The following is a 58,607-nucleotide window of genomic DNA, read 5'->3' on the forward strand; positions in this document are numbered from 1 at the left end:
TACACTAAAAGGCGAGGAACCAAAGCTTTCTTAATATTTTGCAAGATCATAAGAAAACCTTGCATTTTTTTTGGAATCAATAATTCCAAGGTTCATATTTCAAAAATGGACACGATGTCAAAGAAAGGGTACAAGTAAATATATTGAGCTCTTTTTAGATGCGAAACTTATGCAAGTGAGAGACACGATGTGGGAAGTGGTTATGTTTGGAATAGAACCAATCCTCTCAAAGGTGCATGACTAGTACTCGTACTTGATCACTTAGTTATTCACCTGGATGCAAGTCATAGAAGGAACAATCTAAAACCCACCTTGAAAGCTAATGGAGGATTCAAATAGGGACACGATCCCTTAACCTTCAAGGTTAGTAGAAAGTGAAAAATTCAACATATATAAACTATGCTAATCTTTAAATAAAATAGCATAGTATACTCCATTAACAAAAATAAAAACGAAAAAAGGACATAGTCTCTACCCTCTATTAAGAGTAAACTTGCAAAGGATATAATCCAAACTACAACTTATAGATGTCATTGTATCTACATTAAAATATAACAAATGATTTAAAATATTCCTCTAAAATGAAAAAAAAATACAACATGAGAGTTTTCTCAATGCTTATATATACATAATTTACAACACGATATCTTACACAGTGCTATAGATATACACAATTTATAACATGAGATCTTACTCAATGCCTGAAGATATACATATACATATATACCTATGTTTTCATCTTTCGTGTTTGATGAATATTGGGGTTTAAATAGTTTTTATTTATCCTTGGATAGAAAAAAGAGCATGGAGTGTAAGATTCAACATGATTTTACAAAGGCAACCTATGTACAATATGAGATGACAATGAAAGCGGCTAGAAACAAATTACCTTATCCTTTTCAGTTTTACCATTATGGGGGTGGTAGCAACTTTCTTTGAAATTTTGCCTTTGCAAAGTTAGTATTTTTAAAACCACTATGAAAAGATCTTCAGAAGATTCTCTTATTTTCTATAGAAACATGTCATTGGGCTCAAGAGAAAGTGGGTCCTGCATCCTCCTTTGAAATGGGAATGATTGAGTGGAACATGTGTTAGCTCAACGAGTGTTCTTAGTGTTCTTTAAAAAAATAATTCTTTGGATATGGATGTTGTTTCCACATATCAGTAAAGGCAATGGCCTCATCTCTACTTAGGCCCAAATAAGTGAAACATGAGGCATTCATTTAGACCATAAGTAAGTGGAAGCTATGCAATCTCAGGTTGACCATTGTAGAAAGGGTCTACAATATCTATTTCCTCTACCATGTGTACGAGTGTAGGTTCATACCTTCACTAGAGAGGGGGCTAAATATAGTGTCATAGATTATACAAAATACTTAAGTGTATCTAATATCATGCCTATATAGTTCCATTTTAGTGTGTATTCATTCTTCTATGCATTAAAGGATTTTTACCATGCACTTGAGTCCTTTCTCTCAATTTAATTAATATGAGATCTTAATTATAGGTGTTCTCCCTTCAATTTTTTTTTTCAAACAATATCTTTTGTTGACCTAGGCACTAATACTATGTATAGCCTATTTTACACATTTCCACTTATCACACCCCCAATTTGGCACATATTTATGGAATCTTCATATAAAGATTGATTTTAATTAAAATTTGAGCCATTTTTCCCTCGTTTAGGGTGACTCCGGATGAACAAGTCATAAATTTTGTGATTTTATCATCAAATGGGATAGTTTCATAGTGGCAAACCCAGTGATCATTCAAACACATTTAAGCATTCATCTCTTCATAGTGGCAAACCCAGTGATCATTGTGCAAGCATGTCTTTATGATGTCCTTTTAGGTCTTTGTGGAGCCATGCTATTGTATCAACCATTTTGATCTTATTTCAAGAAGTATTTTTGTTACCAAGCTATAAGAAACTTATTAAGCCTATTCTATTGGCACAACATTTTCTTTACTTTCATGTAATTGCATTTCAATTTGAAGGTTAATTCCTAGACAAGGGGGTTGATTGAAAAAAGCCATTTATCCCAACATTTTTTTTTTTTTTATAGTGTAGCAGTAATAGGTGGCAAAGCTTCAAATATATATTTAGAATGTTATAAGAGTTTACTTTAGATCCTGAATTTCTTTATCTATTTTTGGTAGAAAAAGGGTGACTTCAACAAACAGGGGCAAGTCTAGTCACCCATGGCTGACTCGATTTCCCCTACCAAGTAGAGTTGGTTGAAACTTCTAGTATAAGTCAGTGGCTCTATCTTCTTTTGATCAAATCTAGTCAAACAATTTTCATATCAACTTGTTTTCTATCTATATACATAAATGTATGCTCCTTGTAACCTATTTGATTTGTTTTCTCATTCAAAATTCAATCAATCAATTCTACTCTTTAGAAAAAGGGGAAAACCTTTCACCCATTCAACACTTGAGTCCATCTTAAGCTTAGTCGTTACTGTCTGCTCTATAATATGATGCATGAAAGATGAAATTATGGGTGTGACATTTTATATCATCGTAGTGAACACCCTTTCCATCATCCAAATCATTTTTCTTCATTAAACAAAAGCTATCTACATGAACATACTTAAATTGAAAAAACAAACTAATACATTTAAACACATGCCAACCAACTCACACATTTAATAAGAATTTCCCAAAATTAAATCTCTAAACCCCCTAAGTTATAATTCTAAAGAATGTCATGGAACACTTGCAATATGCCACACCAAAATGTCATGTCACATGGATTAAAAAATCTAACCACATGTTATCATTATCCATATTATCCCCAAATTCTATTTTTTTAAAGCAAAATGGTATTAGTAAGGTCCATATCCCAAACGTCCAAGAAAGTTATTCCTTTTACATCAAGAGTATGCCTAGTTAGACAAGATTCCTTATGATAATAAAGAATTACCACTCAATGGTATAACCTTTGCTTTACTCCACTACATTAACTATTTGTTGACTACATAATTGGTTTTTTTTCCCTTGTTACTTGCCACAAGTCTTCCACTATGCATTTGTATCTAAACTAGGGCACATTTATAGGAAAATATCTAACAGTGATTGAGGTGATGATTGAGAAATTCCTTTGATGACTCAAATGTTGAGTTCTCACAGTTCTTAAAAGGAATGTAAAAATGTAATCAGTGTTGATATACGTTAATGTCTAAATGAGCCTTCCTTTATAGGCAATTCATCTTCTATATCAAAACTCATACTTGAACAAAACCATTTTTTTTTTAGTAAATGACAACATGCTTCTTTCCCCACTACTAATACAAATTTTAAGTTAAACATCATTTATTCATTCAAAACAACGATATTGTTCTAGCCTTTTAAAGAACACAATCGCAACTTAATATAGAATCATATAACACCACTTCTATACACTCATTAGGTAAAAATAAATGATGAAGATTAAGGTAGTTTTGAACTCTAAGACCATCAAATTTTCACAAACAAAGAATGGACAATAATATGTAGAGGTGTTGAATGATCCAATGAAATGAAATTACTTCGTCATATATAAAATGCAACGATTTTGATTAAATGGCGAGAGTTGTTATTTCTATTTATAATAACTATCAAGACATTTAATAAAGATATATAGACTAATGAAATACTAATAATAATACATATATAATCTCTATACATAAACTATATATAACACATATAAAGTGCATGTAATGCATGATACACTAATTGAACAAAAAATGAAAATGGGGCCTTTCATCTTGTAGTGAATTTTAGAATATTGAGATGATGACCAAATTTCTAACAAGAAAAATATGCACACGTATGATCTATTGTATTATAGGTTATATGTATTTATACAATTCTCCTATGAACTCCTCATGCCTAAAATTGAATCTTCAAATTGCTCGAGATTTAAAAACCCACAAAGCAATAATAAACATTACAAATTAGGGAAATTTCTAGTAACCATTAAGGGGTCCAATAATTGTAACATTTTTATCATGTTAGCCCCAATTACCAATATTAAAGTAGCCCTAAGAATTGTAACACATGCACCAATAAATGATCATACATGTACTAATATCCAATATGTGAATAACCAAAAGCTCAAACCCTAGCTTTAAACTTTGAACTTACATACAAAACTAAAACAAAAAGATCATCAAAATCTGATTTACAATTTAGAAGTTCCAAGTGCACAAAGTTAGCCTCAATGACTACCAGGGACTTCCCTATTTACAAAATTGTTGTATGAAAGGTGGTCCATTTGTTTGTTATAGTTGAACCAGAATTGGTAGGAACAAATTCTAAAAAAAATTAATCCTCTCAATTTGAATGGGTCAAACTAAAATTCAAATACAAGTTTCAAATTTTCATTTTGACACTAAATGAGAATTTGTTAATTCCACCTTAAGAATTGAAATTGGAATTGCCAATTGCAAAATAAATCAAATTTAAATTTAATTTTTTCCCACCCAACAAAACTCAATACCAAATTAACAAATCTAAAATTTCCCCCCCCAACAAAACTCAACACCAAATTAACAAATCTGACATTTGAAACAAAAACACAACATTAATGCCAGCAGCCGAAAATCGAGTCTTCAAACCCCACATCGACAGAAAACGTAAGTTGAGTGCGAGTGTAGAGTCGACATTTTCAATGTCTTCGTCTTCTGCTGCTGTACTTCTAATTAATCTCTCGAGCCAGTCACGGGGATATGTTGTAGGAAGATTTACATTCTCCTTGCTTGGTAGGGGTTTCAACTAAGCTTTCTGGGTAGTGGGCTGGATGGCGTTTGGCACTAGCTACTCAAATGTTTTGCTGTATAACCTCATAGCACCTTTGATTGGCTCTTTCAGTTGTTAGCCTGTTCTTTAGCTTCAATTCTACCCTGAAGGTTTTGGCAGATTACTTTTGACATTGCTACATAGTTTGAACATAATTTGTAAGTTCCTGAATCCAATTAATAGCAGGTTCCCAAGAGGTGGTACAAGCTCACGTCGCATCATGGGGTGGGAAAGACTGGTATCACACCTTGCATGACAGCCATATGAGTGCCATCATGCATGTGACAGAAGGAGATTGGAGATCAACTCTTTTGTTTATCAGTGATACTTTGTGGAGATCCTTGCTGGTGAAACTGCAGTTTCTGCATTGATCATCTTAGCGGTGGGGTTAGCAGGGTTTTCAACGTCAAATCCTATGGGTTGAGCATTCTTAACGGACAAGGTCATCTTAAAAATCTAGAAATGAGGTTAAATTTTTGCATTCTATACCTTTTGAGTTTGATCCTCTCTATATTATCATTTTTTTTGTGCGTTTTCAGAGGTTTAGTAGCAGTAGCCAAATATCAATAGCTAGTGTTCCCTTTTATAGTTTTTCTTTTAAGCTGGAAGCCCTTATGTTATTCATTAATATGACAATTGCATATCCCAGTCAAAATAAGAAAAGATTGAAATGAGCGTTAAAAGTGATTTCAGAGAGGACAAATATTTTGGTAGGATTTCGAAGCTCAACAAGTTGGTCAAGAAATCACTGAAGTCAACAATATTCTCTGAATATGTTGCATGGGATACTGAAATTTGTGCTCTGATAGGGGTGACATGAAGAGGTTCACTCACATTTTCCTTGTTTTTCAAACTTGGACAGTTTATATCAACATCCCATGAAATCCCTTTTCAGCAGGTATCCAGTCTGCCTTAGCTGCATTTCACCCTGCAAATACCACTTAAGCATGTCTAAAGTCGTTCCTAATAGGCCAGAAACTTCCGAGGACATACAGTAATGGATTCTTCTACATTTGTGGTGCCTCGATGTTGCACACAATGTGTGAAGATCCGATCCTTCATTAAAGATAGGGGAATCAAAGTAACACACTACTTCCATTGCGCTAGGCATGTGGGAAATTGAGGATAGATGTTGGCATATAATAGGAAAAGAATTTTCATTGTAATTTATAATGTATGAGGTGATATTATACTTATCCATGCCTTCTCCCTTCTAGGTATATCTTTGCTTGCTTAGCAAGATGTTGGGAGAGCATCGTAACTTTCACCCACCTTCCAAGCAAGAATTTAATTTGTGCATCTTTACATTTCAACTTTGCTAGATTCTTTATATTTTGTGACATTGAAATAGTATATTTACTTGCATCTTTTGGAAAACTACATTTATAGTCTAAATTTACTTAAATATCATGTAATAATATCCAGGTGAATCATACATGTCAGAAGTATTAATCAACTGAATTGGTAAACTGAGATTGCCATCTTTATGATACATATAACCAATTTTATTTCATATATTTATCTATGTATTTGCAAATATAGTATTGCTTGCGAGTAAGGTTAATTTGTGTCCATGAACAGTAAAAGCTTCTTACCTTTCTAATAGATTCTTTGCTGAATATCACTATACTATCATATACACTGCACGTTTGAAAAAACATACTATTTACAGGAGAGAAACAAGAACAAAGGACCATATCCATAAATAACATTTGATACACCTGATCTGGTCTTCAGGAGTTCGTGATATAGTTTAACTCAGAGTTGCTCCCTCAATTACAAGACAGGGCCATCCTTATTAGAAGTCAAGTGAAGTTGACCGTAAGAAGGCACTTCCTCATTGTGTAGCACCTCAATCTAACACTGACAATGATAGAGATAGATTACAAACTCACCAGGAATGCTGTGTTTTTCTGTATATGTTACCAGTGCCATTATATTCTACCCCAATGATAACAAATTCCCCTAGCCAGCATTTTCCATCCATATGTTTGTGGAAACTATACAGTTGAGATTTAGAACGATCCCTCTGTTAAGTCTCCCAGGGAATTCAACTAGCCATTCCAATCCACAAACTTTCTGATCTTTTTGACTTGAATTTACAGATAATTGTTGAGGAATTAGCCCGAGCTTAACAGTGAAAACCCCTCTGGATGCTTTTTCTGTGTAAGTTTATGCGAGCTCAACAAATTCTCATCCGGACCATGCTTTATGCAACTGAGAACCAGAAACAAAACTTGATATTGATCAGTTTCAATTCTAATAGCTTGCTTCTTCTAAGACAGGCCATGAAAACAACCTAACCACCACACAATTTTCATTACTCATGTAAGTTACCAGCATTGTTGAATTGGAGATGCCTTAGATATTCCCTTTCTTTATGCATAAATACTGTAATTCCCAGTCGCTCAAGGATGGTAATGTAATTTCTTTCTCATTTTTCCTTTTCTAGTTTCCAGAAAACTCATACTACAAGGAAGAGCTGTTCCAATGGAAATCTATGGTATCTTGCACATGATCAGCTCGAAGGAACAGCATTAGGATGGACAATCAATAATCAGTTTCTTCAGAAAATGTCCCCTTCAATATGGCAATTTGTCCTTCTTTTAGCAACACCTCTTCTTCTAAGGCCTCAACTTTATGCCATAGGCTAGACAGTTTGCTCTGCAAAGTTCTCAGATCCTTGTCTTTAGCTTCTTCTGTTTGCTTAAGCAAAATATTCTGCTTCATGATCTCTTTCAATTCAGCCTTTAGTCCAGACATTTCATTGTCCCTGTAACATATCTTCTCTTTCAAATCAGTTATTACATTATTTGAGTTTATTAACTCAGTCTCAAACTGAATCTGTCTGTACTTGGCATCTTGCAGTTGTCTCCACAAGTCTTCGGACTCTGCCAAAAGTGAATCTTGGTTTTCAACAGCACCTGCTAACTGCTTGGAAATCTTATCAAGTGATTCCTCCCGTTTTAGAAGTGCCACTTGAGTGTTCCGAAGTTTCAAATTCATGAGATCATGATGACTTTCAAGTATAATGTTTTTCTCTCCAAGATCAGATATTTCATTTCTTAGTGCTTTTAGTGTTTTATACAGATAATTATTTTCTTCTATAGTTTCAGAGAGTGTTATGTGCAATCTTGTCACTTGCTCAGCTAGAAGATTCACCTGCAAAATATGTAAGCATTAATTATATGTTAAATCATGTTTGCTGTCACTAAATAAGCATTCAAAATAAATACTTTTAGGCCACAAATTTACCTCCTCTTCTTTTCTTTGAGCCAGTGCTAGAAGCTTATCATTTATAGTGATGTAGTAATCAGCATGTCTATTATGTTTCCATGCCTCATTTTTGGCATCTTGTGCTTTACACAAGAGTTTAATGTTCCGTAGTAATATCTTGTCTTTCTCTTCCTGCATAGCATGGATATGTTGTTTCAAATCTTTCATCTGGTTCTCCTTTTCTTCTATCGCACTTTCCAGAGAAAGTGCTCTATATTTATTTTTGGAAAGATTTTCCTTTAGGTCATCTTCCATTTTCAACTGGATCTGCAGAAACAAGTAGCATGCATTGAGAAATCTGATTAAATTACCTAAAATATAATCTTCTACTGTCAATAAATCAATAGATAGAAACATGTTTGAACAAACAATGATATAAATTTATTTAGTCAGCAATTTCAGGAGTCCAGCAACTTAAGCATTTCTGTATAGTAATATTAGCAGGAAACATCCAGTCAATAACAACTTAAAATAGTCGTTTGTTTCCTTGACTAGGCAGTTTTCATAGTGCACAAGTATACTTCAAAACTATTTATAAAATTAGAAATGCTGCAGAAGAAGACGCAAAACCAGGAAATAAACTAGTAAAGACCCCATTAGCAAGGCCTGTAGTTTGTACATTTATATTTATAATGTGTACTAGCTGGGGTGGACATGTCTTATTGTGTGATAAATGGAAGTAATAGGAACCACCTTTTAGTTTATTAACACTAGTAAGAGCAAATCAACTGATTATAAATCCACTGCCTGCCATGTCTTGCTCTCCCATGAGTTCCATCCCATGTACTGCGTCTAATGATGCATGTCTATCTATATACTTTTGAAACCCTAGTCATCAACAAAAACATGTGAACAGGCATGTAACCACACATCCCATGCCATGCTTCCAACCTTCACAAACGCTAACTTGGCTTACTTCAACAATTGTCCTTTGTGGTGCTTAAATAGAGACAAGCTCTCACAAAACTACAAGTGGTTCTACATAAACCATGTACTACCTAACCCCTTGACCTCACATTTAATATTGGGCACCTCATTAATTTTCTTTACCCAATATTAAATCATTGCAATGATTATAATATCACAATGTTATAATACAACATCAAATGGCCATAAGAATATGTAAGTTTTCTGCAAATTCTGAAGATATAATACTGATGTAGTATTATTACTTTGCTACAAATTGATCTACTATAATTCTGGGCTGAATGTTATTGTTCTGGAAGTCTGCAATAAATTTTGGAGATTATATTTTATTTCTGCACTAAAAGCCAAGGAGTAGATTGCTAGAAATGCAGACTTAAGTGTCATCGGTAGATTTTGCATTTTGTAGCTGACTAGGTTATGCCGTCGGAGATTTTGTATTTTGTAGCCAACAGGTAGATTAGGATTATTATGTAGCTGACGGACCCCTTCGGGAAGGTTCGGTGGAAAGTATTTATACCCCGTCTGGGAACATTGTAAAGCATCTTATGCTCTGTATGTAATCTCTTGGCATATGCGAATAAAGGAATATTGTTGTTGTTCTTGTTCATTGTCTGTGTGCATTAATCAATTAATCTATGCGGTAAACATTTGGCGCCATTGCCCTATGAACCTGAAAGTAGGGAGGAATGAAGCTTAATGGCAAATCAACTTAACAAGAATCGAAATAAGATAAAGGGAAAAGATGGAATATGTATTGCGTAAGAAAATTTAATTTTGGTATAGCAAGCCGAATGCAGAAAGAGATTCTAGAAGATTGCTAACGGACACAGAAGCGCGGAAGAATTATTGGAGGAGACTCGACAGTGGGTGGAATTGGTGGAGGAAGCAAGGGAGAAGTTTTTGAATTTGTATTCGTCGAGGGAAGAGAGTCCAGATGGAAGAGAATCGACTCACACGGCTTGGAGTGCTGAGGGAGCAAGAGCGTGGAGTGAACTCTTCGTCCGGGATACACTTCCAGAAGGGACAACTTAAAAAGATCCTTCTTCACCAAAGTTTGCAGCTGTTGAGACCGTTGGTGTGGGAGAGCAGATCGTCGGTGTAGGAGTGTAGACCGCTAGCGTGGGAGAATAGTCCACCGATGTAGGAGTGCAAATCGCCGGTGTGGGAGTACAGACTGCCGGCGTGGGAGTGAGCAATGCCAGTGTTGTAGGACCGAACAATGCTTGCGCACAAAATTCAGTAGTGATGGCAGGACCAAAGGAAAAGTTGCCGAAATTTGATGATGATGGTACGACTGATCCGATTCGACACTGTAAAACATGTGAAACAATTTGGAGGGCAAATGGCATAATAGATACAAACGAATGGGTCTGGTAGTTTTTGGCAACCCTACAGAGTGTTGCAATTGATTGGTTTGCCGATGCAGATTCCCAGAACTTAACCACTTGGGATAACTTGAAGAAGGAGTTTACGGCGGAATTTGAACTGCTCTGCGACGACAATGAAATTGTAATAGAAATATACAATACAAGACAAGGGAAAATTGAAACAATCCGAGTCTATGCCAAGAAGTTGAAGGACTTGATCAACAAAATGGAGAATAAGCCAGCTGATGGATTACAGAAAAGGTGGTTCATTGAAGGCCTACATCCGAAATTGCGAAAGAAAATGAAGATCGTGCTATCGTCGTCACACACTGAAGCATACAATCAGGCATTGAACCTGGAAAGTGAGCAAAAGACGAAAAGAAGAAGATGAGTAGCTCCTCTGAGTCAGACGACGATGCATCCTCCGAAGAAGAAAGTAGCGATGAGAAAAACAGCAGCAAAAAGGTTCGAGCCCTCCAGAAGGACATGATCTGGATGATGAAGGAATTCAAGAACATGCAGAAAGAAACAAAGGGAAGCAAATTATGGTGCACGAAATGTAAGACAGAAGGTCACACAAAGGGCTCTTGTCCAAAAAACCAGTTCTGCGACATTCCACAAAAGAATGCCCCTTCAACATGAAAACTAGAGGCCCTCAACAGGTGTTCTTGGCACAGGAGGCTTCCACGTCTGGAGGGAGCGGGAATACAAGCACGAAGGGTGCCACGTTCGGAGGATACAAGAATAATAGACGCAGGCAAAACAACAACAATGCGAACAATAACAATAATAATGGTGGGAGGAGTCGAATTCAGTATGATGTGAACAGATGACTGATTGTTCAATGCCGAGCTTGTAATTTGTGGGGTCACTTTGCCCAGGAGTGCACAATAGCAACCACACCAAAATTGTTATGCAGATGGTGCGAACCAGGCGATCATGACGATGTCAAGTGCCCAAAGTCTGGCGTGAATCTGATTACTGTCAAGATGGACGAAGAGGAAGTGCTGGCAATCACGCGGAAACAAAAAAAACTATACCCTGACCTTGCGGAAGAAAAGAAGAGGTTGGAGGAAGTACGGAAGGAAATTGAGAAAGCAACACACGCGAAGACATCTTAGTTGAAGGACACCACGGGCACCTCACCGAGGAACTGCGCCGAATAGAACATTTTACGACAAATACTACAAACAAAGGTACTCATCAAAATCAATGATCTGTTGATCACAATGCCTCAGCTCAGATCGACACTCACAAATATTGCGCTAGCGATAGCAAAACCAGGAAGAGGGAAGGAAATTATCGCTAGTGGAGAAGACTCAATGTTGCTAGCACTTGCATCCGAACGACATCCAACAGTCATCGAGATGGGGATTCTCGGAAGTGTGCTGATGGACACAATTGTTGACAGTGGGTCCGGCGTGAACGTCTTACCCGAGGATACCTGGAGGAAGTTGGGACAACTGACGCTGTGGCCACCTACATTTTAGTGGTTGACAGAAGACCAACATGGCATAAAACCTCTCGGTGTTCTGATGGCGCAACCGGTAACAATTGGCACACAGCCTTTCCTGCTTGACTTTGTTGTCGTCCTGCTGAAGAGAAAAGGATACGACGCCATTCTGGGCCGTGGATGGCTTATTCAGGCCAGAGTTAAACACGACTGGAAGAGAAACACTTTATCACTAGAAAGCAAAGGGAGAAAGTTCGTCATTGATTTGCACACTCAGATGGTGGGAGAAGAAGCTTTGTCATCAAATTTTGAAGAGGAAGATGAAGGGAGGCAGCGTATGGAACCAGATCAGGAGGGAGTCCTGTGGTTGGAAGGAGGATCAACAGATGACAATTTGGATTCGGTCAACGGTCTTTACCACTGGCAAATAGAGGACTACGAACTGTTCCAGAGCTGCAATGTATTGACAATTGAGGAAGGTCCGAGGGGAGATGAATTTCCAAGAGAATTCATCGAGATAAAGGAGGGGGATGTCTTGTTGGATGTCACACCTGCCCATACATTCAGTGAGGGGGAAACAATCAAGTGTAATGAAGCCACACTGCAAACTATGAATTTGGGAGATGAAGTTGAACCAAGAAACATATTGGTGGGAGATAACTGGGATCTAGTATTGAAAGCACCAGCATTCAAGATATTCTTAGAATATAAGGATGTATTTGCATGGATATACAAGGATTTGAAGGGAATACCTCCGGAGTTGTGTGTGCACCGCATCCCACTGGTCGAAGGAGCAGTGCTGGTACGGAAGTGAACCTACAGAATGAATAAGAATTATGCGGCACAAGTTATAGAGGAAATCAATCGGATGTTGGAAGTCGAAATTATTTTTAAGGTGCAGACAAGTGAATGAGTGTCACCTATAGTTATCTCATTGAAGGAGGACACCACCGAGATTCGGATTTGTGTGGACTTTAGATGTCTTAATGTAGTTACTATCAAGGATCCCTTTTCGATTCCATTTATAGATCTTGGAGGAGGTCGCCAGACATGAAATTTACTCCTTTATGGATGGTTCTCCGGATACAATCAGATCTCTATAGCAGAGGAGGACAAATTGAAGACAACGTTTGTCTTCGAAGATGGGGTGTATGCATACAACCGGATGCCATTCGGCTTGTGCAACGCGCCTGCCACCTTTCAGCAGATTATACTCACATCTTTGACAAGATGTCTGTAGGAAACTTCAAAGCGTTCCTTGACAATTGGTCTGTATTCAACGTGGAGGACAGGCATTTGGCAGCACTTGACGAATGTATGGAGAGATGTCGAAGGGGGCGGCTAACTTTGAACCCCAAGAAGTGCAGGTTCATGGTTTTGTAGGGAAGATTGCTCGGATACATCGTCTGTAAAGAAGGATTGAAGACCGACCCAGACAAAGTCAGAGTCATCTTGGAAATCTAGCCATCCACTAATGTGACAGAGGTAAAATCTTTCCTCAGACATATAGGCTATTACAAAAGGTTTATCAAAATTTTTGCCAAGGTGTCATATCCGCTTGATAGGTTAACCTGCAAGGGAGAATCATTCAGATGGGAGAAGGAACATGATGAGGCATTTGAAGTGCTGAAGGTACGATTGGCTACAGTGCCCATCTTGGCATATTCGGATTGGGATAAAGAATTCCATGTTCATGTCGATGCATCCAACTATGCAATTGGAGCAATCTTGGCGCAGACAGGTAACCACGGCTTGGATCACCCAATATACTTTGCTAGCCGACTGTTATCAAAAGCAGAGCATAACTACAGTTGATCGAACGAGAAGCATTGGGAATGGTTTACGTTGTGCAGAACTTCTGTCACTACTTGCTGGCCACACCGTTCATCTTCTATGTGGATCATCAGGCCCTGTTGTACATGATCAATAAACCTGTCATTCAAGGAAGGATCAGTAGATGGCTACTTTTGTTGCAGGAATTTACTTGCAAAATCATTGTAAGGTCGAGGAAGAAACATGTTAGTGCCGACCACCTGTCGAGGATCAAAATAGGGGAACCAGCGGATGGTGTGAATGACGACTTTCCTGACGCACAGTTGTTTCAGATCGCAGTACTGTCGGAATGGTATAGGAGCATTGGAGAATACCTGTCGACAGATCAGTTTCCCACTGAAATGCCAGCAAACGAAAGGCGCAAATTGATCATTAGGAGCTGTACCTTCCAATTGATCAACGGATTGCTCTACAAGATGGGGCCGGATCATATTCTCTGACGGTGTGTGTTAGAAGAAGAGATACCGTGGGTGTTAAAAGAAGCACGTGAGGGTTCTGCAGGAGGACACATGGGACCTGACACCACAGTGTGGAAGATATTGCTGGCATTACTTTGGTGGTCGACAGTGTACGACGTGTGGGAATGGGTCGTCGGGTGTGACACTTGCCAATGGGCTGGGAAGTCATTGAAGAGAGACTTCATGCCACTTAACCCCTCCCATGCACAGGAACTCTTTGAACGGTGGGGATTGGATTTCATTGGACCCCTGAAGGTGAGCAAGACTAGACGGTGCTGGTACATTATTGTCGCAACGGAGTACCTGACCAAGTCGGTGGAGGCACATGCACTACCGGATAACTCGGCCGTCAGCACAGCCAGGTTTATTTGAGCAGATCATTACCAGGTATGGAATTCCATTACAGTTAACAAGTGATAAAGGTGGACATTTTGTTAATCATGTCATCTGATTGCTCACCACCAAATTCAAGATTTGTCATTCATTATCGAGCTTGTATTACCCAAGAGTGAATGGATAGGCCGAGGCTACAAATAAAATCCTGGTTTCAATTATCTATAAATCCTGCACAGTTGAAGGTGCAGATTGGGAGGAAAAGTTACCCTTTGCCCTTTGGGCTTATCGCACGGCGTACAAGGTGATGACAAGGCACACACCATTCCAATTAATGTTCGGATAGGAGGTAGTGGTACCAGTGGAATTCATGATTTCGAGCTTGCGAATAGCACTAGGAAATAAGCTAGGGCACATGGAAAGCTTAAGGGGGCAACTGCATAACCTAAATAAGCTGGAAGAGAAGCGATTGTTGGCGTAGTGGGCCACAGAGCAAATGTAAGGCGTGGCATGATAAGCATCTCAAACTCAACAGGTTTCAGCCAAGGCAATTGGTACTCAAGTATGACAGTCGGAATGAAATTAAACCAGGGAAGTTTAAGGTCAGATAGGTTGGGCCATTCCAGATCTGGGAGGTCAGTGATAATGGAGCGATAAGATTGGGGACCTTGGACTTGCAAGAGGTGCCTCAGGCAGTCAACAGATCCAAATTGAAAATATATTGTGCTAAGAAGGCTCTGTCGCCATCGCAGAATGGCCAGATGACTCCCTCGTCATTGCTGAATGGCGACGCTTGAAGGCAAAATTGAGGTGCTGTATATTACCAAAAAAAGAAATGATTAAAAAAGAAAGAAAGGGAAAAGTGAGTGTGCTTGCGGGCAACCCCGCGGACTGCTCCTCTGCGGGCAGGCTGTCCCGCAGACACTTGCCTCGCGGGTGTCATCCCACAGGTGGCCTCGCAGGTATCCTCATTCCTGTGGGTTGATGTCCCTCGTGGACTTTTCTCTTTCCCGCGGATGTGTTTTTGTGTCCGTGGAGCTTTCTTATTTCCATGGACCTCCCATTTTATTTTCTCTTGCGGACTTCCTCTCTTTCTGTGTGTGGTGTCTCATCTTTTACGGGTGTTACCTTCCTGCCAGTGAGTACCTTCTCGCGAAGTGTCCTCCCGCAGGCGTTTTTCTCCATCTTTTCGTGAGTATCTCCTATATGTTCCGCGGCCAATGTTTGCATCTTTCCATAAACTTTATTTTCATGACCTTTCGTGGATGCTCAATCATGCTAGATATTGGTTGAATCACTTTGCTTGATTGAAGATTTTGCTTTATAACATTCATGCCCCAACTGTACAGTGCAGCATTGGCAGTTAGACTCTTCTATCATTGGTAAAGTTTGTATGCTTCCATCATTTGATTGCTTCAAGCCCTCATCTGTGAAGCTATTCGTATAGTTATTACTTGTGTTTCCTCCCCCGCATGTGTTTTCTTTCGGCTAGGCGTGCTCTATGTTCCCGTGAACCTTTTTTCAAGGCCGTAGACTCCTTTCATGACCTTCCGTGGATAACTGATCACCAAGCAGTAGGTAGAATTTGTAGTAAGTAGAAGCTACTGCTCGTGGCCTCCACACAGATGTTGTGGGACGCCATAAATTTATACCTACGGCTGGTTGGTTGAAGGAGAACTAGTAGGAAAGGGAAAGTTTTGAGACATTTCTCCGCAGGAAGGAACCCTATATTATATAAGGAGGAAGAAGCCGTTATTGCATGGAATCAGCAGGCGAACAAAAGCAGTGGAAGAGTCAGCTGAAGGCAAGTATGGAGAAGAATGCAAGGGTTTTGGCATTTGGAATCTGAGTTGCAGGGCCATCCGCTTCCAACAACAAGAAATAGAAAGTAAGGGCATAACTCACACATCTTACTGTGCAATTTGAGGGACTCAATGGCAGTGAATGTCGGAATTGGTGGCAGGAAACTCCGGACGTCGACCTAGTTAAGCAAATTTTGATGCGGGCACAGGTGCATTTGGCCATCCAGCTTCTAGTTTTTTCTATTCGATTATTTGAATCAATTTTGCGGACCATGATAGAAGCATATAATTGGCACAACAGAACAAGCACATTTTTGTACAAAAAGCATCAGATGACAGTTTCTTTTAAGCCTAGGGATTTCACAAGGGTTTTTGGCATTCCTGGTCTTGGCGGCAAGAAGGTGGAAATCAAGAATCACAAGCTCTCTCAAGAACGGAAGGAACACCGAATTCGATTAGTGGGCTGCGATTGTACATCAGAGGAGATGGAATCAGTAATAAAGGGGTCTAAATGCAGGGGACTTAGGCGGGATCTTATTCGGGAAGGCCACTGGAGGTGCATTATGGACGTTATCAAGAGCAAGCTGACAGGGGCAACCCGAGCTTCAGATATAGCTTTGCCGCAGATAGTATTCATGAATGGCATCATGAACGGCATGGTATATGATTGGGCTACAGTTCTTGCTAACAAGATGTAGGAGTTCATGACACTCCAGCACCGCACATTCTTTATGCTGCATCATGCAATTGGCTTATTTCTGGAGGCAGCGGTTCATCAGATACCAATGGACGATTTTGAGGCACCACCTTGGGGAAAGTTGGCACAGGGAGAGCCTTTGATATTTTATTGGAGACATCTGGACATGGGTGGAACAACATCGGGACAGAAGAAGGTATTTCGAGGATTGCAGGCGACTCACGGGCACATTGACAGTGGACGAGAGGAGACTTCGGAGAGCAGCGGGGTGGAGTACGAGGAAGAGAGTACTTCCGCGGAAGTTGGCAGTGAACCAGCAAATAGTGAGCCCACATTTTTCACCCCGCTGCAGTTGTCAACTCTGGCGCACTTGTTTGCTCCCACGTCACACATTCCTCCTTTTGGTCAGCGTCATGCACCGGTAGGTGATGACCCCACCGGCGGTAGCAGATGTCCCATGGGCAGTGGTTGAGGGTGCCACTGGCGACAGATGTTGTTGCACCAACAACCACTCCAGGTGTTACTTTCTCCACGACAGTGGTGGATGTTGTTCCAGTTGCACTAGTGCAGCTAGTCTTGTAGAGGGTAGAGTTGCCAGTGCTGGTGCTTGAGCCCCAGGTTCGCTTGGATGCGATTGACTGTAATGCAGTCGTCACCATTTCATCTTCCTTGTTAGTAGCCGCCAAGCCAGTACAGACAGTCTAGTCAGCCTAGCCAGCACAACAGAAGGAGAGTATGGAGCCCGCATAGTTAGAGCAGCCGGAGGGGATGGATAGAGCCAGTGCTTTCTTGAGACAACAGTTTCGACTCATCCTTGTCAAGGTTGGTTTGTCCATCCAATCCCTTGGGCACCTAGGAGTATCAACTACAGTACCAGAGCCTCAGGAGGTGGGGGTGCCACAGGTTGAGGTTGTGCTGAGAGTAGAGGAGGTTGCACCGGATGTGGGCATGGTTCTCGTAGATGAGGAAGAGAATAGGGATGCGGAATGGATGATGGAGGGTTTTGCAAAGGAGGATTATGGGTCAGATGAGGATAGGTGCAGGGACTATCTCGGGACTATGAAGGCTGCGATTTAGAAGGGGCACAATGTGGCATTGCAGGCTATGACTTAGCGGAGAGAGTGGCATTTGGTTCGAGCTTACATCAGGGGGATTTTTCCCTAGCGGTTCTGTTCATGTTTTGAGGAGAGGGGTTGGCCAGTGGTTGAGACATCGGAGATGTTGGCAGATTGGGCCACCGAGCCTGAGTTGGGGCCCTGCAACATTCTGCTGGAGAAGCTGGTGCATGAGATTGTGGGATTGTATAAGGAGGTTTATTATGCTTGTAGCGTGCAGAGGTGGACAGGGCAGCAGACAAGATTGTAGCCTATGGCGGTTGAGAGGGAGGCTAGAGAGAAGTTAGCGACGGATTTGGCTAGTCAGTAGGCAACATGGGCAGCTGAGCGGGCAACTTCGTTGAGGGATAAGGAAGTGGTTGTGCGCGATAAGGATGCAGCAGAATAGGAGTTGTAGTTAGCCAGGACACAGGCTATGGATGCGGTCCCTCTTCTGAAGGAGGTCGTAGAGGTCAATTCATGGATACAAAAGGATTGAGCATCCAGACAGAGCAGGTCTATGAGTTGCGTCGATAGCAGCATTCTTCAAGGCACCACCTTCGCTCTAGTATTTTTTGTTTTGTTGTATGTGGGGTGTCTCTTATTTTGTTAGTTGTCAGGAGACGACTTCTTTTTTTTTGGGGGGGGGATGATGTCATCGGTAGATTTTGCATTCTGTAGCCGATTGGGTTATGCTGTCGGAGATTTTGTATTTTGTAGCCGACGGGTAGATTAGGATTATTATGTAGCCGACGGACCCCTTCGAGAAGGTTCAGCGGAAAGTATTTATGCTCCGTCTGGGAACATTGTAAAGCATCTTATGCTCTGTATGTAATCTCTTGGCATATGTGAATAAAGGAGTACTGCTCTTGCTGTTCTTGTTCATTGTCTATGTGCGTCAATCAATTAATCTATGCGGTAAACATTAAGATTGTATTGTGCATCTTCTATCCACAATCTTGCTACTACTTATATATTACCCAAGGGTCATGCCTTTTCAAATAGACATAACCCCTTCTAGGTTGGCCCACCATGAAACAAACTACTCCTCCAAAAATCGGTGCCCTTGCTCATTAACTAATAGTTAATACTTAGTTAACTGCAATAGTCAATAAGGCATATAAATATGCCTAGCAAATTGCCGATCTGTTCTAAGGGAGATGTAATTATCATGAGACCATATATAAAGGAAATGACATGCATTTAGATCTATCTGATCTGAAAAATCAGAACATTAATATGATCAAAGGATTTAATAGAATATTCCAAAAGAACCTCTACTTGCATGCCCATCTTAGGTGCAACATTATATAATAAATAAATCTTACAATAATAACAATATTATGCAATGTGTCTAACACCTATTTCCTAACAAAAATCTATTGATTTGGATTTTCTAGGAAAGAAAAGAAGAAACTCCAGATTTTGGAAAATGGGTAAAGTTGGAAATAGTTATGTTTTGAAATTGGAACAATCCATATTGTTACAAGCACAGTTTGGAGAAGAGAAGAGAAGGAAGAAGTGGAGAATGCCACCGCTGCCTTAATTCGCCATTGTTCTAGGCCTAGTCAGGATTAGCCAAAGCTTATGTATGAAGTTTGAAGTCCAGAAAATCCTGATAAAATTTTAAAAATTTGTTCAGATTCACCCTTATAGTTGTACGGAAAGAAGGCTCATACATCTTTTATTTAAATATATTTGATCAATACACATTACCTAGGAGATAAGTCCAAGCAAAAATGATCCAATGTGCCCTAATTGCAATTGGTGACAAGCGCAATTAATTTTTAATGCAATGTTTACTTATCGTATTTGTGCTGGAAGCTCTGCTAAAGTCATTTCTCCTTCCTTTGCTTGACTTGCTCATCTTGGGTGTTGAAATTTATGGTGTAATAAGTGTTTATTCTAAGCATCAAAATTTAAGAAGTAAGTAGCTTTTGTCCTAGGCATTGAGATTTAATGGCAGACCACTGTTATTTTATATTTTGAATATTTAAATGGATTTTAAAGCATAATATATTTATTATTTAATATACATAAAATTTAACATATTTATAACTTATTTATTAATAAATTGAACTTAATGTTTTTCTATGAATAGGCCATTTCCATTAGATTATGATTAAAATTACACTATTGACAAAAAATGACATAAAGCCGCTTCATGAGAGTCACATGGGCAATGCTTGGAAAGTTTTGAAAACATAAACATGTGTAGAGCTAAGAAACAACAACAAAACTACGAAGTGACTAAAGTTGTCCTTGCAGATGGCAAAGGATCACAATCATCCTTCTTTCCCATGCATCAAAAGGGTTAGGATTGGGGTCCCAAAGGGACCATCCTTTCTTTGTTTTGTCTTCTTCTTCATTCTCCTTTTTGGTCAAATAAATAGCTAGAGTCAGTTGCATGAACCACTTGGAAGAAGTGGGCCATTTAGAGTCTGCCAAAATCTAGCTAGCTAAAGTCACCCAAGGTAGAGGGAACCACATTATCTATAGACCAACCAAAAGTTGAACCACCATAAGGTGGTGAAGCTAAGCAACAACAATAAAAATCTCTTCCATTTTCAAAAGGTCATTGAGGAACTTGGGAATGCGACATATGTGAGAAGCGAGAAGAGGAACTACGACCATAGGGTGAAAATTGCTCATCGTAAGCAAAAATACCTAGTAGCATTCTAGCAACTATACAAGGGTAATTTCCCCAATGCTGAAGTAACTCTTGCAAGTGGGTAACCTCAAGGGCCACCTTATTAACTTGCACTCGAATTTGCATTAGAACATTATTACATATACAAACTTTAGGATATAAAGAAACAATGATATCAAGAAAGTTGTGAGTAATAATAGTGAATTTCTATCTTGCCATAGAGTGAAATGGATTTCCATCTTGAAAGCATGTCAAATTTGCAAAAACTTGAAGGGAAGTCTAGGCGAATCTCCTAGCAAGATCCTATGCTAGGAGAAGGGTTCTAACCTAAAGGGCTGAAAAGAGTCATGAATCCAAACCAAAAATTGTTGGGCTCTTCTACAATACCAAAAAATATGAATGAAAGTCTTAGGTTGTCCATAGAAAAGATAGTGAGGGTCAGACACACCCAAATTGCGAAGACGAGAGTCTAAAGGCAAGCTTTGGAAAAGAATACACCAAATGAAATAGGTCACCGTAGGCTCCATTATGCCAAACTAGAGCATGAGAAATTTGCATCACAAGGTGGACTGAGAGCATTGCAAGTGTCATCGTTTGTTTAGGGTGGGGACCATAGGCAAGTGAGGAACTAGCTAGTGGTAGCCCACCCTGGGCTTGTAATTGCAAAAGGAAGTACACGAAAACCACCGCCAATCCTTCCACCATGACTTCATAGAACAAATTTAAGCTTGTTAGCATATTCAAAGGTAAATTGAGACTACCATGTCAAAAGTTTTCCGATTTCCAAGGTACAAATATTCATAATAGCACAAGAAAAGAGATCTCGCAAAGTACCAATGTCACATTTGTGAAAATGCAAAGCATGGAGGCTAAGAACTTTGCTTTGGCTAAAGGAAGTACCTAAGACTAAATGAGCGAAGACCACCATATATTGTGCTAGTTGAAAGAAAGGTTGTCACAAAAGGTGGCCCCATCCCAACAAAGCCAAGGTTTGAGAGCTTCCCACACATGCCAAATGCTTTTGGCAACAAAAGTGCCTTGGATTTGGATTGCATCTTTCATTGTAAGAAGGTATTGAAAGCTAATCCTCTTCCAGGCCGGTCTATGAATTGGATAGGCTGAAGAAATACAATGATTGAGAAGAATTTTCAAGGCTTCATAACCAAAAATAGCCCAAATAACACATTTGTCACACAATGACAGACCTTGCTTCTGGATGGATAAAAGGCCAAGGCCTCCAAACTCCTTGGGGAGACAACAATACTCCCAAGCAACTCTGTGAAACCCACGATGTTCAGCTCTAGAAGCCCATAAAATGTCCCACATAAGCCTTTCAAGTTTATTGTAAGAGGCTTTACAGGGAGCCCAACACAAGAAATAGTGCACATGAGTGACATCCAAACCTTTCGAACAAATTTGGAACTTACTAGCAAAAAAAAGTGGTTTTGGTAATCCAGTAAGAAATTATTTTCTCTATCCATGCCAACATTGCATTCCAGAGGTCGATACTAAAACCGTGGAAAGCAAAAGGGATGCTTAGGAATTCAAAAATTTCCATGTTGAATCTACTTTCACCCATATTTGAGAATTCAGGGTGGGGCAAGAAGAAAAGGTTGACTGTAACATTGGGTTTTGTGTCATTGAATTGCCGACTAAAAAGTGTGACAAAAAGTGTAAAGGCAATGTAGAGCAATCGAACATTATCTTCATCCTCAATCAATGAGATGAAGGAATCATTGACAAAGTGAGCATGAACAAGTTGAGAAGGTGACTTAGGTAGTGAAATTCCCTTGACACGACTAGCAGAAATGGAAGAGGCAAGAAGATAGCCTAAGCCTTTGATCGTGAGGACATAAAGCAAAGGGGCAAAAGGACATCCCTACATAATAGATTCAAACAAGTCAAAAGCAATAGATTGCTCGCCATTAATGATGATACAAGCTAAGGTATTGCCAAAAAGCACTTAAACAGATTTAATGAAGCAAGGCCCAACCCAAGAACTTTGAGCATTACAAGAATAAATGGCTAGCTAATGCACTCATAGGTATTGGCAAAATTAATTTTGAAAAAAATTGCATTCCGCTTAGAGCGATGAGCCCATTTCATGCCTTCCTAAATAACGATATATTATCAAGGATGAACCTCGACTTGATAAAACTAGTTTTTCCTTGATGAATAATAAGAGGAAGGATATGACAGATCTTAAGGGCAAGAGCTTTGGCAATAATTTTATAAGAGGCATCACTAGTTACATATGTCCTTCGGATCCTCCTTTATTAGGGATGAACTTGATATTCTCTTTATTAATGAGTTAGACCAAGGAAGGGGCATGAAAGGCCTCAAGATAGACCTTATGAAAGTCACGATCCACACGAGGCCACAAAACTTTGTAGAATTCACAAGGGAAACCATCACATCCAAAAGTTTTGTCATTTGCCATAAAAGAACAACTTTAAGGTCTTGGAAGGTTAACAATGGGTCACAAAAGACCTTTTGGAAATTTGAGAGCTTAGAAGGAAAGACTACAAGGCAATCCTTGAGGGTTTGATATCTGTTAGAGAAATTTCTTTGAGTTGTGAACGCCTCATAATGTTTGACAAAAGCTTGAAGGATATCCAGTAGTACAGAGAGCACTGACTAGCTTTCTTGATACATTTAATACCAGGGTAATGATGAGCTCTAAGAGCAAAAAAAGAAAGCTCTTTAGAAGCTTGGTTACCCACCTTGAGCCAATGAAGTCTAGCCTTGATTCGAGGACCTCTAGGAGAATGATGATTTGCAATTTGTTTTTGGTGGTAGAGTTGAGAAATCTTAACTTGCAAGTTAAGGAAGAAGGGCTTCAAAGCTAGATCTTTAGAAGCAACAATCAAATCTTTGGTGTTTGCATCATAAGATCATCATTAGATCATGGCCAATTATTTTCCATAAATGTGGATAAACTGTGCTGTGTGAGAAATGATATCATTCCACCAAGCAAACCAGTCAGATGGCTGAGTGGGCTTGGGCTCAAGATTCCAAACTTATTGGATGTGGGAAATCATGGGTTGATGATTCAACAACTTGTTCAAAATGAATTGCATTTTGGAAGGACACATATGAGTTGTCTACCATTCAATCTTGAACTTGATGGGGTACTAGTTTGACAATGTAATGGACACCCTAGAATTGCCCAAAAACTAAACCAACTGCTGATAGGAATGTAGTCAAATAATTTGCATCCAACTCTTAATTTTTTTGTTAAATGTTTAAGCCCTTTTATGGCTTTGGAAATAAAATGTTTGTTTGTTTTATGTCTTTGCATAGATTTGAAACCACATAACATGAACAAGAAGGAAGTTATAATAATATGCAAATTGCAATTTGAACCACTGCTGAAATAATATTAATTTTCAACTAATAAAATCAAATACATAGCAGTCTTTTCAACTCACTAATTGCTCCAGCATTATAACATAAGTTTCTAGTAATGACATCCCATCTTACTGCTACAGTAATATGAATAGTGCCGTGCTACAGTGCTGCTATAGTAAAATCTGCCTTCAATTAGTCCAAGACCCTCATAAAATCATCCCTTCACGATGGCATAAGCATCGGACAAGAAGCGAGAATGATATGAGCAAACACCCAAATCTGCCTACAGCGGGAAATGCGCCCAATCTGCCTGTTAATGGGGCTGATAGTAATGAATTCCAAAGGCCAAACCCCAAGGGAATGACGTCTAGAATGTCACAAGAGAGGATAGACATCCTCTAATGCCAAGAATGGATCTGCAACTCATACACCAATTTTCTTCTTATATTCCACCTGCCGAATGAAGCCACTAACGCTCCCTTTTATTCTTTCTCCAAGGGTCCATTCCACTCACATGAGCAATGTGGGATAAAAGATGTGCGATATAAAACATATTAAAATAATCACTTATGTCTCCCATAGGTGCCCCATTTGATTTGCACACATCCCCATAAATTTAATATTAAAGTAACACTTTAATATTTTACAACTAAATTAATTGTTACTTTAATAATACTTCAGGCATAAAAATATATTAGCTATCGGATTTCAAATAGCATGAGTGATAGCTAGTTGGAAAGCTCTCGCTGCAGAGTATCAAATTCAATCACCAAAACTAGCCTCCCTAATGTTCTGCTGACTTACTAAAAATAGTAAGTATGCCTGAAACTAAATAAATCAACTCCGTCTTGGCCCAAATTGGAGATGATTAGGCCACAACACTCTAAGATCCCTTTAAACCCTTCATTAGCCACCAGGACCATGTAGAACTAGACTAACGCGCACACACTTGGTCGATTGCTAAAGTGGGGACATTACAGTTCGCTCCCCTTTGAAATTGCTTGTCCTCAAGCAATCTCAGTCTAGCCTGCTGATTAACCTGATCACTCTCCCATGTAGTATCCTCCTCTGGTAGGTCTTTCCATCTGACCAAATACTCCTTCACCATCCTGGTTTTGAGTTTCCTCTCTTGAGTGTCCAGAATAGCCTCAGGTACTAACACGAACTTCCCCTCCTCATCCAAGGGGTAAATCTGTAGAAGGAACTATACTTTGACCAATGGCTGTCTTAAGCCTCAACACATGAAATACATTGTGCACCCGACTACCCTTTGGAAGCTCAAGCTCATAGGCGAATTTTCCCACTCTGCAAATCACCCTGTAAGGACTATAAAATCTAGGCTTCAGCTTCTCTGCTCTACTCCTCTTGAGTGATGACTACCTGTATGGTTATAGCCTCAAATACACCATATCCCCTACCTTGAAATTGCACTCTACTTTATGCTGATCCACATACAACTTTTGCTGATTTTGAGCTTGTTGTATGTTCCCCTTGAGTGCTCTCAAGATATCTTGACTATCCTGCAATAAGTCTTTGGCTTTGGGCACTTAGATGTTCCCAAAAACTAAATCCATGAAGCTGGGTGCTTCATACCCATGCAATGCCATAAATGGAGTCATCCTGATGGTAATGTGATATGTGGTATTGTAACAATACTCCCCCATGTATAACCACTTTATCCACACTCTCTGCTGCGCAGTCACATAGTTCCGCAAATAGCCTTCCACCCATTTATTTATTATTTTCGTTTGCCCATCTGTCTAAGGGTGGTGAATTGTACTAGGTGTAAGATTTGTACTGCATAACTTGAACAACTCCTGCCAAAAGGCGCTCATGAACTTGCTATCCTTGTCACTAACAATAAATCTTGGTATCCCATGCAACCTAAAGACCTCTTTGAAGAATAAATCTGCAACCTGTGCTGCTGCATAAGTAGAAGGAATAGCAAAGAAGTGAGCGAATTTTGTTAATCTGTCTACCACCACATAAATACAATCTTTTTCTTGCACTTGTGGTAAACCAGTGATGAAGTCCATAGAAATACTTTCCCATTTCCTGTCTGGAATGGGCAAGGGTGTAGTAAACCTATAGGAAATGTGTGCTCTCCCTTATTCTGTTGATAAACTGCACACTCCCTGACATACTTCTAAACATCATCCCTGAGCCCTCTCCATGAGAATCGCTCTCGGATCTGCCTATAAGTCTTGAAGACCCTTGGATGCCCAGCTATAGGTGCATCATGAAATGCCCTCAGAATCTCCTCTCTAAACTGTGATGTAGGGATCAAATAAACCTTGTCTCGAAATCTAATGAACCCATCCAACATTGCATACCTGTCATCCTAAATGGTGCCCGTAACTATCCCAGAAGCCCAATCATCTCTTGCATACTCCGTTGCAATTCGATCTCTCCAATCTCCTAAAATCTCTGCCAGAGCACATAAGTGAGGTCTTCGAGATAAAGCATCATCCTCCACATTTTTTTTACCTTTGACAAACTCTATATCAAAGTCATAAGCTTGTAACTTAGTAACCCATTTCTGCTGCCGATCATTAAGATCATATTGGCTCATGAAGTATTTAATGCTATTGTGATCAGTTTTGATCGCAAAACGCCCACCTACCAAATATGATTGGAATTTGGCCAATGCATGCATTATGGCCAACATTTATCTGTCATTGATAGAATAACTCCTCTTAACTCCTCGGAGCTTCCTACTCTCAAATGCAATGGGGTGTCTCTTGTATCAATATTGCTCCTATGCCATCTCCTGAAGCATCACATTGAAGCTCAAATGCCTTTGTGAAATTAGGTAGAGCTAGAACTGGACAAGATGACATCACTTGTTTGAAGTGGTCAAAACATCTTTGCACGACCTCTGTCCATGTGAAGGCTCCTTTCTTGGTAAGATTTGTTAAAGACGTGGCAATCTGTGAGAATCCTTTAACAAATCTCCTGTAAAAACCACATAAACCAAAGAACCCCTTAAGCTATGTGAGGTTTGTGGGAGTAGGTCAATCCACAATAGCTCTAATCTTTTCAAGATCAACCCGAACACCATCGACACTAATGATATGCCCAAGGTAAAGGAGCTCGGTCATGCCAAACTCGCATTTTGATTCCTTGGCATACAATGACTCTCTATCCAAAATAGATAACACCTCCTCCAAATGCTGCAAGTGCTCCTCCCAGGTCTTATTGAAGACCAAGATGTTATCAAAGAAGACCAAGACAAATCTCCTCAATCGCCGCTTGAACACTTGGTTCATACAACTTTGAAATGTGGCAGGTGCATTGGTTAGTCCAAATGGCATTACCATAAACTCGAAGTGACCATAGTGACATCTGAAGGTTGTCTTCTTGATGTCCTCTACTCTCATCCTGATCTGGTGGTATCCAAATCGTAAATCGATTTTGGTGAAGAAGTGTGCACCTTGTAACTCATCAATCCTAGGAATGGGATACTTGTTTTTAATTGTTTTTTAATTTAGTGCCCTATAATCGATGCACATGCGCATTGTCCTATCCTTCTTCGCTAGAACTATTGCTGAAGCAAAAGGGCTTTTCCTAGACCTAATGTGCCCCATCTCCAATAGCTCCGTAATTGCCTTCTTTATCTCATCCTTGTGTTTCTTAGGATGACGATAGGGGGTAATCATGACCGGTATGGCTCTCTCCTCGAGCTCAATAACATGCTCTATTCCCCTGTCAGGAGGAACCTCATGTGGAATATTGCCAAATACTTTGGCATCCCTGTCAGGTATCTCCTGAATGTCGGGTGAATGACTCTTTACCTGTGGCTCCTGTGGGGTTGGCATGATGAAACACTCTGTTGACCACTCTATATCATTATGTTGAAAAAGTCTTTGCATTCTCCTTAGGGAGACTACTCAGCAACTCCCATCGGAAAGTCCTCTGAGTACAACAATTCTTCCCTCATGCTAGAATCTCATCTCTAGTTTTGCTAGGTTGATTGTGAACTCAACTAGTGAGGTCATCCATGTCATGTCGAGGATGACATCACAGTCTCCCATGTCTACTACATAGAACTCATCCTCCAACTTGTAGCCATCTCCAAACTTGACGTAAAGATTAAATATCTTCCGAGTGCATAATAATTTGTCACCATTAGCTACCATGACTCTAAACCTAGCATGCTCCTCAGTCTGTAAACCTCTTGTGGCTACTAATTGTGCACCTATGAAGTTATGTGTAGCCCTAGTCTCAATGAGAGAGATCACTTTCTGCCCTTGGATAGTACCTGTGACCCTAAATGTGATCGCCTTTTGAGCCCCTGTCAATCGTGCCAATGACCTATCATCCTCAAGAACGATGTTCTCCTCTGGAGTGCCACTCTTATCCGAATCAGAGTATTGATCCTCCCTCTCTGATCATGACTCCTTTGCTGAAAAATACTCCATTTGATTTGCCTTAGCTTTGAGAGGGCACTTATGAGATAAGTTCCAAGGCTCTCTACAATGAAAACACAACTTCTTCCTCAACTCATTTAGGGTGTCATTCTCCAACTTTCTATTATCCCCTTTGGTTGTGCATCTAGGTAAAAAGGTTTTTTGTCCTTATCCTTATCCTTCTTCGTATGTGAATTCCTAGTCTAAAATCTGCTCTTTAAAGAAGATGCCAAGTCACGAGCCTTCTTAGTGGCCTCCTGCAATATAGCCGGGTCATGCCCCTTGACCCAACCCCTCAAGGGACTTGACAATCCATCCATAAATAGCACTACTAATCTCCTCTCTGAAATATCTGTAACCAACGCAGTGAACCTCTGAAATTCACTGATGTACATCTCAACTGATCCCCATTGCTTGAGCTGTGCCAACTCTTTAACCTGCAACTCAGGATCTTTGGTATCAAAATGAGTCTCTAAGTGAACTCTTTGTAAGATGTGATCTGATTATGCCGCAGGGTTACCATGCCATGGTGCCAACACTCATGCGCTGGGCCATCCAAATAAATAGCCACATACTTGATAGCCTCCTCTTCAGGCATTGGATTCAGTTGGAAGTATGTTTTCACCTTCTGCACCCAAGCTCGTGCAGTCATCTTCCTCGATGCATCATAATAAGGTAAAGAAAGTTTCCCAACTTTCTTTCTCAGCTCAAAGTTTTGATTTCTCCCTCCTGCTCTAGGCATGTGTCTCATCGTCAAGTCCATATAATCTCTGAGGGAAATATCCGCCTGAAACTCTAGTCCACTAGCCTCCCAATCCCTCCTTAATTGTTCTTGTAACTTGGTAATCTGCGGTTCATTTACTGGTTGAACTGGATCTCTCAGTGGGAAGGTGGGTAGAAGAGGTCTTGAGCTCGTTGTCTGAGCTGGGCGTGCAACATGTCTAAAGTTATTAGCCTCATTCCCATTGTTGCCATATTCATTATTATTACCAGTAATGTTATTCTCAGGACCATTGCTGTTGCCTCGGTCTCTATTATTATCATTGCCCCCATTTCCATTGTTTGCATCACCTAGATTAATATTGATGCCCATCTATCTAGCCATAAGTTGCAACATCATATCCATTTGCCTAGTCTGCTCCTGTTGCATATGCTACCCCTCCTCTAACATACCCAGTAACCGTCTAAACATTACCTCCTCCTGGTCTGGACTGGCATTCTTGCCTCGCCTAGTCCTGTACTCCTGTCATCTCAATCACCCATACTACTGTCTTTTTCAAAGAATATCTCCTCTATGTCTGTATGACTGGATTCTATGTCCATCTGCACGGATGAACTAGACTGCTCGCTCTGTGAGTCTGAACCTTTGTTGTCTTGCTCTAGTATGGTGGAAGTTAATGGCCTCTGTCGTATGCTCAAACATACACTCTAACCCTGTTATATTTTTGACTTTAGTATATTGACATTTCGTCAAACACTTTTCCCTTTATCCGACTGTTCCAAATTCCCTGTAAGCCTTTCACAGGATGGCAAGTCTTAAAGTTCTGATACCATTGTAATGGACACCCTAGAATTGCCCAAAAATTAAACCAACTGTTGACAGGAATGTAGTCAAATAATTTGCATCCAACTCTTAATTTCTTTGTTAAATGTTTAAGCCCTTTTATGGCTCCGGAAATAAAATGTTTGTTTGTTTTATGTCTTTGCATAGATTTGAAACCACATAACATGAACAAGAAGGAAGTTATAATAATATGCAAACTGCAATTTGAGCTACTGCTGAAATAATATTAATTTTCAACTAATAAAATCAAATACATAGCAGTCTTTTCAACTCACTAATTACTCCAGCATTATAACATAAGTTTCCAGTAATGACATCCCATCTTGCTGCTACAGTAATATGAATAGTGCCATGCTACAGTGCTGCTATAGTAAAATCTGCCTTCAATTAGTCCAAGACCCTCATAAAATCATCCCTTCACGATGGCATAAGCATCGGACAAGAAGCAAGAATGATATGAGGAAACACCCAAATCTGCCTACAGCTGGAAATGCGCCCAATCTGCCTGTTAATGGAGCTGATAGTAATGAATTCCAAAAGCCAAACCCCAAGGGAATGACGTCTAGAATGTCACAAGAGAGGATAGACATCCTCTAATGCCAAGAATGGATCTGCAACTCATACACCAATTTTCTTCTTATATTCCACCTGCCGAATGACTCCACTAACGCTCCCTTTTATTCTTTCTCCAAGGGTTCATTCCACTCACATGAGCAATGTGGGATAAAAGATGTGCGATATAAAACATATTAAAATAATCACTTATGTCTCCCATAGGTGCCCCATTTGATTTGTGCACATCTCCATAAATTTAATATTAAAGTAACACTTTAATATTTTACAACTAAATTAATTGTTACTTCAATAATACTTCAGGCATAAAAATATATTAGCTATCGGATTTCAAATAGCACGAGTGATAGCTCGTTGAAAAACTCTCGCCGCGGAGTATCAAATTCAATCACCAAAACTAGCCTCCCCTATGTCCCGACTTACTAAAAATAGTATGCCTGAAATTGAGTAAATCAACTCCCTTTTCAACCTTGTTATTTATATTATTTTTCAATTCAAATTTATATATTGTCGAATTTAATATCGTTTTCTTTCAAAATTTTAACCCTTTTTGATCTCCATCCAAACTTTGTATTTGTTGAACTTGAATTTGAATTTGAACCTTGTGACTTTAGTTGCAGGTCTATATCAGGCTTATATCAGATTGGGAAGGTGTATTGTGAAGCCAATGGCCTCAACTAGTTGTACTGTAAGATTGTTTGAAGTTTCACTGAAAAATCCTTAAATTTTGTTGCATTATTTTGCTGTTAGAAGGAAGAATAATGGAAGATCATTTGCTGCTGTATGAATTCATTTCGCAGCTCTTGGATCAGATTTATATCAGATTGTAATGTGGAGATTGGAAGCCAATAAATGTGGCTTATTGGTTGGTAAAATTGTTTAAATTTTCAAATAACGATTCCTCTAGTTTGTTGCATCATTTTTATGTCCATATAATCTTTGTTTACTGATTACAAATCAGATTTGCAATGGTATTCGACGTGTGTTTCAGGTGTTGTTGAGGGGTAGGGGAGATCAACCATCATTGATTTAAATGCAGTTCGGTACAAAATGGCATCCCCATGTGAAATGTTGATGACTGATAGCCTGAGAAACAAAATTAAAATAGAAAAATGTTTTTATAAAAGTAAACACTACATTAAAACAGTTTACATCTTCCTCTTCCCAACTCTAGAAAACATTGGGGGAGGTAGAACTTTAGAGGGTCTAGTCCTAGGAGTCCACTATGGTTGCATGGCTCGGCATGAGAAGTTGTGGCTTAACCTCTGTCATGGATGTAGATGCTGGTGGCATTGGCAATGCCTCTTCCTTGTCATCCTCAACCTTATCATCCTCCTCAATGTCATCCAATGGGAATCCAAATCCATCCTCCTCCTTCATCCATTGTCTACCTCTCCAAATCATAAATGACATCCTCGGTAATAATGGGGGTTGGTCTTGCACTGTCCAATCAATGTAAGGATCTAAATCATACAAATCAATTGAACCCCCTGATATTTCCTCCACCCTCCTTGTGCGCAACAAAATATTATATTGCACAAAGACAAGGTCATTGAGGCATTTAAGAGCACACTTATTCCTCTTCTTCATGTGGATGGCCTCGAACAAGCTCCAATTGCGCTTACAGCTGGCTGAACTACAAATCTTCACTCCTTGGTGCAAAATTTCTGCAATGACCTTGTAGAAGTTTAAGAAGGTGTTTATTCACTGAAGGAGCAAAAGAAAAGCAGTCAAAATGAGATTAGAATGAGCTCTTTTGCATCCCAGACTTTATATTCTTCTGTGACTGAGTTTTTGGCAAAAGCTCACCAAAAACTCAGCAAGTAAAGTCTGAGTTTTTGGTGGAAATACTTGCAATGCAAAAAGATTGCCAAGTTTTTGGCAAGTGTTGCAGTTGTGGTTCTAATAGTGTCAAGAGGTAAGATCAAGCACCAATGTAGGATATTTGATGAGTGATCTGCAATGCTACAGGCTCTTAAGAGTTTCTTACTGTGCAATTTTGGAAGATTAGCACTTATATTTTGCAACACCAGTATAAACTTGCTTACCTGAGTGATTCCTTGAGATTCTAGCTCCATAGGTTAATACTTGCAGTTCGGAGGAGACTGAATGAGGGATTCCTTCATTGTTTCTTCATCGAGCTTTATCATTTATCTTTCATTGCTTGCTTCATGAAAAATATAGGCTCTATTGACTAAGGGGAAAAACCCATCATCTTGAATTCTCCTTTCTTCTCATATTAAGGGTTTTAGAATGAAATATGAAGTAACAGGGGAGCAGGGAAGGAACTTCAGAAATTTAGAAACAAAGTCATTTCTTTCGTTGGTTGGATTTTGTGTTTCAGCAGCTGTGGCTTGGAGGAAAAAGCCTTTAGGTGTGAAGATTGAGCATCTCGAGGACAAAATCCCTTGAGGACCAGACCAACATTTAGACTGTGTCATGATCCCTAACTGATGCATGTACAACAACGAATATATTCCTGAAGTAATGAGGGGACATTACAGATTGACATCTAGCAGTAGTGCCTATTTCTGCATGTAGGCATGTATAATAAGTTGTATTAGTTAGATGAACTTCAATTTGCCACGCATACAAAAATATATGTTAATTAGAATAGTTCTAGCTTTTCTCTTGGCTGCAATTATTTTTATGGGCTAGTTTCTATATGTTATTAATAGAGTTCATCACATTCATGCTCTTTGTATCTTGATTCCTCGTCTTAAATTTCCTATGCTGGGAAGTTTTGACTTTTGTTTTACATTTCTAAATGGGAGGACTAATGCAATAGCATGTGAAAGGAAACACATGTTTGAAGGGGAATAATGAGACTTTAGTTAGGTAGGGAATGCATGCTTGGTTGAGTATAAAAAACTTAAAAAATCTATGAAGGGCGATGAGGTATGTTATAAGATCGAAGTGAATTGTTAAGGATTAATGCAGGCATCATAAATAGGTGTTCGAGGTTTTAACTTAGGGTGCACCAATGTTTTTTGCAAATTTCATTTTACCATAAGAGGTGAAGGGGATAGGCATTCCTAAGGGTGGCATAGATTTTATCCGTTCACAGACCCTCAACCAATAGAACTTTACACTTTCTATCATGTGTATATAGAAAGAAATTGGATGTCTGGATCTAAATAAAGAGAATTGAGTTTTAAACACAGTTAGCCTCCAAATATAGATGGCTAGCTAGGAAGCAAGGCCCTTATAATATATTTTATTATTTGGTGGATTGGGACTATTTGCTTCATTTTTCTTATTTAGCAATAATTGCAAACCCATCAATTCAGGCATGTTGGAATTGTAACAAACCAAACGCATCTTACAGGAAAAGGAAAAAACAAGAATAAGGAATACTAGTCATAACTCATAACATCAATAGTATTAGTCTATTAGAGATCACATAAATATAAATAATGGTAAATTTGCATGATATAGACATGAATATGTCAATGTGGATAAATGATAGATTTGACATTTTGAAGGACACACAAAATTTTATTGTATATAGTATTTTGCAAAGATGAAGAGAAAATTAATTGTGAAAAATTTATCTGCAAATTTTACAAAAGCATTTGAATACCACCTTGATCCCAGGTCCAATTTATGTCAAACATATAGAGGGATAGTAGGAGTAGACAGATTTATGTAAAGGCATTTGAGCAACGGCATTTCATTGCAGATTATCAGGCTTCAGTGCCAAAAATGTTTCAACTTGGTACGAAATTGGTACATTCAACATGCCATACATATATTGGAATGCCATCATTTAACTCCTAACTATTTAGGACTGACCTTGCTTCCTTTGTCCATTGCTTTAACTGTTAAAGATATTTGACTTCTTGCAGTTTAATAACTATAGAGGAAACTCACCAGCTAGTAAATCAGTAAAAGAGAACCTCAAATTGGCCCGATATAGAATAAAGTCTGATAGTGCCCACAATACATGTGATAGAAATTTGAAGTTGCAAACTTGCAAGAAGAATTCTCCCAATGATAAAGGAATGAAGAAGCATGGGCTGGATATTATGCATTTTTTAATGTTGTACCTGTAACAAGAAATTACACCTTTGAACTAATAGCAGGTTCATGAGTGTCTGATACCATTCATGTCTCAGACTTGAATACCTAACTTCCATGTTTGTACCAGGACTAATAACTTTCCATGCTGGAACCAGGATTAGTATGATTCCATAGCAGCGTGCAAGAACCCTACATCTGTACAGGTTCCTGTGCCCAAACCAGCAACTTGGTCTAGAATTTGAAAAACACTAATTTCATATTTTAGGAAAATTTTCATTTCCAAAACTATGAGTTTTAACACTTAAGATTTAAATGACAAAACTGAGGGTGCATAACCATTGTCCTCCTCCATTAAATTTTTACATCATTGTCAAAGTCTCCAATGATGTGTCAAGCAAATAGAACAGGGCAGTCATCATGCGAAATCAACTTTGAATTACTCTTGAACTAAGTTGATGATTTCGATGCGGGTTCGAGATTTGTTTAATTTTTGGGGGGTTGGGTTCAAATTCTTTTTGGGTTCTTCTGTAACTTATTTAAAAAAAAAACGTGTGACTGTGTGTGTATGTCTATGTCTATGTATATACATGCAGCAGAAAATAAGTTCATACACCACTATGCTAATAGTAAAGCAACATAGGAAAACACACTACCATATATATTAATGTTCAAGTCCAAATGACATGTGTTTTACCTTTTTGGCCTTTTCAGTGGTCTATTTTAGGACTGGAGGGTTGGATTGACTAAAATAGATTCCAAAAAAAGACTTTAAAAAAGTAAATAAAAGAACATTTTTTGGCCAAATTCAGCCTGGGTCCTGCTGCAGATTTGCAAATTCACCATAAAAATGGCAATATTTGTGCTGGCCTCATATGAGAGAATTTGGGCAGACTTTTGCAAGAACCAGACCAGACTTTGGGGTTGCCAGGGAAGAGACTGGTAAATATTTCTTTATTTTGTTATAGAAATATTGGAACTTATTTATTTTATAGAAAATTTGAAGAAATGTTATGTGGGAAAAAACATTATTATCCCAGCTTGAAATTTTTTAATTAGAGATTACCTTGATTGAACAACAAAGAAAGTGGGACAGCAAGTTACAAGGATGTGGCTTTGGATTTTAAAATTAAAAATTAAAAATGAATGTGGTTGCAGATGACTTATCCCAGCTAATTATGTTTTGGTAGTGGCTATAGCTGAACCCTTATATAAAGATGAGACATTAAGTATGTATACCAAGGATGAAATCACATAGGAGGATGAAAAGTCCAGACGCAGGGAGATCTTTTTCTTCAAGGATAGAGAGAATATAGTCAGACAAAGAGAAATAAGGCAACTGATTTCCTTAAAGCTAAAGATAAGAAAGGACCTCTAATTTTATTTTCATTTCTGGACATACAAAATGGTTCCTTCCCCTACCGATACATCGAGTAACTGTAGTTATACAAAAAACTGTTTATGTTTCTTCTAGTTCAAAAGTTGGGCATTCCTGCATTTGTTTCAAATACTATATTAAATATTCCAATCCCGACATATTATTTTGCCTGAGGCATCCCAGTCCAAGATGAAAGAGATCTCTTCTGAGATGTTTGTTGATTTGACAATGTTATGTTCCCTCCCCTCCCCCTTCTTAGGAGCCTTGGAACAAACGTTCCTTCTTATATTTGCTCATATTTATTTTCATTTTGTTCACTTTTAAAAGTAGTTGAGATTTTAGAGTGTAGGAAAAGGATATTAAGAGCTTGAAACTAAATCTGTATAATCTTTCTGAAATTGCTTAATCATTTAGAAAATTCTCCCTATGAATGCTTTGCTATTCAAAACGTTGTTAACTTTATGTTAAAAGATGAGGAAATGGTAGTTTTTAAAGTCACCCTCAAGTGAGACGCCAATTTGGTGTATGCTACCCTCTCTTATAGCAGTAATCCACAAGGGGATTGTTTTTCCTATTCACCTTATATTGATTTTGAGGTGTACAACCTTACACTTCTGGAGTATTAAAAAGTGTGACCGCATATGTCTGAATTAGCAATTCCATTCTGATTCCTTTCACAACTGAAGCTTGTAGGGAAAGTGCTAATATCTAGTGGCCTAGGTTTCAGCATTGCTCTAGCATTATCAAAGAGAATTTGTAACCAAGCAGAATTCTACAAACTGCAGTAATATTTCTGCTAGTTAAAATATTTTTGGAACTTACAAAGCCTTGCTTTAACAATAAAGACAATACAATAGAATAAATTTTTTTACAATCCTGACAAGTAGAAAAAGAGACTGATCATTGGTTTCTTACCTGGCAAGTTGTACATAGTCGAGTCTTCAGAATTTTGAGTTGTGAATTTAGCTTGGCGATTTCAGCTTCTTTCTCATCTTTGGCACTCAAACTACCATTTAAGGATTTACAATGGTGGATATCCCTGTTCGATTGATAGTGCATTTCAATGGATTTGGTATCTTCTGGAGGGCCCGAATTTACTACTGTGTGTTCAAAAATAGGAGATTGATAAACACACATGTAATTCTGAAAAGAATAGTCCTCCAAACTGTCATCTGTTGGCACTGGAGGAATTCGGTTTCCACCCATAGCTGCTCCATCTGCTTGCATTCTTTCAAAAGATTCCTTGAGCTCCTCTTTTTGACCTTCTAGTAGTTTGAGATTTTTTTCCAAGTCTTCTAAAGATTCTTCCTCTATTGTATAATCTTGTCCTTGATATTTTATTTGCACCTCAAAATTTGTTTCTGGCTTAGTTGGCTTTTCATATTTCTCTGCAGATGATAAATTGGCTCCTGTAATTTCATTTGCAAATCTTGATGCAGAGGATCCCACTTTGGAATAATCACTTTCTTCCTCCCCTCTATTCATTATCTCTAATCTTTTTGACTCATTACATGTAGAATGCTTTTTTTGAGACACATTTGGATCCATCATACTGAATTCTGATTGCAAAAGTCGTAGATCCACCTGCTGAGTATCTTTATTTGCTTTTGAAAAATTGGAAGAAAATGATTCAAGATTTGCCCGTGCTTTGGATGGCAGCTTATGAAGAGTTTTTCCCGATGCAGTTTCATGCCTTGTGTCTGAATGCTTCAACTCATATGTACTCAATCGATCCTTCTTGTTTTCAATGGGCAAAGAAATGTGTGCTGCCTCATGTTTATATGGAAGAGATTGTGCATCTGTGGCCTGTAACAGATTCAACATAGATCATACATATACCTTCGTTCATGAAAAGAAAAACACTAGTTCAATGAAGTTGGCCATATCAATAAAAAAAATGCCATCCTTGACTTTTCTCCAGATCATTATTTACCTTAGCAAAAGAGTTTGATTTGATGTAATAATCTGATGGCGATGATGCGTCCTTTTCATTCATCAACACAGAAAAAGTTTGTGTTGAATTTTCTCTCCTACTACCACATTGCGACTCTGTAGGGTCAAACTGTCTAATAAACTCTTGAAAATTTTGCTTCAGCTGGTCAAGTTCTCGCGTTGATTTATCATATTTATTTTCTATCTCTATTGGCTCTTGTGCTCTCCATGTCATTGAATTAGAATGAGAAGCTGCAGCAATGGTTTTGTTGATGACTTCAACATTGGTTTTATCTTTCAGAGTCTAAAACAATGAAGGATAGGGGCCATACATCAGACTCAGCATGCAATTAAGGAACCTAAACGAATTTAAAACTATAATTCTAAAATAAGTAATGCAACCTCTTCTGAAGATTCGTGACGTTTGTTAGAGATTGAATAAGTGGGCAGTCCATAGCTTTTCTGATTGAGCTCCCTTTTTGTTATCTGCTGTGCCTTGGTATTGTTTGCTCGGGTATATCTTGTTTGATGCTGACATCTATCACTCTTTTCAGAATCATGCGACTCTTCTCCTCCCTTGAATTAGAAATAAGGTTTCAGTTGTGAGAGATTAGCAATCAACATGCACATTATACGTGACAATGAAGAAAGATAAAGAGGAATCTATAGTCATTTTTGACCTGGCTGTTGTCTCACCTGGTTATATGGAATCTCCCTAATATTCTCATATAAGTAGGAACTCCTAGGAATATGCAATATTCCACACTTTTTTTTGCATTGAAAAGCCAACTTCTGTCCATCCATTAGGTGATAACCGGATGGTCTTTCATCAATGTATTTGGGTATCCTCTCTACGATCTAAAATGTAAAAACCATATTATGGAAACAAAATTATTGATGGTTCATGAATTTCAACTGCAAAGCACCATATTAAAAACCTCAAACATATTCCCACTTAACTCAAGCTCTGGAAAACAAAAAATTCAACCTTCAGAATACTAGAAAAATAAAACAATCAAACAAATGAACTCTGCAAGATGGTCTTTCAATCAATTTGGATGCCTCTTGTACATCATAAAACACATAAAATGGTCATCCCATGGCATTAGAGCTGAAATAGCTCACCTATGTCCTATGAAAAAACACCATAATACAAGCCTAGTCCTAATCCTCTCCGGAGCCTAAAATGTTCAAAAAGACCACACTATGGAAACAGAAAATTGTATGGGTTCTCAGGTCCAACGACAGACAATACTGTACAATTCTAAAACCTTATCCCAAATTACCAAAGGCTTAGAAAGAAAAATAAAAAATGACCTTCAGGGAAAGAGGAAGAACCAAACCGATAAAATGAACAGTTCAAATTTTTCATGCATTTCTTTGGTTGTCAATGTAATAAACAAAGCTCAGAAGAAATAACTTTTATACCTTGTTATCATTGACAAGGACACAAGGCTAATTTACAGTGAGCAAAATCTCAATTCACGTCTTATCACTAGTCAATACCCTGAAAACTAAGAGCAAAAAATGCATAGGAGTGATAAATACCTTGCTATCATTGATAAAAATACAAGCCTTCTCTTCAGTAGTCTGTATCTCAGAGAATTTCTGACCTGGTTGCTCTGTGCTTTGTTCTTCAAAGTTGTCTCCGTCATTTTTCTGCATCCTGAGGTCATATGTGAACACCACCTGAAATTCTCTATTCAAGTTCTAACTAAATATTTGTTAATCTACCCCAGAGCTTTTCTGTTAAAATTCTCCTGAAATTCTGATGGTTATTAGTTCTTGCATAAAATATAAAAAACCACAGTGAGATTCTCTAATCAAAATTTTCTCTTCTTTTCATTTTCTTGGGAAACAGTACTTGCATATAAAATACCATGAGTCGTTCTATTCAAATTCTTTTCAACTGTTGTATTGGGTATTACACCTTATATGAAAACATCCTGAATGTCTGTAATTAAAATCTTCTCAACTCTTGCATTGACTATGAATCCTTGTGTGAGAACACCCCGTTACTATTGTGATTGGTGAATCATTCTTTGTGTAGATATCAAGCTAAGGACGTGCTTGCATTAAAATTCTTCTTAATTTGTATTAGGTATCATTCCTTGTGTGCATATCAAGCTAAACGTTTTTTTGCATTCAAAACTTTCTGAATTTGGAGAATGATGTGGATATCATTGTGTGTTTGTATACCAACCTAGACTTGCTTTAAGTTTTTATCAAAATTATTTTTGAGTATCATTCCTTCGCATGTACGAGCCTAAAGTGGCATTCATTTTGTTGTAAATTTTTGACGGGTATTAAAACATTTGCATATATGAAACACACAGAATTTCTCTATTCAACCACTTCAGACTTTTGTAATGGGCCCTGTTCTTTGTCACTACAGCTATTTACAGAACTATTTATATGAAATGGGATATCATGAATGGATGGCATGCGGTACTGATGCCCTTGTTTTTCACAGAATTGGGTAGCATTCTGTGATGGGTACAATTGCTGAATTTGTACAGTCTTTTTGGTTGGCCACAACAGTAATTTGCTTTCTCCATAGCCTTTTTCTGCGCCAGGACACAAAAGTGGGTCTATGGAGGTGTAAAGTTGTAGCTACCAGACTCACTTTCTGTGATGTTTTCTTCCCACTTTAGTGCACTATATTCACACACTAAAGTAGGCCCTGCAAAAGAAAAAGGGATTACTCTGGTTAACGACTCAAATTTAGAAAAGCAGTGACGTGCATGTGATGTTTTCAGGCATAACTACCGCAAGACAAGGACTAACGGTTTTATCGTCGTATAAGCCTTGGGAAGAAAGGAATGTGTCAAACCTTTACGGTGAAGCCAGAGTGATCATTACAGACAGTTCAGTGCAAAAAGTCATTCTTTATCACGTAAGTAATGATCTACTTTCGACCCTTAGTCGTCGTTTTCACAAATGCCCATTTTACTACCTAATTTGCATAGTCTTCTACGTCTAGATGAGCAGATCATCGAGAGTAGAGAAAAATAGTTGGTGGTTGCATTGCGCGTAGATATAATCTATTTTTATGTTTTTTTCTTAATAAAATCAATCAATTATTTAGGGGAAGTATATTAGTAGTGGTCATGGTTAACTTTTTGTATTTTCTCTATTATATATTATATCTTAACAATTTTTTTGGTTCTTCTTATATGTGATTTAGTTATTTGATCTTTTTTTTTTTTCTAGGTAGTGTTGTGGTTTCACAACACACGCTCCATTTCGTCTAGAAATAGGGATCTCCTACTTTAATTTTTTAGCCTTTTGGATCCCTAGTTCGGGGTCTGAGTCTGTTTTAGGGTTTTGCACAGTTCCATTGATCAGATCTGGGTCCTAGTTCGAAAACTCAAATTTCAGAATTCATCATTTGAAGGGATAAGTCTTTTTTGCAAAGAAAAAGACACACTAGTGCACCTCACCAGGTGCGCTAGTGCGCTAAGATGCTCAAAGAAAGCACATCCCCCTTGGAAGTGCATAGTTGCACACCTGTACAGTTGCGCACCTCCAAGAGGTGTGCTCAATTTCCCTTCAGACACCTGCACTCACAAAGATAAACAACATAAAAACACTAAGTATAGGTGCGCAGTTGCGCATCTTATTTTTTGCTTTAGAAAACTTCTAAAAACATCCATTTAAGGTGCGCAGTAGCACACTTAATTAGGTGCGTTGTTGTGCACCCTTAATGCAAAAACATTCTTTTTATGTGCTAATGTGCACCCCTTGAGGTGTGCTAGTGCGCACCCTAGATTTATAAATGGTAGAAGGTGCACCAAGTGCACCTAGCATGTGCGCCCTTTTTTTTTTGCATATAAGGGTCATAAAATTAGGGTTTTTAGGTGTTTTCGAGGATTTGGTCTCCTAGGTTTTCTTCATCTTAGTATTAGGGTTTGTCTTAATTAAGTTTTTCAACTTTCCGAACTAATGTATTTATGTTTTTTTTTTTTTTTGGTGTGCAGATAAAGACATCCTTAACTTGTCGGGGTCATAACTTCCAACCTAGAGCTTGGAATTCAAAACTCTTTACATCATTGAAAATAACTAAAAATCTAATTTTAGTCCCTAAAACAGCGAGTCTTTGGCTGCCCAGTTTTAGGGACCAATGAAAGTTTCAATTTGAAATTTTGAGCATAAGACTTTCGAAAAAGCTAGTTAAAAAAGCCTAGAAAATTTTGTGAAAAGTTTCAAACATTTGATCAATTTGGATAATCTGGATCACCTGGTCTCTCACTAGGAGGGATAGGGCAGTTGGAGAGAAGAAAAAGATCAAAGATACAGAAGTTGGACACATGAACCAGAATAGATTCCTCATCTTACGCAATTATTAGTGACAAGATTTAACATGGGTGCCTTGGGATTTCAGAGAAAAGAAGCAAGAGTTCAAATGTATGAAAGTGTTTGGCTATAAAGAGGGTATAAAGCATCAAAAGGGGCAAAGTAAGTACACAAAAGTGATCTAAAACCCATTTGAGCAAAACTCAGAAATCACTTTCAAAATTGAGAACTTTGATTTTTTGGCGAATTGAGCACCTTGCACAAATTTCATGCTACTGCGCTGGTGCACAGGTGTGCGTTTTGAGTAGTGTTGTGGAATTTTTTTGAACAAGTCAAAGGTGCGTCAATAGTTAACTGCTAGTTCTAAAATTAGAGCTTTTCATGCATCAGAAACACATTTTGACAATAGTTTAACTTCAACAGACACCTAGTGAAGATTGAGCTTCTATTTTTGGCATCTCCAGAGACTCCTACATCGTCTGATAGCTTTCTTCTTATTTTCTTATGGTTTTTTTTGTTTTAAGACATTTAAAGGCTCATGCATCCTATAAAAATGGATGGAGTCCTAATTAGCACTAGTTAGATAGTCAGTTTGTACATAAATAGATTTGTTTTATTAGTTTAGAAGCATATGATTGCAGAAAGAGATATCTCACTCTCAACACAAATCGAGGAGAAGATTTCTTATAAATTTAGGAATGTAATATGTATTCTAGGCCGCTGTTATTTGGCAATAATATATGCTTTTGGTGCTCGCATTTGGAGTGTAGTGATTCTTACTTAAGTGTGTTATATTTTGTGGACGTATGTTCATGGAATGTAATTGAGCCAAAATTTTATTGTGTTATTTTTGGTTGTGTGATCTTTTAATTCTGGTGTTTGCTATGGGTCAACAAATTTCGCTGACGTACTTAGTTCAAGAAGAGATCATCATATTGTTCTTGCATAACTTTTTGTCTCACATGAGCGCACTTTTCGTGGCCTTGCAATTTGATGAAAAGTGAACCATCTTACAGTTATTGAATTCCCATCAATGGTTGCATCAGTGGAATTAAGCAAGTCTTGCTCCTATTTTCATTAGTTACCTACTAATCTTTTCAAAGGCTTAACTTGCAGACGTGTTGTTTTCGTAGCTTATGTCTATTAGGAATTTCCCTTTCATGTTATTTTTTCAAAACTTCTTGTTACCATATCATTGTTATTTGCTTTGCTAACCCTTGGTTAAATTAGGAATTCATATAGTTGCATTGTTAGATCGCATTCATCAAAAAATAGAAAATACTAAAAAATCTCTTTTGTGGTTAATTTTGAAACAAGAGAATTGATCATTTGATTCAAAATTGGTTTGAACCAGCAAAGGGCTCCTCATGAACAAACACATTTATCTTCAACTGAGTAGATTCCAGTAGGTCACAAGATCGCCTAGAACTTTGGAGTTGATCCTAGATCAGCATTTCAAGAGAGGAGTTCGAAAGGATTCTTGTCGTTAAGCATCATGCAAAATGACTGCTCAATAGGTAGTAATTGTGCTCTTTTTAGAATTGTTAAGCACATTGAGTGGTAAAAAAATGGCTATTTCAATGAGTCATTTGATATGTGGCCCCTTTTGTGCTATTACACATTTTTTTAGATACCCAAAATGCTTGTACTATTACTCTAATACTTTTACCCAAATGTCCAATTGTGTAACCTTTGCACAAATGCCATAAGAATAATGCACATTTGGTACTGATAATTTTAAATAATTGATCTAATTGCTAACCTTTTCCTTAAATATGGGTGGATATTGACTCATATACGATTTTCTAGTGGACTTATAATTTGCTATCCTATTGGTGCCCTTGCCCTATAATTTGTAAATGAATTTGAAGAAATTTAATGTTATGGTTTTCAATAGAAAAGTTCTTCAAGAAATTTTAGTTTTATTGCTTGTAGTGTGCCTTTTTTCCCAAGAAAAGTTTTGTATGTATTGTTTTCCCTAAAAAGAAGAAGTTTGGCACGTCTTTTTCTTCAATGGAAGCTAAAGTGTTTAAATAAATTAGTAGAATTGAAAGGATGGTAAAAAATAAAGAATATTATGATTGTTTCGTTAGGGCAGAGATTACTAACAAATATTTATAAAATTCCTTCAAAAGGAAGAATATTTATGTATCAAAAGGAGAAACTCTTTACAAGAGTTTGAAGGTTTACAAACTGTCCTTTAAGATGTATAAAAGATTCATGTAAGACTTGAGAAAGTAGCATGAATATCATTCAAAGAAGAAGAAGAAGATGGCTTGGTGGGTTATCAAAATTTGAAGGGGGCACGCAATGTGTTCAACTTAGTGCATGGGGTGCACTCAAGGTTGTCCTAGCTAAGACTTGGGCATTTGCACTTGTGTTGATAATTGTTCCCATGGAATCAACATTTGTGTAGAGTGATATGGTGTGCCATGTTCCCTTGAGTTGCGTCATATTTGTGAGGACTAAGTTCACTAAAGTCTTCTTTAAGTAAATAATATTTCCAAATGCTCAAGATTTAGATAAAATCATAAATATTACAAACCCTTGATAAACTATTTTGAGATTTTCATATATGTTTGATGATAATATGGTTATTTTTTTGCTTGAATTATTCAATATATAATATTAAATATTTCCTTCAAAGTTCTTGTAAATCATCACATGTACAATATACATTACTATTATATTTTTTTACACTAGAAATTGTAAACTAAATATCGATCCATTAAACATAAATCAAATTAATTCTTAATGTACATTAAAAAATAATAAAAAATGTTAAAGTTAATTTTCAATCCTAACTTTTATATTAACAATTACAAGTAAAACAAAGTTTTAAATATAAAAAATAAAACAAAATATTTTCAAAAAATAAAAGATCAATTTCTAATTAATTTAAATTTATATACAAATAGTAATTGTTAGTTTTATTACAAATAAGCATATTTATTAAATATTTAGTATGATTTGTATATGTTTAAAAGCTACATCATATTATATTTAGAATCATATATGAAAAGTAATTATTTTTATTTTTATTTTTATCCTGATAAGTTGCTTTCAATTTTTACTTATATAGTAAAAGCCTGATACATAAATAATAGTGATATTGCTATCAAGATTTAATTGTGTGATATCTACTACTTATCACATAAATAATATTCAAGCTCTAAATTTCAACTATCTACCCTTAATATCTTCAGTGTCATAATCGTCCCTAACCACTACACCTAGCTATACACTATGAAATTGTCTAATGTGCCAAAATTTGGACAACATTGGAAAAACCCAAAACAAATAGACATGCGATACCCTAAGTTATGTTGCATATAACCTTTAATTGAGGAACAATATGATAGTTATCTATATCAATACCTCCTAGAACAACAAAGAGAGATTCAAAAAGCTTATACGAATCTGCCACCATAATCTTTGTTGGATTGAGTCTTTTAGCTTATGAAAATCTCTACTTCCAATGAAGAGCCCACTAGAATGAGAGTCCACCCTTTATCTATTGTTTAATCTTCTAGGCCAAGCGTCAAACTCTCACCATTTCCATACTCTCCTCTTCTTTCTCATAGATGAACTCTTTCAATAATTCTCAACCATACAATGTTTAATCCATTCTTCTTTCCTTGCTCATCGATGCACTCCACACTAAGAATGGTTGATAACTCTACCTAGTGCCATCAACCCATCACCAATCTTTAATTTTTTAGTGAAATTCCATCCCTAGCATTGTTACTACCTACATAGGGATAACTTCCCCCATCCACTTTAATTTAACAATTGTACACAACTCATAATGCTTCCTCCTTTGTCTCAGGTTGGAGTGCCAAGCATAAACAATAGGAGACATTATTGTTGAGTTTATATCAATGTTTTGTGGCCATAAACTCATTACCTAGTAAGAGGTCTAGAATCTTCTAGAACTTTGGTTCATCAAATAGAATGACCCACTTTGTGAGAGCTTGTCGAAGTAGGGTTGCCACATAACCGTTCTCCCCTTTGCCACACTTTCCACTTTTCACTAATAAATTACTTAGTTAAAACTTTTTTATGGGTTAGGGGAGAGGAGCTAGAACATGCACACCCTAACAACAAGGGTCTATGTGGGTTGCAACATGGACATTACACCTATTTTTTTGTTTTATCGCTTGAATTAGCCTAGTTGGCAACCCAAAATAAAAAATCGTTTGGAAATGCCTAGTCATGTGTCACAACATGATTGGTGAGAGGTAAGAAATTTTTTCCTTTTGGACCGTTCACAAGTACATGTGTGGTCACTGCTTGATAAACATAGGAGTTTAGCCTTGGGTATAGAATAAGGTGGATGTGTGGCATGTTGTCATTGCAACACCCTATCCACCACCTTGATTGCCAATACTTATTTTACAATATGCAATTGCATTTACTATGTCAAGTCATCGTAATTTTTTTTACTCGGACTACATTTCTCATTTAAAATCTATTTAATATGCCTTATTCAGTGTGGATCGAGATGCCTAACATTCGTTTCATTCTTGCCCATTTTATAGTCTTAGATTGAGTTGGGAGTTGAAACATGCTTGAAAGAAAAACTTGCAAACATGGAATGTCATCATTATTGACTCACCCATGGATCACCTTCCACTTTGACTTTGTAGGTAATATCATTATTTCTCTGTGTTTTAAAACTTGTTTTGTCCTTTTTTTGCAATTTCCTCATAGGACAAACAATTGTTTTAAGTTTTTCACCCTTTTTGCTTGCAAGACAAACTGCTATATTTTTGTAACATGCTCAAGATTTTGAGGTGGTGGTAGGCAAAATTAACGACGATGAGTTGTAGGAGAAGGTATGACAACACATTTACCTTATGGTCTTTGTTAGACATGAGGATAACTCTCCACTTAGGCCACCTCTCCCCATTGGGTCCAATTAAATTTGTCTTCTTTTCTTTTATTTTCTTTGCTTGCTTTGCTAACACATACCTCCACTGTCTATTTCTTTTGCATGTATTCATTTCAAATGACATTTGTGTGTTTCCAAACATGATTTATTGTGTTCACTAACACTATTAACCTCAAGGGAATCAATCTCTTATGTTCTAGTGTTAGTCGCATGTTCATAGTAAAGGAAACATGTTTTTTATCAGTTGTTAAACATCCATGTTCATATCCAAACTCTTACTATGCATATCCACGTGTTTTTATTCATATTTTACAAGTTTTGTGAGTTTGCATTACAAAAATGATGGGTTTTAAGGGTTTAATAAGCTATCTACAACTTGGCTTCATGATGTTGTGTACTATGTTATAGTTGTTTTTTTAATTTTCTCTACTAAAGGGTTCCATTTGTACTTTTTCAAGTTTTTAGTAATGGCTTTCAACTTATTTATGTGTCATTTTTTGTCTATGCCAATAATATATCTAGTCTTATCAGTCTCAAGAATTTTAGGCAAATTGGGTTTCACAATTTCATTTAAATGGTTCTAGGTTCTCAAATATTACTATTAAGGATTTGCAATTCCATTTCCACTATTAGGAATTAAGAAATTCATAAGCTTGTCTTTTTTAAAACTAATATAACTCCTAAGGGATATTCATATCGTTTCAAGTAATTTGTTGTAATGTTTCAAATTTGGTGTTAACAATTTTAGTTTCACTTCTATTGTTGGTGATTGAGGGTTTAAGAAAATATTTGGTTAAAGGTTTCAATGTCATTATTAATTGTTGGTCCCAACTACAAGTTAGTATACTAAGAGGGGAGGGGGTGGAGGCGAGGTGGGGGGAGGGGGTGAATTAGTATACTTACTAGTTTCAACATTTTCTCCTAAATTGCACTACACACCTATCTACTAGTAGATGGAAGCTATAACTCAATCGGTCAGGGGTAAGAAAAAATTCATCATATGAATGAACAACACATAACATAATATTTATCTCATGGAAACTCGGTTAGGGTAAAAAACACAGTGTGTGAGTCAATCCTCACAAAATTGCACTCTTCTGAAGTGCGGCCGGTCAAGAGATTATCCCTATTAAAAGATTACAACGACACTATGAGGTGCCACCATGTTAGGGGATTTGGATGAGACCTATTAAGATCTTGCCTTGCTAGGAGTAGCCTGGTTAAAGGACTTTAGAACACACGTTAATGTGTCACCTTGTTAGAGGATTTATACAAAGAACCTGCTAGGGTCCACCCTTGTCGGGATTTACTGTTGTGAAGGTAAGTAAACAACTAAAAAGTGATCTAATTGAACTTAGCTTGTAGATCCTCTTGTTGGCTCTGTTGACCAGTCTGCCATTGTGCTCTGCCTTCTCTTGGCTTTGCATTCTTAAGCTTTTAATCACTATTGCACTTGGCTCTCCTTGATCTTGCACATGATAACCTTGTGCTACTTGTCATTTGAAGCTTCTCCCAAGCTTTCCTTGCCACAATAGCTCTTTTAGGATGACCTCCCTTGTCACTCTTCTTCTCCTCTTTGAGATTCCACTTAGCTCAGCTCACTTTGGCTCTATGGCTAATTACTTGGCAATCTAACTTTTCACTTTTTTCATTTTATCTTCTTTTATAATTCCCTTTCAACTACACTTGGAAGCCTTAGACTTTGAATTCAAATTTTGAACCCATCCCTACTACTAGCTTGTCTTCTTGTTGTAGTTGTGCGTTGCTTTTATTAGATGTAGCGTGTTCATTTAAGAGTTACAGGTGCCATGTGCATTCGATGGTTCACTGTGGTTGCGAAAAATCCAAAATTCGAAGTCTTCTAGTTGTTTCTTGATCTCTTTTCCCATCACCATTAAACGCGATGTTGAGTACACCCTTACCCTTTGCATGACTAAGCAATCACAAGTTTCTCGCTTAATGTCCATCACGGTTTCCATACTGGATTTGCTTGTTGATTTGTTCATTGTTTCTTCTACTTGGTTGTTGATGCACATGCAGACTTTCACTTACCATCCTATAGCTAGGTGGATCGCCTTTATCTTTTCATTTCTTAGGCTTGCATGTCTCTCCATACTCGGACTACTTGTTGGAGTGAGGGATGCACACCGATGTGTCTCACAGTTGTGCTATACTAGTGGTTCACCTTCCTTCATTAGTGTTGCTAGCAATGACAACACTTGTATTAACTAAGCCTACTAGTTTGTTTTTCGGTTGGTCTGCAACACTTAGGCCAACATTAATGCTTGTCCACATAATTTCATGTCATCAGTGTTTGAGTGTCAATTTTATTTTGAAGTGTTTTATATTGTAGGGTGGAAAGGTTTTAATTTTACTATGAAGGGTTTTAAGTAGACATACATATAGTGAGGAAGGATTTGATACATGTAAATTATTTTCAATTCTATTTCAATTAGTTGGTTGTGGCGTTTCAAATTTGATATTAACAATTTTTAATTCCAATTCAAATTCCATTATTGGGGTTTGACAGTTCAATAAGTTATTTGACCAATTAAGTAGGGTTTTCATTTCAATTCCAATATTTTTCATTATGTGAATAACATGTTTTATGGACTTAGAACCCATTACATAGGATTTACATAAATATGATCATTAAAGTTAAGTAAAGACAAAACATTGACCACAAGACACTTAGAGAAACATAGGTAGGAAAAGAGAAAAATTCAACAAACAACTAGGGACCAACAAAAGAAATCCCACCACATGACACAAGCCAAGACCACAAAGATAATTTTAATAGTAGGCTCCCCCAACTTGGAACTAGAACAATGTGAAAAAACAACATGCCTACATAAAATATTAAAATTTTCCTTTACCCCCTTTCTCATGGGAATAGAGGGTCATGTCGAAAAAGGGTGAGGACCTCATAGATTTTTTTTTTAACCTTTAATCATAATCTTATCCTCTTCCACCATGGTAACCACACTCTACTAGGATAAATAATCCAACTTAGAGGATCCAACAATAGGGTTGCACTGAATAGATCTAGAGATAGGATCAACTCCCACCAAGAAAATAGAGCCAACAACATCCAAAGAGACTCCACCAACGACGAAGTCAATTGAGGAAGCATCCACGTGAGAGATAAGGTCAACAATTACTAGAGGGGCATTTCCAACAACACACTCAATTGCAAGAGCCCTTTTTCTATCAATTTGAGGCATAATCAAATAAGAACCAACATTCTCAACCTTCCCAAAATTTGTCTCAAAAGCCTACTTCGTGATTGCATCAACAAATGACATGGTTTCCTCCTTCGCAACCACTTGAGATAAGCTCCTTGATGTAAGAGCATCTTGGGCGTAGGAGAAATCCTATATATATCACCCCAACAAAACATTGTTTATTTTTTCAATAAGAGTTATCTTTGTATAAAGTTAGTATTTCGGGAAATTTACTATTTTTAGTAGATTGACCGTTAGACCTCAAAATGTTCTAATTTCTTCCTTGGAGGATCACTTCAGTTTTATTCCACCTTCTTGTAAAGTTTGTTGCAAGATCAAGTCTGGTTTTGAAGATATTGATATTTTTGGTTTTGGCAAAGAGGTACAAAAAAATTGAACTTAGTTTTGAAGGCTTTAGAGGCTTTAAAAATGGATCAAACCTTGACATGAGTGGTGTTTCGAATTCAAGCTTATAAAGACTTCACACCATTTTTGAAATGGAGTTATAATAACCAATTTAAAATAGAAAATAAAATTCCTTAAAAAGCTCATATGTGTTGCAAAATTTGTTAGGGGCATATTCTAATGTAAAAAAAAGATAAATAATAGAATTTTAAGATGGTCGACCTCAAAATTTATAGTTATAATTTCTAGAACCTTTGAGGGTTGTTAAATCCCCTTGTATCGAGAAGAAACATATGGTTATCTAGGGTAGTTATGATAGTGCATACAGTAGCTCTGACTTGTAGAGCATTGTAATGAAAATGTCCATGTGGTTGTAGCATGTCATATTTATGAATGGTGTACTGCCATTTCATTCTAGATAATAGAAAATAAATGTCACGTTCTTGTGATTATTTGGTTTCCTTAATATATTGTTTATTTCTATATTCTATTGAGTGTTTTGTGTTGTTAAGAGGAGTACACTTTATTGAGTGGTATCATAGTAGAAGTTCTTGAGTGTATAGATAAGTCATCGAACATGGAGTAGTTTACATAAGGATTGTGGGTGTGCATTAAGAGATAAGTGCAAAAAAATGCCTCTACAAAGGAATCACGGTGAGAGATTTTTGTGTGTGACAGAAGCGTGTTTCAAAGCCCTCTAAAGACAAGTAGAAGCATTGCAAATGGATTTTCAACATTTTATCCTAAATTGCAGAAGTAGAAGAGTGGTGGGGGTGGGGGTGATTCAATATACTTACTAGTTTCAAACTTTTCTCCTAAATCGCACTGCACACCTATCTACTAGTAGATGGAAGCTATAACTCAACTGGTTAGGGGTAAGAAAAAATTCATCATATGAAATTAGCAACACATAACATAGTATTTATCTCGTGAAACCCATCTAGAGTAAAAACCACAATGTGTGAGTCAATCCTTACAAATTTGCACTCTTTTGAAGTGTGCCTGGTCAAGAGCTCATCCTTGTTAAAAGACTAAAATTACATAGTGAGGTGCCACCCCATTAGTGGATTTGGATGAGACCTACAATTACATTGTGAGGTGCCACCCTATTAGTGGATTTGGATGAGACCTACAATTACACTGTGAGGTGCCACCCTATTAGTGGATTTGGATGAGACCTGTTAAGATCTTGCCCTTTTACGAGCAGCTTCGTTAAGGGACTTTAGAACATACGTCAATGTGTCACATTGTTAGAGGATTTATACAAAGAACTTGCTAGGGCCCATCCTAATTGGAATTTACTGTTGTAAAGGTAAGTAAACAAAAAAAAGTGATCTAACTATTTAGCTACTAAACTTAGCTTGATGTAGATGCTCTTGTTGGCTCTCTTGACCAATTTGCCACTATGCTCTGTCTTGTCTTGGCTTTGCAGACTTCAATTTCTAATCATTGTTTCCCTTGGCTCTCCTTGCACTTGCACATGATAACCTTGTGGTCCTTTTCCTTTGAAGCTTCTCCCAAGCTTTCCTTGACAAAATGGCTCTTTTAGGGTGACCTCCTTTATCACTTTTTTTCTCCTCTTTGAGATTCCACTTAGCTTGGCTCACTTTGGCTCTGTGGCTAATTACTTGGCAATCTAACTTTTCACCTTTTCATTTTATCTTGTTTTATACTTCCTTTTTAGCTCCACTTGGAAGCCTTGGACTTTGAATTCAAATTTTGACTTCATCCCTACTACTAGCTTGTTTTCTCGTTGTAGTAGTGCGTCAATTTGTCAAATGTAGCGTGTTCGTACAGGAGTCACGGGTTTCTTTTTTGATGTCCATTGCAATGTCCATGTTGGATCTTCTTGTTGATCTGTTCATTGTTTCTTCCACTTCGTTGCCTGATGTACATGCATACTTTCACTTTGCATGCTTTGGATAGGTGAATCACCTTTATCTTTGCCTTTCTTAGGCTCACATGTCTTCTCATACTCAGACTACTTGTGTGAGTGAGGGATGCACACTATCATGTCTCATCAGTTGTTCCTTACTATCGGTTCACCTTCCTCCATGAGTGTTGCCAGCAATGACAACACTTGTCTTGACTAAGCCTACTAATCTATTTTCCGGTTAGTCTGCAACACTCAGGCCAACATTAATGCTTGCCCACATAATTTCATGTCATTAGTGTTTTAATGTCCAATTTATTGTGAAGTGTTTTAAATTGTAGGGCAGAATGGTTTTAAGTAGACATACATATAGTGAGGAAGGATTTGATACATGTAATTTGTCTTCAATTTTATTTCAATTAGTTGGATGTGGGGTTTCAAATTTTCTATTAACAATTTCAATTTGAATTCAAATTCCATTATTGGAGTTTGACAATTCAATAGGTTATTTGGCTAACTATATAAGGTTTTCATTTCAATTCCAATATTTTTAACTATGTGAACATGTTTTAGGGACTTGGAACCCATTACATAGGATTTATATAACTATGATCATTAAAATTAAGTAAAAACATAAGATAATATTAATGTCCAACAAGAGAGCACAACATGGGCTTGTGGGGTTGGGTGGGCGGCATAGTTGCTCACCCCACTATAGAGGATAGGGCCCTTTCAATAGTAGGGGGTGAAGGAGAAATGAAGCGACAATAATAGAATAATAGGCCACCCATGTTACCCCATCATTCTATAGGGAATCACCCCCCTCTTTATTATTGTGGGCACCCTACTATTCTATGCCACTCCCCTACTATTCGACAAGGGCGGGTTGGGGGTGGGACTATAGTTTCCAAAGCTGGCATCTTGATTCCCTATATAATCTGGGGTCCCCATACCCATAAAATTAATGGTAGGGGCCACAATATGCCGGTTATGGGATTGGGAGCTTGTGACCAAGAAGATAGCACCAAACGGTGCCAATAAAAGAGCAAGCACAAAACTTAAAAAGGAGGATGAAGAAAAGAGCAAGAGTCACTTCGAACATGAATAGCGTTTAGGGATCCTTCCTTAGAGGGAAGAAGGACAACAATGAATGAGAAGGACAAGGGTGACCAGGGGCTTTGTTCTGTCATTGAGTGTTGCGGGAGGAGTGTCGCTGGCAGAGGGGAACACTATGAGATTCCAATGATCTGGAGTGGCTGATGTCAGGGAAACCATACAGTTGCTTTGTACCTCGGGTAGGAGATGAGAGCAAGGAGAACATGATAAGTTGTACCTGGGTTTGACCAATGGGAAAACATAATTGCAAAGTGTGGTCGTGAAGTTGTATGGCTTCACGAAGATAGAGCACAAGGCGATGTTGATCTGTGTACTTGAAGAAGTCTGAGATGGATCTGCACTCTCTAAACAAACAAAAGGATCTCCCTCTGATCTTGTAGTATATGGGGCATCTAAAAAGGAAATGGGTCTCAGATTCTGCCTCCACCATGGTACAAAGTCTACAAATCTAATCATAGACTACAAGACACTTAGAGAATCATAGGTAAGAATAGAGAAAAATCCAACAACCAGTGAAGGACCAGCAAAAGAAATCCCACCACACGAGACATGCCAAGACCAAAAAGATGATTTTAATAGTAGGCTACCCCAACTTGGAACTAGTACAACATGAAAAAACCACATACTTACATAAAAGATCATGATTTCCCTTTACCCTCTTTCTCGTGGGAATAGAGGGTCATGTTATAAAAGGGTGAGGACCTCTTAGATTTTTTTACCTTTAACCATAATCTTATCGTCTTACACCATGGTAACCACACTCTACCAAGACAATGAATCTAACGTAGAGGATCCAACAATAGGGGTGCACTAAATAGATCTAGAGATAGGATCAACACTCACCAACAAAATAGGGCCAACAACATTGAAAGAGACTTCACCAATGAAAAAGTTAATAGGGCGAGCATCCACCTAAGAGATAAAATCAACAACTACTAGAGGGGCAATTCCAACAACACAGTCAACTTCAAGAGCCCTTTTTCTATCAATTTGGGACATAATAAAATCAAAACCAACATTCTCAACCTTCTCGAAATTTGTACTAGAAGCCTACATTAGAATTGGATAAAAAAAAGGCATGGGTTCCTCCTTCACAACCACTTGAGATAAGCTCCTTGATGTAGGAGCATCCTGGGTGTAAGAGAAATACTATATCAATATTTATAACTCTTGACAACATCAATATTTAACACATATTTCCTGTTATATTTCTTTTTCTCAACTCTAATATTGTAGAAGGGATTTGAGGTTACTGTGATAGAAGTGATTCCAGGTTTCTATCTTATATATGATCTGATGAAAAAATGGATTTAGTAAACCCTAATTTGTCATAATATATTAGATATTGGTCATTTAAACATCACACATAAGGCTTGATTTCTAGATTAGAAGTGTTAAATAGTCAAAATTGACTTTTTTCAACTTAATTTCTTCCTTAGTGTGTGATGTTTAAGACTGACTTATTAGACATAAAAAAGGTTGTTAATAAAGTATAAGTAAGGTAAGTCCAATACTAATCCATAAATTAATCTACACAACTCCAAAATAATTTTCTTGAAGTGCCCAATATGGTATGTTAGTTTCAATTGTGAACTTAAGAATAAAGGCTTCACACGGTCTTCAAAACTTTGTAGCACTTTGGGTTTATTGTTAGGTTGGTTTCTTACACCTCTTTCAAATTTTGATGCCCAAATCATAATCATAGTTGGAATTCTGAAAATTCTTGAAGTGCTCAACAATATTATGCTATGGTGTAGTTATTTAAAGCTCTCATTTTCTAACGAGAACACAAAAAAATTACTTGCAAAATCTATTTTTGTGCACATTATAATCCTTTCATTTTATTCCTAAAACTTAAGACATCTCTTTTTAAGGCATTCTATCAAACAATTCAAGTGCGTTGTTTATGATTCTGCATTACGTCTATCGGAACATTTCCAACCATAATATATAATATAACTCTACCTTAATCTTGTGTCCATGAGATTCCATGAGGCAACATCTCTTTGAGAGGTATTACATCAAAAATTTCATATGCCTCATTTGCGTTGCCACATTTTGAACAGAAATCCAATTTAATTGGGATTACATTTGCCAATTAAATTGGCTTGAAAGTTTAAGGTTTTTTCAGCAAATCGTTTTTGTGTGTATCGAGCCATGAAACATTTTTTTTTTTTTTTCCAGAATGGATATTCAAGCGCTATTTTTGAATCTTTCATTTTGGCATAGGAAAGAGGATGTTGTTGAGAGTTATAAATATTGATATGTTGGTGTAAGAGAAATCTTATATCAATATGTGGGTGTAAGAGGAGGTTGAATATGTTGTTGATGCAATCAATTGTTCAAATATTGTATGGATCAAACAATTGTTTGAAGGAATGCAAGAAGAAGTAACCAAGCTTGTCACTATTTAGTGTGATAACACAAGTGTTATAAATATGTCAAAAAATCTAGTAATGCATGCAAAGACAAAGCACATATCTATCAAGTATCATTACTTGAGAGAGCAAGTTCAAGAAAAGCAAGTGAGGCTTGAGTATATAAAGTCTAAAGAGAAATTGCCAATATATTTACCAAGACATTGCCTAAGGATGCTTTTGAGTAGCTAAGAGGTAAACTGGGGGTCCTTCCTCTATCCAAAATTCACTAGGTGAAGTTGCATGTTGCATCAATTCATGAATGAATTGACATATCTTATGGAATTGATGGAGAAGTGTTCACACTTTAGGAGTATTTTATGAAGTTGTGAAGTTAACTGTGATGAATCTGTACATGCAATGTAGAAAGGTAATTACAAGATCTTGTAAGATTCACATTCAAATTTATAATGACCTTTGACATTGTTGTCAAAGGAGGAGAAGAATAATGAAAGGGGGAGAATATACCCAAAAGAGGGACAATAACCTAGAAAGGGAAGAATATATTGCAAAGGAGAATATGTTGAGTAGAGAGAATAACTAGATGGACAGAAGATTAAACCTGAACAAGAGATCATAATCAAAGGGGGAGTAATGTTGAGTAACGTTGAATTTTTGTTATTGCTAAGATACATACTGAATATCAGGATGAAGAACCAAAATTGCAAAGTTGTGTTGTTGACAATGCATACATTTGATTATCTTATGTAATGTTTCGAAATGTAGAATCTTATGTTATGTGTTTCTATCAATGCCAAAGGGGGAGATTGTTAGCCCCAGCTGATATTGTAATTGATTGTTAAGTAATGATGGTATTAATGTATGTAAAAGAGTCATATCAGTTGTTATATTGTCATTGATGTCAAAGTCTTAATTGGCTAGATGTTATGCTAACTTAAGAAAGTACCAAATCATTTGATTGATGAAGATAAGATAAGATAAGATAAATCTATTAATCTCCAATAAAAGACCACCAAGGGTCTAAGGGACTAAGAGCATACAACCTTAGAAGGATCGGACAAAAAGACACCAAACAATGTTTGGGAAAGAGCAAGTGAGAAACAAAAGAAACAAAGCAACAAAGGAGCTAACAAAGAGGCAAGAAATAGGGATCCTTCCTCCAATGAAAGAAATTCAACACCGAACAAGATGAATGTGGCCAGGAAGGATCTATGTTCCGTCACTGCGAGTTGTGCGAGTGGTGCTGCTAAAGTGTAATAGTAGTAGTAGTATTAAACTTGGTGCGGGGTCTCATTGATCTGGAGTGGTCAACCATGGGGGTATTGGAGGTTCACTTTAGCCCCTGTGTCAAAGACAAGGGGGAGAAGAAGGTGGTGATGAGGGGTTGATCTGAGGCCCTCTGGGGGGTCAAGTGTTGTAATGTGTGGTCCCAAAATTGCAACACCTCCCTGAGATAGAGCACCATACATCTTTGATCCATATACATAAAGAAAGTCATGATGGAACTACACTCTCTAAATAGATAATAGGATCTCCCTTTGATCCCATAGTAGGACGGGCAATAGAAGATGAAATGGGTCCCAGTCTCAGCCTCAGACAAGGAACATAAGTGACAAATCCGATCCTCTCTGCTCATATGATGATCGGTCTAGATCTGTAATTGGTGAGAGTTGACCCTGAGAGATCCAAGGGAGATGCGTAAGGCATGACACTAGTGTCGCGATAAGTAGTTGGGTCGTGTATTAATCCCATCAGTGATAACCAAGAAATTCTTAGTGTAGAAGGCCATCATAGGATGTAAACCCCCCATGCGGGTTACTCTAGGTTGCGATGATATATTGTTTATAAATGTTTGTCCTGACATGCCCATTCAACTCCTATTGTGATGAGAGGAGATGAGCGGGAGCATCCAATGAAAACTAGAAGGGAGGGAGGTGGTCTATATCAATCCCTATTGAGCTCAACAAAGAGGTCACCTGAGAGGTCACCTGAGCATACCAACATCGACCTCTAGGGGAGGGATTTGAGGCATCAATGACATAAAGGAGCAATAGGCCAAGTAAGCATATCTGTGACGACCATTTGCGGAGTTTGCAAAGCCACGAAGTCGGTGAAGAAACCAAACCAGATAAAAAAAGGCACCCAATCTAAAAGTATCACCTCTGAATTCTGCCATAATAATGTCATGGGGGGTGAATCTATGGCATCTGATAATGTGTTGGAGAAGCAGAGTTTGAACACGCTCAATAGAGGTCCAATCTAAGTCGAGAAGAGGCAGTCCCCATACCATTGAGTCATAAAGCACTGTCAATCTAACCAAGGAGTCCAAAAGGGACAACTTAGACATCGTGTCTTGGAAGTGGTGTCTAAAACATTGTCTCTCTAGCATAGTAAGGGAGTACGTCCCCTTGTTCATATTGGGTTGGATAGCCGACCTCATATTGAAGCAATCTCAATCTCCTATCCTTAAAAGTAAAAGTACAGATCGGAGCTCTTTAGTCAGTTAAATACCAGAAACT

At 37.7% G+C, this 58,607-nt stretch overlaps 1 protein-coding gene and 2 long non-coding RNA genes across 4 annotated transcripts; 2 read left to right on the forward strand and 1 right to left on the reverse strand.

Moving 5' to 3' along the window:
• The first annotated feature begins 4,525 nt into the window (after positions 1 to 4,525).
• On the forward strand, positions 4,526 to 31,488 carry LOC149556152 (uncharacterized). 2 transcript variants are annotated; one of them, XR_016364635.1, is made up of 3 exons: positions 4,540 to 5,252; positions 7,654 to 7,811; positions 31,187 to 31,488. It is a non-coding gene; the product is annotated as an uncharacterized LOC149556152 (long non-coding RNA). The 2 variants fall into 2 exon arrangements; XR_016364633.1 differs by lacking the exon at positions 31,187 to 31,488 and having other exon boundaries at positions 4,526 to 5,252; positions 7,654 to 8,044.
• On the reverse strand, positions 6,374 to 41,008 carry LOC149556153 (uncharacterized). The gene is made up of 8 exons (XM_089830281.1): positions 40,736 to 41,008; positions 39,451 to 40,585; positions 38,599 to 38,760; positions 38,305 to 38,478; positions 37,904 to 38,206; positions 36,886 to 37,776; positions 8,041 to 8,328; positions 6,374 to 7,947 (listed from the first exon to the last, which is right to left on the reverse strand). The coding sequence occupies exons 2-8, from the start codon at positions 39,565 to 39,567 to the stop codon at positions 7,336 to 7,338; spliced, it is 2,547 nt and encodes an 848-aa protein (XP_089686407.1). The 5' UTR covers positions 39,568 to 40,585; positions 40,736 to 41,008; the 3' UTR covers positions 6,374 to 7,335.
• On the forward strand, positions 40,581 to 42,455 carry LOC149556154 (uncharacterized). The gene is made up of 2 exons (XR_016364636.1): positions 40,581 to 40,798; positions 41,883 to 42,455. It is a non-coding gene; the product is annotated as an uncharacterized LOC149556154 (long non-coding RNA).
• The last annotated feature ends 16,152 nt before the right edge of the window (positions 42,456 to 58,607 follow it).

The sequence above is a fragment of the Cupressus sempervirens genome, chromosome 5 (genome assembly GCF_028749045.1).
Source record: "Cupressus sempervirens isolate cs-2001-9-10 chromosome 5, ASM2874904v1, whole genome shotgun sequence".
Taxonomy (NCBI): domain Eukaryota; kingdom Viridiplantae; phylum Streptophyta; class Pinopsida; order Cupressales; family Cupressaceae; genus Cupressus; species Cupressus sempervirens.

Coding starts and splice junctions, on each gene's coding strand:
- LOC149556153 (XM_089830281.1), bottom strand. CDS start 39,567: ATGCAGAAAAATGACGGAGACAACTTTGAAGAACAAAGCACAGAGCAA. Junction 38,479..38,598: donor GGGAGATTCCATATAACCAG/GTGAGACAACAG, acceptor TTCTAATTCAAG/GGAGGAGAAGAGTCGCATGA. Junction 37,777..37,903: donor AATCAAACTCTTTTGCTAAG/GTAAATAATGAT, acceptor AATCTGTTACAG/GCCACAGATGCACAATCTCT.